Genomic DNA, 72089 nt, shown 5'->3' on the forward strand with positions numbered 1-72089 from the left:
CCGAACGACAGTTACAGACTAGTTCTTGTGTAATTGCATTCGGTTTTTTCCATTCTACTTCACTAAACATCTCCATATGAGATCCAATTACTTGTAGGGAAATGCAAGAGACCTTAGTTATGATGATGCACTAGGTCCATAGCTGGGACTTTGTGTATGTTCTCGAAATGCGTTTGTCGAGTGCTCATTAAGAATGTTTCTATACAAGTTTCAGAACGAAGTCCTTAAGAAAAGTTCTCCAAAAGTTCCCTATGAAAGAATCCTTTGAAGCATCTGGACGTCACAAACGTTTTGACTACTTGTGGAGCCAAAACGGACTCCGTATGAGTCAGATATCCATGTTTCAGTTAACACTGCGCAAAACTGATTCCGAACGACAGTTACAGACTAAATATTGTGTAGTTGCATTCGATTTTATCCATTCTACTTCACTCAACATCTCCATCGGACAGCCAATTACTTGTAGGGAAATGCAAGAGACCTCGGTTATGATGATGCACTAGGTCCATAGCTGCGACTTTGTGTATGTTCTTGAAATGCGTTTGTCGAGTGCTCATTAAGAAAGTTTCTATACAAGTTTCTGAACGAACTCCTTAAGAAAAGTTCTCCAAAAGTTCCCTATGAAAGAATTATTTGAAGCATCTGGTCGTCACAAACGTTTTGACTACTTGTGGAGCAAAAACGGACTCATTATGAGTCAGATATCCATGTTTCAGTTAACACTACGCAAAACTTATCCCGAACGACAGTTACAGACTAGTACTTGTGTAGTTGCATTTGAATTTTTCCATTCTACTTCACTTAACATCTCCATATGAGATCCAATTACATGTAGGGAACTGCAAGAGACCTCGGTTATGATGATGCACTAGGTCCATAGCTTGGACTTTGTGTATGTTCTCGAAATGCATTTGTCGAGTGCTCATTAAGAAAGTTTCTATACATGTTTCTGAATGAACTCCTTAAGAAAAGTTCCCTAAAAGTCCCCTACGAAAGAATCCTTTGAAGCATCTGGTCGTCACAAACGTTTTGACTACTTGTGGAGCCAAAACGGACTACGTATGAGTGAGATATCCATGTATTAGTTAACACTGCGCAAAACTGATTCCGAACGACAGTTACAGACTAGTTCTTGTGTAGTTGCATTCGATTTTTTCCATTCTACTTCACGAAACATCTCCATATGAGATCCAATTACTTGGAGGGAAATGCAAGAGACCTCGGTTATGATGACGCACTAGGTCCATAGCTGGGAATTTGTGTATGTTCTCGAAAGGAGTTTGTCGAGTGCTCATTAAGAAAGTTTCTATACAAGTTTCTGAACGAACTCCTCAAGAAAAGTTCTCCAAAAGTTCCCTCTGAAAGAATCCTTTGAAGCATCTGGTCGTCACAAATGTTTTGACTACTTGTGGAGCCAAAATGGACTCCGTATGAGTCAGATATCCATGTTTCAGTTAACACTGCGCAAAACTGATTCCGAACAACAGTTACAGACTAGTACTTGTGTAGTTGCATTCGATTTTATCCATTCTACTTCACTAAATATCTCCATATGAGATCCAATTACTTGTAGGGAAATGCAAGAGACCTCAGTTATGATGATGCACTAGGTCCATAGCTGGGACTTTGTGTATGTCCTCGAAATGCGTTTGTCGAGTACTCATTAAGAAAGTTTCTATTCAAGTTTCTGAACGAACTCCTTAAGTTCCCTATGAAAGAATCGTTTGATGCATCTGGTCGTCAGAAACGTTTTGACTACTTGTGGAGCCAAAATGAACTCCGTATGAGTCAGATATCCATGTTTCACTTAACACTGCGCAAAATTGATTCTGAACGACAGTTACAGACTAGTTCTTGTGTAGTTGCATTCGATTTTTTCCATTCTACTTCACTAAACATCTCCATCAGAGAGCGAATTACTTGTAGCCAAATGCAAGAGACCTCGGTTATGATGATGCACTAGGTCCATAGCTGCGACTTTGTGTATGTTCTTGAAATGCGTTTGTCGAGTGCTCATTAAGAAAGTTTCTATACAAGTTTCTGAACGAACTCCTTAAGAAAAGTTCTCAAAAAGTTCCCTATGAAAGAATCCTTTGAAGCATCTGGTCGTCACAAACGTTTTGACTACTTGTGGAGCCAAAACGGACTCCGTATGAGTCAGATATCCATGTTTCAGTTAACACTGCGCAAAACTTATCCCGAGCGACAGTTACAGACTAGTTCTTGTGTAGTTGCATTCGATTTTTTCCATTATACTTCACTAAACATCTCCATATGAGATCCAATTACTTGTAGGGAAATGCAAGAGACCTCGGTTATGATGATGCACTAGGTCCATAGCTGGGACTTTGTGTATGTTCTCGAAATGCGTTTGTCGAGTGCTCATTAAGAAAGTTTCTATACAAGTTTCTGAATGAACTCCTTAAGAAAAGTTCTCCAAAAGTTCCCTATGAAAGAATCCTTTGAAGCATCTGGTCGTCACAAACATTTTGACTACTTGTGGAGCCAAAACGGACTCCGTATGAGTCAGATATCCATGTTTCAGTTAACACTGCGCAAAACTTATCCCGAGCGACAGTTACAGACTAGTTCTTGTGTAGTTGCATTCGATTTTTTCCATTATACTTCACTAAACATCTCCATATGAGATCTAATTACTTGTAGGGAAATGCAAGAGACCTCGGTTATGATGATGCACTAGGTCCATAGATGGGACTTTGTGTATGTTCTCAAAATGTGTTCGTCGAGTCCTCATTAAGAAAGTTTCTATACAAGTTTCTGAACGAATTCCTTAAGAAAAGTTCTCCAAAAGCTCCCTATGAAAGAATCCTTTGCAGCATCTGGTCGTCACAAATGTTTGACCTACTTGTGGAGCCAAAACGGACTCCGTATGAGTCAGATATCCAAGTTTCAGTTAACACTTCGCAAAACTGATTCCGAACGATAGCTACAGACTACTTCTTCTGTAGTTGCATTCGATTTTTTCAATTCTACTTCACTAAACATCTCAAGATGAGATCCAATTACTAGTAGGGAAATGCAAGAGACCTCGATTATGATGATGCACTAGGTCCATAGCTGAGACTTTGTGTATGTTCTTGAAATGCGTTTTTCGAGTGCTCACTAAGAATGTTTCTATACAAGTTTCTGAATGAACTCCTTAAGAAAAGTTCTCCAAAAGTTCCCTATGAAAGAATACTTTGAAGCATCTGGTCGTCACAAACATTTTGACTACTTGTGGAGCCAAAACGGACTCCGTATGAGTCAGATATCCATGTTTTAGTTAACACTAAGCAAAACTGATTCCGAACGACAGTTACAGACTAGTTCTTATGTAGCTGCATTCAATTTTTTCCATTCTACTTCACTAAACATCTCCATATGAGATCCAATTACTTGTAGGAAAATGCAAGAGACGTCAGTAATGACGATGCACTAGGTCCATAGGTGGGACTTTGTGTATGTTCTCGAAATGCGTTTGTCGAGTGCTCATTAAGAAAGTTTCTATACAAGTTTCAGAACGATGTCCTAAAGAAAAGTTCTCCAAAAGTTCCCTCTGAAAGAATCCTTTGAAGCATCTGGACGTCACAAACATTTTGACTACTTGTGGAGCCAAAACGGACTCCGTATGAGTCAGATATCCATGTTTCAGTTAACACTGCGCAAAACTGATTCCGAACGACAGTTACAGACTAAATATTGTGTAGTTGCATTCGATTTTTTCCATTCTACTTCACTAAACATTTCCATTGGACATCCAATTACTTGTAGGGAAATGCAAGAGACCTCGGTTATGATGATTCACTGGGTCCATAGCTGCGACTTTGTGTATGTTCTCGAAATGCGTTTGTCGAGTGCTCATTAAGAAAGTTTCTATACAAGTTTCTGAACGAACTCCTCAAAAAAAGTTCTCCAAAAGTTCCCTCTGAAATAATCCTTTGAAGCATCTGGTCGTCACAAACGTTTTGACTACTTGTGGAGCCAAAATGGACTCCGTTTGAGTCAGATATCCATGTTTCAGTTAACACTGCGCAAAACTGATTCCGAAGAGACAGTTACAAACTAGTACTTGTGTAGTTGCATTCGATTTTATCCATTCTACTTCACTAAATATCTCCACATGAGATCCAATTACTTGTAGGGAAATGCAAGAGACCTAAGTTATGATGATGCACTAGGTCCATAGCTGGGACTTTGTGTATGTTCTCGAAATGCGTTTGTCGAGTGTTCATTAAGAAAGTTTCTATACAAGTTTCTGAACGAACTCCTTAAGTTCCCTATGAAAGAATCCTTTGCTGCATCTGGTCGTCAGAAATGTTTTTACTACTTGTGGAGCCAAAACGAACTCCGTATGAGTCAGATATCCATGTTTCACTTAACACTGCGCAAAATTGATTCTGAACGACAGTTAGAGACTAGTTCTTGTGTAGTTGCATTCGATTTTTTCCATTCTACTTCACTAAACATCTCCATCGGAGAGCCAATTACTTGTAGGGAAATGCAAGAGACCTCGGTTATGATGATGCACTAGGTCCATAGCTGCGACTTGGTGTATGTTCTTGAAATGCGTTTGTCGAGTGCTCATTAAGAAAGTTTCTATACAAGTTTCTGAACGAACTCCTTAAGAAAAGTTCTCCAAAAGTTCCCTATGAAAGAATCCTTTGAAGCATCGGGTCGTCACAAACGTTTTGACTACTTGTGGAGCCAAAACGGACTCCGTATGAGTCAGATATCCATGTTTCAGTTAACACTGCGCAAAACTTATCCCGAGCTACAGTTACAAACTAGTTCTTGTGTAGTTGCATGCGATTTTTTCCATTATACTTCACTAAACATCTCCATATGAGATCCAATTACTTGTAGGGAGATGCAAGAGACCTCGGTTATGATGATGCACTAGGTCCATAGATGGGACTTTGTGTATGTTCTCAAAATGTGTTTGTCGAGTCCTCATTAAGAAAGTTTCTATACAAGTTTCTGAACGAATTCCTTAAGAAAAGTTCTCCAAAAGCTCCCTATGAAAGAATCCTTTGTAGCATCTGGTCGTCACAAACGTTTGGCCTACTTGTGGAGCCAAAACGGACTCCGTATGAGTCAGATATCCATGTTTCAGTTAACACTGCGCAAAACTGATTCCGAACGATAGCTACAGACTACTTCTTGTGTAGTTGCATTCGATTTTTTCCATTCTACTTCACTAAACATCTCAAGATGAGATCCAATTACTTGTAGGGAAATGCAAGAGACCTCGGTTATGATGATGCACTAGGTCCATAGCTGGGACTTTGTGTATGTTCTCGAAATGCGTTTGTCGAGTGCTCATTAAGAAAGTTTCTATACAAGTTTCTGAACGAACTCCTTAAGAAAAGTTCTCCAAAAGTTCCCTCTGAAAAAACCCTTTGAAGCATCTGGTCATCACAAACATTTTGTCTACTTGTGGAGCCAAAACAGACTCCGTATGAGTCAGATATCCATGTTTTAGTTAACACTAAGCAAAACTGATTCCGAACGACAGTTACAGACTAGTTCTTGTGTAATTGCATTCGGTTTTTCCATTCTACTTCACTAAACATCTCCATATGAGATCCAATTACTTGTAGGGAAATGCAAGAGACCTTAGTTATGATGATGCACTAGGTCCATAGCTGGGACTTTGTGTATGTTCTCGAAATGCGTTTGTCGAGTGCTCATTAAGAAAGTTTCTATACAAGTTTCTGAACGAAGTCCTTAAGAAAAGTTCTCCGAAAGTTCCCTATGAAAGAATCCTTTGAAGCATCTGGTCGTCACAAACGTTTTGAGTACTTGTGGAGCCAAAACGGACTACGTATGAGTGAGATATCCAAGTATTAGTTAACACTGCGCAAAACTGATTCCGAACGACAGTTACAGACTAGTTATTGTGTAGTTGCATTCGATTTTTTCCATTCTACTTCACTAAACATCTCCATATGAGATCCAATTACTTGTAGGGAACTGCAAGAGACCTCGGTTATGATGATGCACTAGGTCCATAGCTAGGACTTTGTGTATGTTCTCGAAATGCGTTTGTCGAGTGCTCATTAAGAAAGTTTCTATACAAGTTTCTAAACGAACTCCTTAAGAAAAGTTCTCCAAAAGTTCCCTATGAAAGAATCCTTTGAAGAATCTGGTCGTCACAAACGTTTTGCCTACTTGTGGAGCCAAAACGGACTCCGTATGAGTCAGATATCCAAGTTTCAGTTAACACTGCGCAAAGCTGATTCCGAACGACAGTTACAGACTAGTTCTTTTGTAGTTGCATTCGATTTTTTCCATTCTACTTCACTAAACATCTCCAATGAGATCCAATTACTTTTAGGGAAATGCAAGAGACCTTGGTTATGATGATGCACTAGGTCCATAGCTGAGACTTTGTGTATGTTCTTGAAATGCGTTTTTCGAGTGCTCACTAAGAATGTTTCTATACAAGTTTCTGAATGAACTCCTTAAGAAAAGTTCTCCAAAAGTTCCCTATGAAAGAATACTTTGGAGCATCTGGTTGTCACAAATGTTTTGACTACTTGTGGAGCCAAAACGGACTCCGTATGAGTCAGATATCCCTGTTTTTGTTAACACTAAGAAAAACTGATTCCGAACGACAGTTACAGACTAGTTCTTATGTAGCTGCATTCAATTTTTTCCATTCTACTTCACTAAACATCTCCATATGAGATCCAATTACTTGTAGGAAAATGCAAGAGACGTCAGTAATGACGATGCACTAGGTCCATAGGTGGGACTTTGTGTATGTTCTCGAAATGCGTTTGTCGAGTGCTCATTAAGAAAGTTTCTATACAAGTTTCTGAACGAACTCCTTAAGAAAAGTTCTCCAAAAGTTCCCTCTGAAAAAACCCTTTGAAGCATCTGGTCGTCACAAACATTTTGTCTACTTGTGGAGCCAAAACAGACTCCGTATGAGTCAGATATCCATGTTTTAGTTAACACTAAGCAAAACTGATTCCGAACGACAGTTAGAGACTAGTTTTTGTGTAATTGCATTCGGTTTTTCCATTCTACTTCACTAAACATCTCCATATGAGATCCAATTACTTGTAGGGAAATGCAAGAGACCTTAGTTATGATGATGCACTAGGTCCATAGCTGGGACTTTGTGTATGTTCTCGAAATGCGTTTGTCGAGTGCTCATTAAGAATGTTTCTATACAAGTTTCAGAACGATGTCCTAAAGAAAAGTTCTCCAAAAGTTCCCTATGAAAGAATCCTTTGAAGCATCTGGACGTCACAAACGTTTTGACTACTTGTGGAGCCAAAACGGACTCCGTATGAGTCAGATATCCATGTTTCAGTTAACACTGCGCAAAACTGATTCCGAACGACAGTTACAGACTAAATATTGTGTAGTTGCATTCGATTTTTTCCATTCTACTTCACTAAACATTTCCATCGAACATCCAATTACTTGTAGGGAAATGCAAGAGACCTCGGTTATGATGATTCACTGGGTCCATAGCTGCGACTTTGTGTATGTTCTCGAAATGCGTTTGTCGAGTGCTCATTAAGAAAGTTTCTATACAAGTTTCTGAACGAACTCCTCAAAAAAAGTTCTCCAAAAGTTCCCTCTGAAAGAATCCTTTGAAGCATCTGGTCGTCACAAACGTTTTGACTACTTGTGGAGCCAAAATGGACTCCGTATGAGTCAGATATCCATGTTTCAGTTAACACTGCGCAAAACTGATTCCGAACAACAGTTACAGACTAGTACTTGTGTAGTTGCATTCGATTTTATCCATTCTACTTCACTAAATATCTCCACATGAGATCCGATTACTTGTAGGGAAATGCAAGAGACCTCAGTTATGATGATGCACTAGGTCCATAGCTGGGACTTTGTGAATGTTCTCGAAATGCGTTTGTCGAGTGTTCATTAAGAAAGTTTCTATACAAGTTTCTAAACGAACTCCTTAAGTTCCCTATGAAAGAATCCTTTGCTGCATCTGGTCGTCAGAAACGTTTTGACTACTTGTGGAGCCAAAACGAACTCCGTATGAGTCAGATATCCATGTTTCACTTAACACTGCGCAAAATTGATTCTGAACGACAGTTACAGACTAGTTCTTGTGTAGTTGCATTCGATTTTTTCCATTCTACTTCACTAAACATCTCCATCGGAGAGCCAATTACTTGTAGGGAAATGCAAGAGACCTCGGTTATGATGATGCACTAGGTCCATAGCTGCGACTTGGTGTATGTTCTTGAAATGCGTTTGTCGAGTGCTCATTAAGAAAGTTTCTATACAAGTTTCTGAACGAACTCCTTAAGAAAAGTTCTCCAAAAGTTCCCTATGAAAGAATCCTTTGAAGCATCGGGTCGTCACAAACGTTTTGACTACTTGTGGAGCCAAAACGGACTCCGTATGAGTCAGATATCCATGTTTCAGTTAACACTGCGCAAAACTTATCCCGAGCTACAGTTACAGACTAGTTCTTGTGTAGTTGCATGCGATTTTTTCCATTATACTTCACTAAACATCTCCATATGAGATCCAATTACTTGTAGGGAAATGCAAGAGACCTCGGTTATGATGATGCACTAGGTCCATAGATGGGACTTTGTGTATGTTCTCAAAATGTGTTTGTCGAGTCCTCATTAAGAAAGTTTCTAAACAAGTTTCTGAACGAATTCCTTAAGAAAAGTTCTCCAAAAGCTCCCTATGAAAGAATCCTTTGTAGCATCTGGTCGTCACAAACGTTTGGCCTACTTGTGGAGCCAAAACGGACTCCGTATGAGTCAGATATCCATGTTTCAGTTAACACTGCGCAAAACTGATTCCGAACGATAGCTACAGACTACTTCTTGTGTAGTTGCATTCGATTTTTTCCATTCTACTTCACTAAACATCTCAAGATGAGATCCAATTACTTGTAGGGAAATGCAAGAGACCTCGGTTATGATGATGCACTAGGTCCATAGCTGGGACTTTGTGTATGTTCTCGAAATGCGTTTGTCGAGTGCTCATTAAGAAAGTTTCTATACAAGTTTCTGAACGAACTCCTTAAGAAAAGTTCTCCAAAAGTTCCCTCTGAAAACACCCTTTGAAGCATCTGGTCGTCACAAACATTTTGTCTACTTGTGGAGCCAAAACAGACTCCGTATGAGTCAGATATCCATGTTTTAGTTAACACTAAGCAAAACTGATTCCGAACGACAGTTACAGACTAGTTCTTGTGTAATTGCATTCGGTTTTTCCATTCTACTTCACTAAACATCTCCATATGAGATCCAATTACTTGTAGGGAAATGCAAGAGACCTTAGTTATGATGATGCACTAGGTCCATAGCTGGGACTTTGTGTATGTTCTCGAAATGCGTTTGTCGAGTGCTCATTAAGAAAGTTTCTATACAAGTTTCTGAACGAAGTCCTTAAGAAAAGTTCTCCGAAAGTTCCCTATGAAAGAATCCTTTGAAGCATATGGTCGTCACAAACGTTTTGAGTACTTGTGGAGCCAAAACGGACTACGTATGAGTGAGATATCCAAGTATTAGTTAACACTGCGCAAAACTGATTCCGAACGACAGTTACAGACTAGTTATTGTGTAGTTGCATTCAATTTTTTCCATTCTACTTCACTAAACATCTCCATATGAGATCCAATTACTTGTAGGGAACTGCAAGAGACCTCGGTTATGATGATGCACTAGGTCCATAGCTAGGACTTTGTGTATGTTCTCGAAATGCGTTTGTCGAGTGCTCATTAAGAAAGTTTCTATACAAGTTTCTAAACGAACTCCTTAAGAAAAGTTCTCCAAAAGTTCCCTATGAAAGAATCCTTTGAAGAATCTGGTCGTCACAAACGTTTTGCCTACTTGTGGAGCCAAAACGGACTCCGTATGAGTCAGATATCCAAGTTTCAGTTAACACTGCGCAAAGCTGATTCCGAACGACAGTTACAGACTAGTTCTTTTGTAGTTGCATTCGATTTTTTCCATTCTACTTCACTAAACATCTCCAATGAGATCCAATTACTTTTAGGGAAATGCAAGAGACCTTGGTTATGATGATGCACTAGGTCCATAGCTGAGACTTTGTGTATGTTCTTGAAATGCGTTTTTCGAGTGCTCACTAAGAATGTTTCTATACAAGTTTCTGAATGAACTCCTTAAGAAAAGTTCTCCAAAAGTTCCCTATGAAAGAATACTTTGGAGCATCTGGTTGTCACAAATGTTTTGACTACTTGTGGAGCCAAAACGGACTCCGTATGAGTCAGATATCCCTGTTTTTGTTAACACTAAGAAAAACTGATTCCGAACGACAGTTACAGACTAGTTCTTATGTAGCTGCATTCGATTTTTTCCATTCTACTTCACTAAACATCTCCATATGAGATCCAATTACTTGTAGGAATATGCAAGAGACGTCAGTAATGACGATGCACTAGGTCCATAGGTGGGACTTTGTGTATGTTCTCGAAATGCGTTTGTCGAGTGCTCATTAAGAAAGTTTCTATACAAGTTTCTGAACGAACTCCTTAAGAAAAGTTCTCCAAAAGTTCCCTCTGAAAAAACCCTTTGAAGCATCTGGTCGTCACAAATGTTTTGTCTACTTGTGGAGCCAAAACACACTCCGTATGAGTCAGATATCCATGTTTTAGTTAACACTAAGCAAAACTGATTCCGAACGACAGTTAGAGACTAGTTTTTGTGTAATTGCATTCGGTTTTTCCATTCTACTTCACTAAACATCTCCATACGAGATCCAATTACTTGTAGGGAAATGCAAGAGACCTTAGTTATGATGATGCACTAGGTCCATAGCTGGGACTTTGTGTATGTTCTCGAAATGCGTTTGTCGAGTGCTCATTAAGAATGTTTCTATACAAGTTTCAGAACGATGTCCTAAAGAAAAGTTCTCCAAAAGTTCCCTATGAAAGAATCCTTTGAAGCATCTGGACGTCACAAACGTTTTGACTACTTGTGGAGCCAAAACGGACTCCGTATGAGTCAGATATCCATGTTTCAGTTAACACTGCGCAAAACTGATTCCGAACGACAGTTACAGACTAAATATTGTGTAGTTGCATTCGATTTTTTCCATTCTACTTCACTAAACATTTCCACCGAACATCCAATTACTTGTAGGGAAATGCAAGAGACCTCGGTTATGATGATTCACTGGGTCCATAGCTGCGACTTTGTGTATGTTCTCGAAATGCGTTTGTCGAGTGCTCATTAAGAAAGTTTCTATACAAGTTTCTGAACGAACTCCTCAAAAAAAGTTCTCCAAAAGTTCCCTCTGAAAGAATCCTTTGAAGCATCTGGTCGTCACAAACGTTTTGACTACTTGTGGAGCCAAAATGGACTCCGTATGAGTCAGATATCCATGTTTCAGTTAACACTGCGCAAAACTGATTCCGAACAATAGTTACAGACTAGTACTTGTGTAGTTGCATTCGATTTTATCCATTCTACTTCACTAAATATCTCCACATGAGATCCGATTACTTGTAGGGAAATGCAAGAGACCTCAGTTATGATGATGCACTAGGTCCATAGCTGGGACTTTGTGTATGTTCTCGAAATGCGTTTGTCGAGTGTTCATTAAGAAAGTTTCTATACAAGTTTCTGAACGAACTCCTTAAGTTCCCTATGAAAGAATCCTTTGCTGCATCTGGTCGTCAGAAACGTTTAGCCTACTTGTGGAGCCAAAACGAACTCCGTATGAGTCAGATATCCATGTTTCACTTAACACTGCGCAAAATTGATTCTGAACGACAGTTACAGACTAGTTCTTGTGTAGTAGCATTCGATTTTTTCCATTCTACTTCACTAAACTTCTCCATCGGAGAGCCAATTACTTGTAGGGAAATGCAAGAGACCTCGGTTATGATGATGCACTAGGTCCATAGCTGCGACTTGGTGTATGTTCTCGAAATGCGTTTGTCGAGTGCTCATTAAGAAAGTTTCTATACAAGTTTCTGAACGAATTCCTTAAGAAAAGTTCTCCAAAAGCTCCCTATGAAAGAATCCTTTGTAGCATCTGGTCGTCACAAACGTTTGGCCTACTTGTGGAGCCAAAACGGACTCCGTATGAGTCAGATATCCATGTTTCAGTTAACACTGCGCAAAACTGATTCCGAACGATAGCTACAGACTACTTCTTATGTAGTTGCATTCGATTTTTTCCATTCTACTTCACTAAACATCTCAAAATGAGATCCAATTACTTGTAGGGAAATGCAAGAGACCTCGGTTATGATGATGCACTAGGTCCATAGCTGGGACTTTGTGTATGTTCTCGAAATGCGTTTGTCGAGTGCTCATTAAGAAAGTTTCTATACAAGTTTCCGAACGAACTCCTTAAGAAAAGTTCTCCAAAAGTTCCCTCTGAAAAAACCCTTTGTAGCATCTGGTCGTCACAAACATTTTGTCTACTTGTGGAGCCAAAACACACTCCGTATGAGTCAGATATCCATGTTTTAGTTAATACTAAGCAAAACTGATTCCGAACGACAGCTACAGACTAGTTCTTGTGTAGTTGCATTCGATTTTTTCCATTCTACTTCACTAAACATCTCAAGATGAGATCCAATTACTTGTAGGGAAATGCAAGAGACCTCGGTTATGATGATGCACTAGGTCCATAGCTGGGACTTTGTGTATGTTCTCGAAATGCGTTTGTCGAGTGCTCATTAAGAAAGTTTCTATACAAGTTTCTGAACGAAGTACTTAAGAAAAGTTCTCCGAAAGTTCCCTATGAAAGAATCCTTTGAAGCATATGGTCGTCACAAACGTTTTGAGTACTTGTGGAGCCAAAACGGACTACGTATGAGTCAGATATCCAAGTATTAGTTAACACTAAGCAAAACTGATTCCGAACGACAGTTACAGACTAGTTATTGTGTAATTGCATTCGATTTTTTCCATTCTACTTCACTAAACATCTCCATATGAGATCCAATTACTTGTAGGGAAATTCAAGAGACCTCGGTTATGATGATGCAATAGGTCCATAGCTCGGACTTTGTGTATGTTCTCGAAATGCATTTGTCGAGTGCTCATTAAGAAAGTTTCTATACAAGTTTCTGAACGAACTCCTTATGAAAAGTTCTCCGAAAGTCCCCTATGAAAGAATCCTTTGAAGCATCTGGTCGTCACAAACGTTTTGACTACTTGTGGAGCCAACACGGACTACGTATGAGTGAGATATCCATGTATTAGTTAACACTGCGCAAAACTGATTCCGAACGACAGTTACAGACTAGTTCTTGTGTAGTTGCATTCGATTTTTTCCATTCTACTTCACTAAACATCTCCATACGAGATCCAATTACTTGGAGGGAAATGCAAGAGACCTCGGTTATGATGATGCACTAGGTCCATAGCTGGGACTTTGTGTATGTTCTCGAAATGCGTTTGTCGAGTGCTCATTAAGAAAGTTTCGATACAAGTTTCTAAACGAACTCCTTAAGAAAAGTTCTCCAAAAGTTCCCTATGAAAGAATCCTTTGAAGAATCTGGTCGTCACAAACGTTTTGCCTACTTGTGGAGCCAAAACGGACTCCGTATGAGTCAGATATCCAAGTTTCAGTTAACACTGCGCAAAACTGATTCCGAACGACAGTTACAGACTAGTTCTTTTGTAGTTGCATTCGATTTTTTCCATTCTACTTCACTAAACATCTCCAATGAGATCCAATTACTTTTAGGGAAATGCAAGAGACCTTGGTTATGATGATGCACTAGGTCCATAGCTGAGACTTTGTGTATGTTCTTGAAATGCGTTTTTCGAGTGCTCACTAAGAATGTTTCTATACAAGTTTCTGAATGAACTACTTAAGAAAAGTTCTCCAAAAGTTCCCTATGAAAGAATACTTTGGAGCATCTGGTTGTCACAAATGTTTTGACTACTTGTGGAGCCAAAACGGACTCCGTATGAGTCAGATATCCCTGTTTTTGTTAACACTAAGAAAAACTGATTCCGAACGACAGTTACAGACTAGTTCTTATGTAGCTGCATTCGATTTTTTCCATTCTACTTCACTAAACATCTCCATATGAGATCCAATTACTTGTAGGAAAATGCAAGAGACGTCAGTAATGACGATGCACTAGGTCCATAGGTGGGACTTTGTGTATGTTCTCGAAATGCGTTTGTCGAGTGCTCATTAAGAAAGTTTCTATACAAGTTTCTGAACGAACTCCTTAAGAAAAGTTCTCCAAAAGTTCCCTCTGAAAGAACCCTTTGAAGCATCTGGTCGTCACAAATGTTTTGTCTACTTGTGGAGCCAAAACAGACTCCGTATGAGTCAGATATCCATGTTTTAGTTAACACTAAGCAAAACTGATTCCGAACGACAGTTACAGACTAGTTCTTGTGTAATTGCATTCGGTTTTTCCATTCTACTTTACTAAACATGTCCATATGAGATCCAATTATTTGTAGGGAAATGCAAGAGACCTCGGTTATGATGATGCACCAGGTCCATAGCTGGGACTTTGTGTATGTTCTCGAAATGCGTTTGTCGAGTGCTCATTAAGAAAGTTTCTATACAAGTTTCTGAACGAAGTCCTTAAGAAAAGTTCTCCAAACGTTCCCTATGAAAGAATCCTTTGAAGCATCTGGTCGTCACAAACGTTTTGACTACTTGTGGATCCAAAATGGACTCCGTATGGGTCAGATATCCATGTTTCAGTTAACACTGCGCAAAACTGATTCCGAACGACAGTTACAAACTTGTTCTTGTGTAGTTGCATTCGATTTTATCCATTATACTTCACTAAATATCTCCATATGAGATCCAATTACTTGTAGGGAAATGCAAGAGACCTCGGTTCTGATGATGCACTAGGTCCATAGCTGGGACTTTGTGTATGTTCTCGAAATGCATTTGTCGAGTGCTCATTAAGAAAGTTTCTATACAAGTTTCTGAACGAACTCCTTAAGAAAAGTTCTCCAAAAGTTCCCTATTAAAGGAACCTTTGAAGCATCTGGTCGTCACAAACATTTTGACTACTTGTGGAGCCAAAACGGACTCCTTATGAGTCAGATATCCATGTTTCAGTTAAGACTAAGCAAAACTGATTCCGAACGACAGTTACAGAGTAGTTCTTCTGTAGTTGCATTCGTTTTTTCCATTCTACTTCACTAAAAATCTCCATATGAGATCCAATTAATTGTAGGGAAATGCAAGAGACCTCGGTTATGATGATGCACTAGGTCCAAAGCTGGGACTTTCTGTATGTTCTCGAAATGCGTTTGCCGAGTGCTCATAAGAAAGTTTCTATACAAGTTTCTGAACGAACTGCTTAACAAAAGTTATCCAAAAGTTCTGTATGAAAGAATCCTTTGAAGCAGGTCGTCACAAACGTTTTGACTACTCGTGGAGCCAAAACAGACTCCATATGAGTCAGATATCCATGTTTCATTTAACACTTCACAACTTTGATTCCGAACGACAGTTACAGACTAGTTCTTGTGTAGTTGCATTCGAGTTTTTCCATTCTACTTCACTAAACATCTCGATATGAGATCCAATTACTTGTAGGGAAATGCAAGAGACCTCAGTTATTATGATGCACTAGGTCCATAGCTAGGACTTTGTGTATGTCCTCGAAATGCGTTTGTCGAGTGCTCATTAAGAAAATTTCTATACAAGTTTCTGAACGAACTCCTTAAGAAAAGTTCCCTATGAAAGAATCCTTCAAAGCATCTTGTCGTCACAAATGTTTTGACTACTGGTGGATCCAAAACAGACTCCGTATGAGTCAGATATCCATGTTTCAGTTAACACTGCGCAAAAGTTATTCCGGACGATAGTTACAGACTAGTTCTTGTGAAGTTGCATTCGATTTTTTCCATTCTACTTCACAAAACATCTCCATATGAGATCCAATTACATGTAGGGAAATGCAAGAGACCTCAGTTATGATGATGCACTAGGTCCATAGCTGGGACTTTGTGTATATTCTCGCAATGCGTTTGTCGAGTGCTCATTAAGAAAGTTTCTATACAATTTTTTGAACGAACTCCTTAAGAAAAATTCCCCAAAAGTTCCCTATGAAAGAATCCTTTGGAGCATCAGGTCGTCACAAACGTTTTGACTACTTGTGGAGCCAAAACGGACTCCGTTTGAGTCAGATATCCATGTTTCAGTTAACACTACGCAAAACTGATTCCGAAGAGACAGTTACAAACTAGTTCTTGTGTAGTTGCATTCGATTTTTTCCATTCTACTTCACTAAACATCTCCATATGTGATCCAATTACTTGTACGGAAATGCAAGAGACCTCAGTTATGATGATGCACTAGGTCCATAGCTGGGACTTTGTGTATGTCCTCGAAATGCGTTTGTCGAGTACTCATTAAGAAAGTTTCTATTCAACTTTCTGAACGAACTCCTTAAGAAAAGTTCACCAAAAGTTCCCTATGAAAGAATCGTACAAAGCATCTGGTCATCACAAAGGTTTTGACTACTTGTGGAAACAAAACGGACTCCGTATGAGTCAGATATCCATGTTTCAGTTAAAACTGCGCAAAACTGATTCCTAACGACAGTTACAGACTAGTTCTTGTGAACTTGCATTCGATTTTTTCCATTCTACTTCACAAAACATCTCTATATGAGATCCAATTACTTGTAGGGAAATGCAAGAGACCTCAGTTATGATGATGCACTAGGTCCATAGCTGGGACTTTGTGTATGTTCTCGAAATGCGTTTGTCGAGTGCTCATTAAGAAAGTTTCTATACAATTTTCTGAACGAACTCCTTAAGAAAAGTTCCCCAAAAGTTCCCTATGAAAGAATCCTTTGGAGCATCAGGTTGTCACAAACGTTTTGACTACTTGTGGAGCCAAAACGGACTCCGTTTGAGTCAGATATCCATGTTTCAGTTAACACTGCGCAAAACTGATTCCGAAGAGACAGTTACAAACTAGTTCTTGTGTAGTTGCATTTGAATTTTTCCATTCTACTTCACTAAACATCTCCATATGAGATCCAATTACTTGTAGGGAAATGCAAGAGACCTCAGTTATGATGATGCACTAGGCCCATAGCTGGGACTTTGTGTATGTCCTCGAAATGCGTTTGTCGAGTACTCATTAAGAAAGTTTCTATTCAACTTTCTGAACGAACTCCTTAAGAAAAGCTCTCCAAAAGTTCCCTATGAAAGAATCCTTCAAAGCATCTGGTCGTCACAAAGGTTTTGACTACTTGTGGATCCAAAACGGACTCCGTATGAGTCAGATATCCATGTTTCAGTTAACACTGCGCAAAACTGATTCCGAACGACAGTTACAGACTAGTTCTTGTGTAGTTGCATTCGATTTCTTCCATTCTACTTCACAAAACATCTCCATATGAGATCCAATTACTTGTAGGGAAATGAAAGAGACCTCAGTTATGATGATGCACTAGGTCCATAGCTGGGACTTTGTGTATGTTCTCGAAATGCATTTGTCGAGTGCTCATTAAGAAAGTTTCTATACAATTTTCTGAATGAACTCCTTAAGAAAAGTTATCCAAAAGTTCTCTCTGAAAGAATCCTTTGAAGCATTTGGTCGTCACAAACGTGTTGACTACTTATGGAGCCAAAACGGACTCCGTATGAGTCAGATATCCATGTTTAAGTTAACACTACGCAAAACTGATTCGGAACGACAGTTACAGACTAGTTCTTGTGAAGTTGCATTCGATTTTTTCCATTCTACTTCACTAAACATCTCCATATGAGATCCAATTACTTGTAGGGAAATGCAAGAGACCTCGGTTATGATGATGCACTAGGTCCATAGCTGGGACTTTGTGTATCTTCTCCAAATGCGTTTGTCGAGTGCTCATTAAGAAAGTTTCTATACATGTTTCTGAACGAACTCCTTAAGAAAAGTTCTTCAAAATTTCCCTATGAAAGAATCGTTTGAAGCATATGGTCGTCACAAACGTTTTGACTACTCGTGGAGCCAAAACGGACTCCGTATGATTCAGATATCCATGTTTCAGTTAACACTGCGCAAAACTGATTCCGAAGGACAGTTACAGACTAGTTCTTGTGTAGTTGCATTCGATTTTTTCCATTATACTTCACTAAACATCTCCATATGAGATCCAATTACTTGTAGGGAAATGCAAGAGACCTCAGTTATGATGATGCACTAGGTCCATAGCTGGGACATTGTGTATGTCCTCGAAATGCGTTTGTCGAGTACTCATTAAGAAAGTTTCTATTCAATTTTCTGAACGAACTCCTTAAGAAAAGTTCTCCAAAAGTTCCCTATGAAAGAATCCTTCAAAGCATCTGGTCATCACAAAGGTTTTGACTACTTGTGGATCCAAAACGGACTCCGTATGAGTCAGATATCCGTGTTTCAGTTAACACTGCGCAAAACTGATTCCTAACGACAGTTACAGACTAGTTCTTGTGAAGTTGCATTCGATTTTTTCCATTCTACTTCACAAAACATCTCTATATGAGATCCAATTACTTGTAGGGAAATGCAAGAGACCTCAGTTATGATGATGCACTAGGTCCATAGCTGGGACTTTGTGTATGTTCTTGAAATGCGTTTGTCGAGTGCTCATTAAGAAAGTTTCTATACAATTTTCTGAACGAACTCCTTAAGAAAAGTTGCCCAAATGTTCCCTATGAAAGAATCCTTTGGAGCATCAGGTTGTCACAAACGTTTTGACTACTTGTGGAGCCAAAACGGACTCCGTTTGAGTCAGATATCCATGTTTCAGTTAACACTGCGCAAAACTGATTCCGAAGAGACAGTTACAAACTAGTTCTTGTGTAGTTGCATTCGAATTTTTCCATTCTACTTCACTAAACATCTCCATATGAGATCCAATTACTTGTAGGGAAATGCAAGAGACCTCAGTTATGATGATGCACTAGGTCCATAGCTGGGACTTTGTGTATGTCCTCGAAATGCGTTTGTCGAGTACTCATTAAGAAAGTTTCTATTCAACTTTCTGAACGAACTCCTTAAGAAAAGCTCTCCAAAAGTTCCCTATGAAAGAATCCTTCAAAGCATCTGGTCGCCACAAAGGTTTTGACTACTTGTGGATCCAAAACGGACTCCGTATGAGTCAGATATCCATGTTTCTGTTAACACTGCGCAAAACTGATTCCGAACGACAGTTACAGACTAGTTCTTGTGTAGTTGCATTCGATTTCTTCCATTCTACTTCACAAAACATCTCCATATGAGATCCAATTACTTGTAGGGAAATGCAAGAGACCTCAGTTATGATGATGCACTAGGTCCATAGCTGGGACTTTGTGTATGTTCTCGAAATGCATTTGTCGAGTGCTCATTAAGAAAGTTTCTATACAATTTTCTGAACGAACTCCTTAAGAAAAGTTATCCAAAAGTTCTCTCTGAAAGAATCCTTTGAAGCATTTGGTCGTCACAAACGTGTTGACTACTTGTGGAGCCAAAACGGACTCCGTATGAGTCAGATATCCATGTTTAAGTTAACACTGCGCAAAACTGATTCGGAACGACAGTTACAGACTAGTTCTTTTGTAGTTGCATTCGATTTTTTCCATTCTACTTCACTAAACATCTTCATATGAGATCCAATTACTTGTAGGGAAATGCAAGAGACCTCGGTTATGATGATGCACTAGGTCCATAGCTGGGACTTTGTGTATCTTCTCCAAATGCGTTTGTCGAGTGCTCATTAAGAAAGTTTCTATACATGTTTCTGAACGAACTCCTTAAGAAAAGTTCTTCAAAATTTCCCTATGAAAGAATCGTTTGAAGCATATGGTCGTCACAAATGTTTTGACTACTTGTGGAGCCAAAACGGACTCCGTATGAGTCAGATATCCATGTTTCAGTTAACACTGCACAAAACTGATTCCGAACGACAGTTACAGACTAGTTCTTGTGTAGTTGCATTCGATTTTTTCCATTCTACTTCACTAAACATCTCCATATGAGATCCAATTACTTGTAGGGAAATGCAAGAGACCTCAGTTATGATGATGCACTAGGTCCATAGCTGGGACTTTGTGTATGTCCTCGAAATGCATTTGTCGAGTACTTATTAAGAAAGTTTCTATTCAATTTTCTGAACGAACTCCTTAAGAAAAGTTCTCCAAAATTTCCCTATGAAAGAATCCTTCAAAGCATCTGGTCGTCACAAAGGTTTTGACTACTTGTGTATCCAAAACGGACTCCGTATGAGTCAGATATCCGTGTTTCAGTTAACACTGCGCAAAACTGATTCCTAACGACAGTTACAGACTAGTTCTTGTGAAGTTGCATTCGATTTTTTCCATTCTACTTCACAAAACATCTCTATATGAGATCCAATTACTTGTAGGGAAATGCAAGAGACCTCAGTTATGATGATGCACTAGGTCCATAGCTGGGACTTTGTGTATGTTCTCGAAATGCGTTTGTCGAGTGCTCATTAAGAAAGTTTCTATACAATTTTCTGAACGAACTCCTTAAGAAAAGTTCCCCAAAAGTTCCCTATGAAAGAATCCTTTGGAGCATCAGGTTGTCACAAACGTTTTGACTACATGTGGAGCCACAACGGACTCCGTTTGAGTCAGATATCCATGTTTCAGTTAACACTGCGCAAAACTGATTCCGAAGAGACAGTTACAAACTAGTTCTTGTGTAGTTGCATTCGAATTTTTCCATTCTACTTCACTAAACATCTCCATATGAGATCCAATTACTTGTAGGGAAATGCAAGAGACCTCAGTTATGATGATGCACTAGGTCCATAGCTGGGACTTTGTGTATGTCCTCGAAATGCGTTTGTCGAGTACTCATTAAGAAAGTTTCTATTCAACTTTCTAAACGAACTCCTTAAGAAAAGCTCTCCAAAAGTTCCCTATGAAAGAATCCTTCAAAGCATCTGGTCGTCACAAAGGTTTTGACTACTTGCGGATCCAAAACGGACTCCGTATGAGTCAGATATCCATGTTTCAGTTAACACTGCGCAAAACTGATTCCGAACGACAGTTACAGACTAGTTCTTGTGTAGTTGCATTCGATTTCTTCCATTCTACTTCACAAAACATCTCCATATGAGATCCAATTACTTGTAGGGAAATGCAAGAGACCTCAGTTATGATGATGCACTAGGTCCATAGCTGGGACTTTGTGTATGTTCTCGAAATGCATTTGTCGAGTGCTCATTAAGAAAGTTTCTATACAATTTTCTGAACGAACTCCTTAAGAAAAGTTATCCAAAAGTTCTCTATGAAAGAATCCTTTGGAGCATTTGGTCGTCACAAACGTGTTGACTACTTGTGGAGCCAAAACGGACTCCGTATGAGTCAGATATCCATGTTTAAGTTAACAATGCGCAAAACTGATTCGGAACGACAGTTACAGACTAGTTCTTGTGTAGTTGCATTCGATTTTTTCCATTCTACTTCACTAAACATCTCCATATGAGATCCAATTACTTGTAGGGAAATGCAAGAGACCTCGGTTATGATGATGCACTAGGTCCATAGCTGGGACTTTGTGTATCTTCTCCAAATGCGTTTGTCGAGTGCTCATTAAGAAAGTTTCTATACATGTTTCTGAACGAACTCCTTAAGAAAAGTTCTTCAAAATTTCCCTATGAAAGAATCGTTTGAAGCATATGGTCATCACAAACGTTTTGACTACTTGTGGAGCCAAAACGGACTCCGTATGAGTCAGATATCCATGTTTCAGTTAACACTGCGCAAAACTGATTCCGAACGACAGTTACAGACTAGTTCTTGTGTAGTTGCATTCGATTTTTTCCATTCTACTTCACTAAACATCTCCATATGAGATCCAATTACTTGTAGGGAAATGCAAGAGACCTCGGTTATGATGATGCACTAGGTCCATAGCTGGGACTTTGTGTATGTCCTCGAAATGCGTTTGTCGAGTACTCATTAAGAAAGTTTCTATTCAATTTTCTGAACGAACTCCTTAAGAAAAGTTCTCCAAAAGTTCCCTATGAAAGAATCCTTCAAAGCATCTGGTCGTCACAAAGGTTTTGACTACTTGTGTATCCAAAACGGACTCCGTATGAGTCAGATATCCGTGTTTCAGTTAACACTGCGCAAAACTGATTCCTAACGACAGTTACAGACTAGTTCTTGTGAAGTTGCATTCGATTTTTTCCATTCTACTTCACAAAACATCTCTATATGAGATCCAATTACTTGTAGGGAAATGCAAGAGACCTCAGTTATGATGATGCACTAGGTCCATAGCTGGGACTTTGTGTATGTTCTCGAAATGCGTTTGTCGAGTGCTCATTAAGAAAGTTTCTATACAATTTTCTGAACGAACTCCTTAAGAAAAGTTCCCCAAAAGTTCCCTATGAAAGAATCCTTTGGAGCATCAGGTTGTCACAAACGTTTTGACTACTTGTGGAGCCAAAACGGACTCAGTTTGAGTCAGATATCCATGTTTCAGTTAACATTGCGCAAAACTGATTCCGAAGAGACAGTTACAAACTAGTTCTTGTGTAGTTGCATTCGAATTTTTCCATTCTACTTCACTAAACATCTCCATATGAGATCCAATTACTTGTAGGGAAATGCAAGAGACCTCAGTTATGATGATGCACTAGGTCCATAGCTGGGACTTTGTGTATGTCCTCGAAATGCGTTTGTCGAGTACTCATTAAGAAAGTTTCTATTCAACTTTCTGAACGAACTCCTTAAGAAAAGCTCTCCAAAAGTTCCCTATGAAAGAATCCTTCAAAGCATCTGGTCGTCACAAAGGTTTTGACTACTTGTGGATCCAAAACGGAGTCCGTATGAGTCAGATATCCATGTTTCAGTTAACACTGCGCAAAACTGATTCCGAACGACAGTTACACACTAGTTCTTGTGTAGTTGCATTCGATTTCTTCCATTCTACTTCACAAAACATCTCCATATGAGATCCAATTACTTGTAGGGAAATGCAAGAGACCTCAGTTATGATGATGCACTAGGTCCATAGCTGGGACTTTGTGTATGTTCTCGAAATGCATTTGTCGAGTGCTCATTAAGAAAGTTTCTATACAATTTTCTGAACGAACTCCTTAAGAAAAGTTATCCAAAAGTTCTCTATGGAAAAATCTTTGGAGCATTTGGTCCTCACAAACGTGTTGACTACTTGTGGAGCCAGAACGGACTCCGTATGAGTCAGATATCCATGTTTAAGTTAACAATGCGCAAAACTGATTCGGAACGACAGTTACAGACTAGTTCTTGTGTAGTTGCATTCGATTTTTTCCATTCTACTTCACTAAACATCTCCATATGAGATCCAATTACTTGTAGGGAAATGCAAGAGACCTCGGTTATGATGATGCACTAGGTCCATAGCTGGGACTTTGTGTATCTTCTCCAAATGCGTTTGTCGAGTGCTCATTAAGAAAGTTTCTATACATGTTTCTGAACGAACTCCTTAAGAAAAGTTCTTCAAAATTTCCCTATGAATGAATCATTTGAAGCATATGGTCATCACAAACGTTTTGACTACTTGTGGAGCCAAAACGGACTCCGTATGAGTCAGATATCCATGTTTCAGTTAACACTGCGCAAAACTGATTCCGAACGACAGTTACAGACTAGTTCTTGTGTAGTTGCATTCGAATTTTTCCATTCTACTTCACTAAACATCTCCATATGATATCCAATTACTTGTAGGGAAATGCAAGAGACCTCAGTTATGATGATGCACTAGGTCCATAGCTGGGACTTCGTGTATGTCCTCGAAATGCGTTTGTCGAGTACTCATTAAGAAAGTTTCTATTCAACTTTCTGAACGAACTCCTTAAGAAAAGCTCTCCAAAAGTTCCCTATGAAAGAATCCTTCAAAGCATCTGGTCGTCACAAAGGTTTTGACTACTTGTGGATCCAAAACGGACTCCGTATGAGTCAGATATCCATGTTTCAGTTAACACTGCGCAAAACTGATTCCGAACGACAGTTACACACTAGTTCTTGTGTAGTTGCATTCGATTTCTTCCATTCTACTTCACAAAACATCTCCATATGAGATCCAATTACTTGTAGGGAAATGCAAGAGACCTCAGTTATGATGATGCACTAGGTCCATAGCTGGGACTTTGTGTATGTTCTCGAAATGCATTTGTCGAGTGCTCATTAAGAAAGTTTCTATACAATTTTCTGAACGAACTCCTTAAGAAAAGTTCCCCAAAAGTTCCCGATGAAAGAATCCTTTGGAGCATCAGGTCGTCACAAATGTTTTGACTACTTGTGGAGCCAAAACGGACTCCGTATGAGTCAGATATCCATGTTTCAGTAAATACTGCGCAAAACTGATTCCGAAGAGACAGTTACAAACTAGTTCTTGTGTAGTTGCATTCGATTTTTTCCATTCTACTTCACTAAACATCTCCATATGAGATCCAATTAATTGTAGGGAAATGCAAGAGACCTCAGTTATGATGATGCACTAGGTCCATAGCTCGGACTTTGTGTATGTCCTCGAAATGCGTTTGTCGAGTACTCATTAAGAAAGTTTTTATTCAACTTTCTGAACGAATTCCTTAAGAAAAGTTCTCCAAAAGTTCCGTATTAAAGAATCCTTCAAAGCATCTGGTCGTCGCAAAGGTTTTCACTACTTGTGGATCCAAAACGGACTCCGTATGAGTCAGATATCCATGTTTCAGTTAACACTGCGCAAAACTGATTCCTAACGACAGTTACAGACTAGTTCTTGTGAAGTTGCATTCGATTTTTTCCATTCTACTTCACAAAACAACTCCATATGAGATCCAATTACTTGTAGGGAAATGCAAGAGACCTCAGTTATGATGATGCACTAGGTCCATAGCTGGGACTTTGTGTATGTTCTCGAAATGCGTTTGTCGAGTGCTCATTAAGAAAGTTTCTATACAATTTTCTGAACGAACTCCTTCACAAAAGTTCCCCAAAAGTTCCCTATGAAAGAATCCTTTGGAGCATCAGGTTGTCACAAAAGTTTTGACTACTTGTGGAGCCAAAACGGACTCCGTTTGAGTCAGATATCCATGTTTCAGTTAACACTGCGCAAAACTGATTCCGAAGAGACAGTTACAAACTAGTTCTTGTGTAGTTGCATTCGAATTTTTCCATTCTAGTTCACTAAACATCTCCATATGAGATCCAATTACTTGTAGGGAAATGCAAGAGACCTCAGTTATGATGATGTACTAGGTCCATAGCTGGGACTTTGTGTATGTCCTCGAAATGCGTTTGTCGAGTACTCATTAAGAAAGTTTCTATTCAACTTTCTGAACGAACTCCTTAAGAAAAGCTCTCCAAAAGTTCCCTATGAAAGAATCCTTCAAAGCATCTGGTCGTCACAAAGGTTTTGACTACTTGTGGATCCAAAACGGACTCCGTATGAGTCAGATATCCATGTTTCAGTTAACACTGCGCAAAACTGATTCCGAACGACAGTTACAGACTAGTTCTTGTGCAGTTGCATTCGATTTCTTCCATTCTACTTCACAAAATATCTACATATGAGATCCAATTACTTGTAGGGAAATGCAAGAGACCTCAGTTATGATGATGCACTAGGTCCATAGCTGGGACTTTGTGTATGTTCTCGAAATGCGTTTGTCGAGTGCTCATTAAGAAAGTTTCTATACAATTTTCTGAACGAACTCCTTAAGAAAAGTCCCCCAAAAGTTCCCGATGAAAGAGTCCTTTGGAGCATCAGGTCGTCACAAATGTTTTGACTACTTGTGGAGCCAAAACGGACTCCGTATGAGTCAGATATCCATGTTTCAGTAAATACTGCGCAAAACTGATTCCGAAGAGACAGTTACAAACTAGTTCTTGTGTAGTTGCATTCGATTTTTTCCATTCTACTTCACTAAACATCTCCATATGAGATCCAATTAATTGTAGGGAAATGCAAGAGACCTCAGTTATGATGATGCACTAGGTCCATAGCTGGGACTTTGTGTATGTCCTCGAAATGCGTTTGTCGAGTACTCATTAAGAAAGTTTCTATTCAACTTTCTGAACGAATTCCTTAAGAAAAGTTCTCCAGAAGTTCCCTATTAAAGAATCCTTCAAAGCATCTGGTCGTCGCAAAGGTTTTCACTACTTGTGGATCCAAAACGGACTCCGTATGAGTCAGATATCCATGTTTCACTTAACACTGCGCAAAACTGATTCCTAACGACAGTTACAGACTAGTTCTTGTGAAGTTGCATTCGATTTTTTCCATTCTACTTCACAAAACATCTCCATATGAGATCCAATTACTTGTAGGGAAATTTAGAAGACCTCAGTTATGATGATGCACTAGGTCCATAGCTGGGACTTTGTGTATGTTCTCGAAATGCGTTTGTCGAGTGCTCATTAAGAAACTTTCTATACAAGTTTCTGAACGAACTCCAAAAGATAAGTTATGCAGAAGTTCTCTATGAAAGAATCCTTTGAAACATCTGGTTGTCACAAACATTTTGACTACTTGTGGAGCCAGAACGGACTCCGTATGAGTCAGATATCCATGTTTCTGTTAACACAGCGCAAAACTGATTCCGAACGACAGTTACAGACTAGTTCTTGTGTAGTTGCATTCGATTTTTTCCATTCTACTTCACGAAACATCTCCATATGAGATCCAATCACTTGTAGGGAAATTCAAGAGACCTCGGTTATGATGATGCAATAGGTCCATAGCCGGGACTTTGTGTATATTCTCGAAATGCGTTTGTCGAGTTCTCATTAAGAAAGTTTCTATACAAGTTTCTGAACGAACTCTTTAAGAAAATTTCTCCAAAATTCCCTATGAACGAATCCTTTGAAGCATCTGGTCGTCACAAACGTTTTGACTACTTGTGGAGCCAAAACGGACTCCGTATGAGTCAGATATCCATGTTTCAATTAACACTGCGCAAAACTGATTCCGAACGACAGTTACAGACTAGTTCTTGTGTAGTTGTACTTGATTTTTTCCATTCTACTTCACTAAACATCTCCATATGAGATCCAATTACTTGTAGGGAAATGCAGGAGAACTCGGTTATGATGATGCACTAGGTCCATAGCTGGGACTTTGTGTAAGTTCCTGAAATGTGTTTGTCGGGTGCTCATTAAGAAAGTGTCTATACAAGTTTCTGAACGAACTCCTGAAGAAAAGTTATCCAAACTTTCCCTATGAAAGAATCCTTTGAAGCATCTGGTCGTCACAAACATTTTGACTACTTGTGGAGCCAAAACGAACTCCGTATGAGTCAGATATCCATTTCAGTTAGCACTGCGCAAAACTGATTCCGAACGATAGTTACAGACTAGTTCTTGTGTAGTTGCACTTGATTTTTTCCATTCTAATAACTAAACATCTCCATATGAGATCTAGTTACTTGTAGGGAAATGCAAGAGACCTCGGTTCTGATGATGCACTAGGTCCATAGCTGGGACTTTGTGTATGTTCTCGAAATGCGTTTGTTGAGTGCTCATTAAGAAAGTTTCTATACAAGTTTCTAAACGAACTCCTTAAGAAAAGTTCTCCAAAAGTTCCCTATGAAAGAATCTTTAGAAGCATCTAGTCGTCACAAACGTTTTGACTACTTGTGGAGCCAACACAGACTCCGTATGAGTCAGATATCCATGTTTCGGTTAACACAACGCAAAACTGATTCCGCATGACAGTTACAGACAAGTTCTTGTGTAGTTGCATTCGATTTTTTTCATTCTACTTCACTAAACATCTCCATATGCGATCCAATTACTTGTAGGGAAATGCAAGAGACCTCGGTCATGATGATGCACTAGGTCCATAGCTGGGACTTTGTGTACGTTCCCGAAATGCGTTTGTCGAGTGCTCATTAAGAAAGTTTCTATACAAGTTTCTGAACGAACTCCTGAAGAAAAATTTATCCAAAAGTTCCCTATGAAAGAATCCTTTGAAGCATCTGGTCGTCACAAACGTTTTGACTACTTGTGGAGCCAAAACGGACTCCGTATGAGTCAGATATCCAGGTTTCAGTTAACACTGCGCAAAACTGATTCTGAACGACAGTTACGGACTAGTTCTTGTGTAGTTGCATTCGATTTTTTCCATTCTACTTCACTAAACATCTCCATATGAGATCCAATTACTTGTAGGGAAATGCAAGAGACCTCGGTTATGATGATGCACTAGGTCCATAGCTGGTACTTTGTGTACGTTCCCGAAATGCGTTTGTCGAGTGCTCATTAAGAAAGTTTCTATACAAGTTTCTGAACGAACTCTTGAAGAAAAGTTCTCCATAAGTCCCCTATGAAAAAATCCTTTCAAGCATCTGGTCGTCACAAACGTTTTCACTACTTATGGAGCCAAAACGGACTCCGTATGAGTCAGATATCCATGTTTCAGTTAACACTGCGCAAAACTGATTCCGAACGACAGTTACAGACAAGTTCTTGTGTAGTTGCATTCGATTTTTTCCATTCTACTTCACTAAACATCTCCATATGAGATCCAATTACTTGTAGGGAAATGCAAGAGACCTCAGTTATGATGATGCGCTAGGTCCATAGCTAGGACTTTGTGTATGTTCTCGAAATGCGTTTGTCGAGTGCTCATTAAGAAACTTTCTATACAAGTTTCTGAACGAACTCCTTAAGAAAAGTTCTCCCTATGAAAGAATTGTTTGAAGCATCTGGTCTTCACAAACGTTTTGACTACTTGTGGAGCCAAAACGGACTCCGTATGTGTCAGATATCCATGTTTCAGCTAACAATGCGGAAAACTGATTCCGAACGACAGTTACAGACTAGTTCTTGTGTAGTTGCATTCGATTTTTTCCATTCTACTTCATTAAACATCTCCATATGAGATCCAGTTACTTGTTGCGAAATGCAAGAGACCTCGGTTATGATGATGCACTAGGTCCATAGCTTGGACTTTGTGTACGTTCCCGAAATGCGTTTGTCGAGTGCTCATTAAGAAAGTTTCTATACAAGTTTCTGAACGAAATCCTTAAGAAAAGTTATCCAAAAGTTCCCTATGAAAGAATTCTTTGAAGCATCTGGTCGTCACAAATGTTTTGACTACTTGTGGAGCCAAAACGGACTCCGTATGTGTCAGATATACATGTTTCAGCTAACACTGCGCAAAACTGATTCCGAACGACAGTTACAGACTAGTTCTTGTGTAGTTGCATTCGATTTTTTCCATTCTACTTCACTAAACATCTCCATATGAGATCCAATTACTTGTAGGGAAATGCAAGAGACCTCGGCTATGATGATGCACTAGGTCCATAGCTGGGACTTTGTGTATGTTCTCGAAATGCGTTTGTCGAGTGCTAATCAAGAAAGTTTCTATACAAGTTTCTGAACGAACTCCTTAAGAAAAGTTCCCCAAAAGTTCCCTATGAAAGAATCCTTTGAAGCATCTGGTCGTCACAAATGTTTTGACTACATGTGGATCCAAAACGGACTCCGTATGAGTCAGATATCCATGTTTCAGTTAACACTGCGCAAAACTGATTCCGAACGAAAGTTACAGACTAGTTCTTGTGTAGTTGCATTTGATTTTTTTCCATTCTAATTCACTAAACATCTCCATATGAGATCCAATTACTTGTAGGGAAATGTAAGAGACCTCAGTTATGATGATGCACTAGGTCCATAGCTGGGACTTTGTGTACGTTCCCGAAATGCGTTTGTCGAGTGTTCATTAAGAAAGTTTCTATACATGTTTCTGAACGATTTCCTTAAGAAGAGTTATCCAAAAGTTCCCTATGATAGAATGCTTTGAAGCATCTGGTCGTCACAAAAGTTTTGACTCCTTGTGGAGCCAAAAAGGACTCCGTATGAGTCAGATATCCATGTTTCAGTTAACACTGCGCAAAACTGATTCCGAACGACAGTTACAAACTAGTTCTTGTGTAGTTGCATTCGATTTTTTCTATTCTACTTAACTAAACATCTCCATATGAGATCCAATTACTTGTAGGGAAATGCAAGAGACCTCGGTTATGATGATGCACTTGGTCCATAGCTGGGACTTTGTGTATGTTCTCGAAATGCGTTTGTCTAGTGCTCGTTACACTACAAAAGAAAGACAGATCCGTGACATTTTGGGCCGAACAATTTTTTTCCTGTCATACATATGACACTTCTATGACGATAATTGTGAAAAAACCCGGTATCATCATAGATGTGGTGGGCTCCTACTTCTATGACAAAAAATCATGACAGAAAATGGGCTTTTCGTCCTGGGCGGGCCGGAGACGCATCTGCATGACATTCTTTGGGCCGTCCATGACGGAAAAAACCGTGGTAGAAGCGAGGGCGAGGAAAATTTCGGGGAGTTCCCGGTTACGGTGGGAGGTCGGGGCCGAGCGATGCGCGTTTCTCTCGTCCATGTACGCGCGTGTGTGCGAGGCGTTGGCTCTAACTGAACCCGAGCGAGGCGTTGGGATCTAACTGAACCCGAGTGATTGCACTGCAGGCTACGCGTTACTGAACCCAAACGGTCGATCGATGGCTGTTAACTAAACCCGGTCGAGCGATTCCTTCGCTACTGCTGCTAACTGAAGCCGATCGATGCTGCCTTTGGATGAACAGTGAGCGTTGCTAGGGGGTTTGGATGAACAGTTCCCGGTGGGGGTGGATGAACAGGACCCTGTGGTGTTGCCTCTGGATGAACAGGACCCCGATCGATCGAGCCGGTTGGGGCTGGATGAACAGGACCCCGTGGAGGGCAGGATGAACAGGACCACCCCGTGGAGGGCAGAATGAACAGTAGACGGTGGACGGCTGGATGAACAGTAGCCCGTGGAGAGGGTTGGTTGAACAGTAGCCGGTGGAGTAGCGCGTGGTGGAGGCTGGATGAACAGGAGCCCGTGGATGAACAGTCGCAGGTGGAGGCTGGAGGAGGTCGACGGTGGATGAACAGTAGCCCGTGGAGGCGGGAGGGGGTCGACGGTGGAGATGAACAGTGTCCCGTGGAGTCCCGTTTTGCGGTACGCCACACCCCTCCCGATGAACAGGACCCCCGTTTCGACCGCAGCGCTCCAACACAAGTCCGTTTCCTCCATTTTGCGGTACGCCACACCCCTCCCGATCAACAGGACCCCCGTTTCGACCGTAGGAGGTCCGTTTCCTCCGTTTTGCGATACGCCAGACCCCTCCCGATGAATAGGATCCCGTTTCAAACGTGGCCGGTCGAACACAAGGCCGTTTCCTCCGTTCTGCGGTACGCCAGGCCTCGTTTCCATCAGCTGTTCCGTCCAAGCCCTCCCGATGAACACGACGACGCATTCCGTTCCGACTCAGCCGGTTGGCTCCCCATGAACACGATGACGACGCTGTTTCTCCGTTCCGACCCAGCCATGTACACGAGCCCTGGCCGTACGTATGCGCGAGTAGGTGTTCGAGACCCTGCCCGTATGTACGTACGTGGTCGTATTTTCTTTCTTGCACACTAGCCGTTGTACGTACGTGTACATGCTACGTGCGCGCCTCTACTACGACACGTGCGCGCCTCTACATCGACTAGTATGTACGTACACGTTCGGGACCAGAATGACAATGCTACGTACGCTTCGACCAGGTGGGTCCCGACTGTCAGGAACTTCCTTGCCTGCGAAGATGTAGCTGGTGGGTCCCAGCAGTCAGGGGGTGAATCGTTTTTTTGCCCGGACGCACTTCCTTGCATGTGAAGATGTAGCTGGTGGGTCCCAGCAGTCAGGGGGAAACTTTTTTTTCGCGAAATACAGTGGCCCGTCCAGTGGGTCCCAGCTGTCAGGTGGAGGAATCATTATTTTCCGCGTAATAAGGAGGCACTTCCTTGCTGCGGCCGTGGACCCAGCTGTCAGCCTCTCCACGTACAGTCCACGTCCGATGGAAGTCGTTCCTTGACCACGTTGACCACTGTAACATCCCAAATTTTCAATTTGGAATGTTATACATTAGATCATCATTGCATAGCATATTTTATTGCATTTTGGCAAATCCTCCTAATCCTAAGCAACACAAGGACCCTCGGAGAGAGTCGGGGATTTCCCCGGTTTTCATATTTGATTTTTATCAAATAATGAAACGAGGATTTTTGGTTTTAATTATTTTTCACTCCGAAAAATATTTCATATTAAAATATATGAGAGGAGAAAATATGACTTCTCCAAAATGATTGAAATATTGGAGGAAAAATATTAAAATCAAATATTTGATTTTATCGGATTTTTATTTGCAATTTTATTTGCATTAGAAAAATTGCACATTTTCAAAACTGCATTTTAGGGCCAAGAAAATGTTCATCTCGTTCTAATTATTTTAATTAGACGGTGAAAATTTATTCTGGCATTTTTAGATTTTTATTTATTTTTCTAGGATTTTTTTAGTTTCGGCGGAATTATTTAAAAAAAAATCCCGCGCCCGACTGGGCCGAGGCCCAGCCGAGCCAGGCCAGCCCATGCCCGCGTCGCCGTCTCCCCCTGGAGACCAAAGCCGCGCCGCCGCCCGAGTCCGGGAGGACCACGCCGCCCCGCCGCCTTACCCCTCCCCCAAGCCACCCCGACCTATATATACCGCCGTCGTCTCGTTCCCCGCCACCCCGACCGGAGCCGCCGCCGCCCGAAGCCCCGACCGAGCCGCCGGAGAAGCTCGACGCCGCCGCCGCAGGAAGCCGACGCCCCGACGCCGAACCCCGCCGCCCGACGCACCCGTCGACCCCGCCGCCTCAACCGCCCCTCGTCGCCCTCTCTCAAGCCCGCCCCGCTCGACCCCGCCGGAATCCCGCCGGACCGAGGTAGCCGCCGCGCCGGTTTTTCGCCGGAAAACCGTGCGGTTTTCTTTTTGAAACCCTAGGTTTATTTTTTATATAGATCGGTTTATTTTTTTCGGTTTAGTTAGTTAGCGAACGTTCGCCGGCCCGTTCGTTTTAACGAACGCGTTCACCGTTTAGCCGCAGTTAACGAACGTCCGTTCGTTAAACTGTTCGTCAGTTTTATTTTTCTCGGATTTTCCGCGATTATTCAGAATCACGATTTCCGATCTGTTTTTCGTTTTAGTTTAACTTTTCGCTCGTTTATCGGAATCAGGCGATTCAAGCGCCTAGAGTTTCGTCTCGAAATTCTCTTTCCGTTTAACCAACTCAAACAAGTTTTTGCTACTGTAAAATTTGACCTAGATCCAGATTAGTAAACGAAGCTTGTTTCTTTCGCCGTTTGACCTTCGTTGCTTCGTTTGATTTAATTCTTTTTGCAAACCGGAGTTCTTAAGTTGAACTTTCTGGTAAATCTTTATTTTGAGTTTTACATGTGCATTAGTTGAGTGCTTACTGTTTGCTTGTTTGTTTGCGATAGAGTACCCGGAGTGCGCCGCTTGCTACTTCGAATCTCTAGGTTTCACGGATCATCAGCAAGGCGAGTAACACTTTGATCATACTTCTTTTACTACCCAGTTTTATTGCATTAGATCAACCCTCAAACATTGCATGATTAGGATCTAATTAAATTGTGGGTTCTGGGAAGTAGATGAGGTAGTACCTATTGCCCTGTTTATTATCAAACCCTTGGGAGTTACTTCTACATTTGCTTATATCGTTATGCTATGCTAATAGACGTGGATTGGGTTGAGTGTTACCATGACAGATGTGAGATTGTTAATTAATGGTTAAACTTAAGGTGGCAACTAAAACACACATCTGGGTGGATTGAGGTACCTGGGTATTCCAGGATTGCTTGTTTTTCTTTGGACCGCCACCCAGGCTCAAAGGGATCATGAGATTATTCATGCTAGAAACTTTCATGTGCAGCCACAAGCTATTATGGGCTCTAGCATAGTTAAGTAGGTCGTGTGAACTCTTACAGTGGTAGACTAGCAGATGTAGGGGATGTAGGTGGTACTGTCTACCCATTCGTAAGGTGCAAACACTTCTGAAAGACTGTGTCTCGGTCATCCGTTTCTCAAACACCATGTAGTGCGAGAAATCTAACGGAGGAGATCGAGTCTTGTGGGGAAAAGTGCACAAACCTCTGCACAGTGTATAAACTAATCATGGTTAGCCGTGTCCCCGGTAATGGACACCTTGAGTATCTAGTATCTGGATTATCATGTGAATCTCATCATGTTACTTTAATTAATTTTGTTGGGTTTGATGATGATACTTAATTGGGATTGAGAATGCTGTCAACCATTCTCAATGTTTAAATAAAATTTATTCCTTTGCAGTAGGGAAAAATTGGCTTTTCGCAAAACTGTAACCATAGAGCCTTCTACCAGCCATATATGCATGTAGTATAGCATTATTCTGTTCATTACTCTCTATGTGTTACATTGCCAGCATATTCCACGTGCTGACCCGTTTTCGGGCTGCAACGTTTCATGTTGCAGACTTTCCAGACACGAGTAAGGTGCCTTAGGTCGTGGTCTTATACTCAGTGATGCCGTTGGAGTTGATAGACTCACTTATCTTCCAAGTCTTTCGCTGTTATCGTTTTAGATGGCCTTAAGCCATATTTGTCATACTTATTTCTCTCTTGAGATACTTGATGTAATAAGTGTGTGATTGCTACTCTGTTATAAATCCTCCAAGTACTGTGCGTGTCAGCATTACTGATCCAGGGATGACACTGGTGCACGGTAGATCAGACTGTTTGAGGTCTGGTCGCTACAAGGTGGTATCAGAGCACACGCTGGCTGTAGGACACGACCACTAAGCTTAAACCCTAGAACACTACTCTCTTCTCATTTCCGACTCCTCTCCATTTTCTACTCTTTTAGGAATGGCGGATGCAAGGAACAAGTTCATGCAACCGGATGAAGATACACCTTTTGGACGACACTTGAAGGAAGTCACTAAGTACCTGAACATCGGAATACCAAGCTTCACCGGGACCTACAACGCCACACTACCAGAAGAGGAGCGCTGGAAGATTGAAGTTGAAGTTCCAGGAAGGACGTTTACGCCAGTCACTGAGCCTATAGAGTTTTCCTTTGATGCACCAACGTGGAGTTTAGGGAAGAGCATGGCAGCCCACATCACTATGGGACGCATTGGAGAAGTCTACCACAGGGAGCTTAAGGATACTATTTATCAGATTTGGGGAAGCCGAGATGAGCAATGGGAGATGATCAGCACCAAGAAGGATGGATCAATTGCAGCTTTCATCCAGGAGCAAAACCAACACATTCGTCGCCAGGAGAATCAGATGTGCGCAAACATGATAGATCTCAAGAAGGCATTGACCAAGATCACGGAGTTGGAGGAAGAACTCAAGGCTACACATGAGGATTATATGGAGGAAATCGTCGCACTGGTGGAGAAGAATGACGACCTGATAAAGAAGATCGGAGTATTCATGGGAGACCCAGCACCAGGAGGAGAAGATGATGATTGCGCTTGCCCGGATAACTACATCATCATCGACGACACCGACTCGGACCCCAGTGAAGATGATTTTGTTGATGAAGCTGGAGCAGATATCATGGAGTCTTCGACCGAACAAAATTTCTAGTAGACCACCATAATCAGTAGTAGTATTCCCCCATGTATATAGTATAGTCCGAGCACTTTGTAACGATAGTTAGATCGATTTGTTGTGGATCGTAGCAGAATTTTAAAATTTCCTACGCATCACCAAGATCCATCTATGGAGTATACTAGCAATGAGGGGAAAGGATTGCATCTACATACCCTTGTAGATCGCGAGCGGAAGCGTTCAAATGAACGGGGTTGATGGAGTCGTACTCGCCGTGATCCAAATCACCGATGACCGAGTGCCGAACGGACGACACCTCCGCGTTCAACACACGTACGGAGCAGCGACGTCTCCTCCTTCTTGATCCAGCAAGGGGGAAGGAGAGGTTGATGGAGATCCAGCAGCACGACGGTGTGGTGGTGGAAGTAGCGGGGATCTCGGCAGGGCTTCGCCAAGCTTCTGCGAGAGGGAGAGGTGTTGCAGGGGAGAGGGAGGCGCCAGGGGCTGTGGTGCTGCTGCCCTCCCTCCCCCACTATTTATAGGAGCCCTGGGGGGGCGCCGGCCCCCTAGAGATCTCATCTGAGGGGGGGCGGCGGCCAAGGGGGTGGCTTGCCCCCCAAGGCAAGTGGGGCGCCCCCCACCCTAGGGTTTCCAACCCTAGGCGCAGGGGGAGGCCCAAGGGGGGCGCCCCAGCCCACTAAGGGCTGGTTCCCTTCCCACTTCAGCCCATGGGGCCCTCCGGGATAGGTGGCCCCACCCGGTGGACCCACGGGACCCTTCCGGTGGTCCCGGTACAATACCGATAACCCCCGAAACTTTCCCGATGGCCGAAACTGGACTTCCTATATATAATTCTTCACCTCCGGACCATTTCGGAACTCCTCGTGATGTCCGGGATCTCATCTGGGACTCCAAACAACTTTCGGGTTTCCGCATACTAATATCTCTACAACCCTAGCGTCACCGAACCTTAAGTGTGTAGACCCTACGGGTTCGGGAGACATGCAGACATGACCGAGACGCCTCTCCGGTCAATAACCAACAGTGGGATCTGGATACCCATGTTGGCTCCCACATGTTCCACGATGATCTCATCGGATTAACCACGATGTCGAGGATTCAATCAATCCCGTATACAATTCCCTTTGTCAATCGGTATGTTACTTGCCCGAGATTCGATCGTCGGTATCCCAATACCTTGTTCAATCTCGTTACCGGCAAGTCTCTTTACTCGTACCGTAATGCATGATCCCGTGGCTAACTCCTTAGTCACATTGAGCTCATTATGATGATGCATCACCGAGTGGGCCCGGAGATACCTCTCCGTCATACGGAGTGACAAATCCCAGTCTCGATCCGTGCCAACCCAACAGACACTTTCGAAGATACCCGTAGTGCACCTTTATAGTCACCCAGTTACGTTGTGACGTTTGGCACACCCAAAGTACTCCTACGGCATCCGGGAGTTGCACGATCTCATGGTCTAAGGAAAAGATACTTGACAATGAAAAAGCTCTAGCAAACGAACTACACGATCTTTGAGCTATGCTTAGGATTGGGTCTTGTCCATCACATCATTCTCCTAATGATGTGATCCCGTTATCAATGACATCCAATGTCCATAGTCAGGAAACCATGACTATCTGTTGATCAACGAGCTAGTCAACTAGAGGCTTACTAGGGACACGTTGTGGTCTATGTATTCACTCATGTATTACGATTTCCGGATAACACAATTATAGCATGAACAATAGACAATTATCATGAACAAAGAAATATAATAATAACCATTTATTATTGCCTCTAGGGCATATTTCCAACAGTCTCCCACTTGCACTAGAGTCAATAATCTAGTTACATTGTGATGAATCGAACACCCATAGCGTCCTGGTGTTGATCATGTTTTGCTCTAGGGAGAGGTTTAGTCAACGGATCTGCTACATTCAGGTCCGTATGTACTTTACAAATATCTATGTCTCCATTTTGAACACTTTCATGAATGGAGTTGAAGCGACACTTGATATGCCTGGTCTTCCTGTGAAACCTAGGCTCCTTCGCAAGGGCAATAGCTCCAGTGTTGTCACAGAAGAGAGTCATCGGGCCCGACGCATTGGGAATCACCCCTAGGTCGGTAATGAACTCCTTTATCCAGACTGCTTCCTGTGCTGCCTCTGAGGCCGCCATGTACTCCGCTTCACATGTAGATCCCGCCACGACGCTTTGCTTGCAACTGCACCAGCTTACTGCCCCTCCATTCAAAATATACACGTATCCGGTTTGTGACTTGGAGTCATCCAGATCTGTGTCGAAGCTAGCGTCGACGTAACCCTTTACGGCGAGCTCTTCGTCACCTCCATAAACGAGAAACATATCCTTAGTCCTTTTCAGGTACTTCAGGATATTCTTGACCGCTGTCCAGTGTTCCATGCCGGGATTACTTTGGTACCTTCCTACCAAACTTACGGCAAGGTTTACATCGGGTCTGGTACACAGCATGGCTATAGACCCTATGGCCGAGGCATAGGGGATGACACTCATCTTTTCTCTATCTTCTGCCGTGGTCGGGCATTGAGCCGTGCTCAATTGCACACCTTGCAATACAGGCAAGAACCCCTTCTTGGACTGATCCATATTGAACTTCTTCAATATCTTGTCAAGGTATGTACTCTGTGAAAGACCAATGAGGCGTCTTGATCTATCTCTATAAATCTTGATGCCTAATATATAAGCAGCTTCTCCAAGGTCCTTCATTGAAAAACACTTATTCAAATAGGCCTTTATACTTTCCAAGAATTCTATATCATTTCCCATCAATAGTATGTCATCCACATATAATATGAGAAATGCTACAGAGCTCCCACTCACTTTCTTGTAAACACAGGCTTCTCCATAAGTCTGTGTAAACCCAAACGCTTTGATCATCTCATCAAAGCGAATGTTCCAACTCCGAGATGCTTGCACCAGCCCATAGATTGAGCACTGGAGCTTGCATACTTTGTCAGCATTCTTAGGATCGACAAAACCTTCCGGCTGCATCATATACAATTCTTCCATAAGGAAGCCGTTAAGGAATGCCGTTTTGACGTCCATCTGCCATATCTCATAATCATAGTATGCGGCAATTGCTAACATGATTTGGACGGACTTCAGCTTCGCTACGGGTGAGAAAGTCTCATCGTAGTCAACCCCTTGAACTTGTCGATAACCCTTAGCGACAAGTCGAGCCTTATAGATGGTCACATTACCATCCGTGTATGTCTTCTTCTTAAAGATCCATTTGTTTTCTATGGCTCGCCGATCATCGGGCAAGTCAGTCAAAGTCCATACTTCGTTTTCATACATGGATCCTATCTCGGATTGCATGGCTTCAAGCCATTTGTTGGAATCCGGGCCCGCCATCGCTTCTTCATAGTTCGAAGGTTCACCGTTGTCTAACAACATGATTTCCAGGACAGGGTTGCCGTACCACTCTGGTGCGGAACGTGTCCTTGTGAACCTATGAAGTTCAGCAGTAACTTGATCCGAAGCTTCATGATCATCATCATTAACTTCCTCCCCAGTCGGTGTAGGCACCACAGGAACATCTTCCCGCGCTGCGCTACTTTCCGGTTCGGAAGGGGTGACTATCACCTCATCAAGTTCCACTTTCCTCCCACTCAATTCTTTCGAGAGAAACTCTTTCTCCAGAAAGGACCCGTTCTTGGCAACAAAGATCCTGCCTTCGGATCTGAGGTAGAAGGTATACCCAATAGTTTCCTTAGGGTATCCTATGAAGACGCATTTTTCCGACTTGGGTTCGAGCTTTTCAGGTTGAAGTTTCTTGACATAAGCATCGCATCCCCAAACTTTTAGAAACGACAGCTTAGGTTTCTTCCCAAACCATAATTCATACGGTGTCGTCTCAACGGATTTTGACGGAGCCCTATTTAAAGTGAATGCGGCAGTCTCTAAAGCATAGCCCCAAAATGAGAGCGGTAGATCGGTAAGAGACATCATAGATCGCACCATATCCAATAGAGTGCGATTACGACGTTCGGACACACCGTTTCGCTGAGGTGTTCTAGGTGGCGTGAGTTGTGAAACGATTCCACATTTCCTTAAGTGCGTACCAAATTCGTGACTTAAATATTCTCCACCACGATCTGATCGTAAGAACTTTATTTTCCTGTCACGTTGATTCTCAACCTCACTCTGAAATTCCTTGAACTTTTCAAAGGTTTCAGACTTGTGTTTCATTAGGTAGACATACCCATATCTACTTAAGTCATCAGTGAGAGTGAGAACATAACGATATCCTCCGCGAGCCTCAACACTCATTGGACCGCACACATCGGTATGTATGATTTCCAATAAGTTGGTTGCTCGCTCCATTGTTCCGGAGAACGGAGTCTTGGTCATCTTACCCATGAGGCATGGTTCGCACGTGTCAAATGATTCGTAATCAAGAGACTCCAAAAGTCCATCTGCATGGAGCTTCTTCATGCGCTTGACACCAATGTGACCAAGGCGGCAGTGCCACAAGTATGTGGGACTATCGTTATCAACTTTACATCTTTTGGTATTCACACTATGAATATGTGTAACATCATGTTCGAGATTCATCAAGAATAAACCATTGACCAGCGGGGCATGACCATAAAACATATCTCTCATATAAATAGAACAACCATTATTCTCGGATTTAAATGAGTAGCCATCTCGAATTAAACGAGATCCAGATACAATGTTCATGCTCAAAGCTGGCACTAAATAACAATTATTGAGGTTTAAAACTAATCCCGTAGGTAAATGCAGCGGTAGCGTGCCGACGGCGATCACATCGACCTTGGAACCATTCCCGACGCGCATCGTCACCTCGTCCTTCGCCAGTCTCCGCTTATTCCGCAGCTCCTATTTTTGAGTTACAAATATGAGCAACCGCACCGGTATCAAATACCCAGGAGCTACTACGAGTACTGGTAAGGTACACATCAATTACATGTATATCACATATACCTTTGGTGTTGCCGGCCTTCTTGTCCGCTAAGTATTTGGGGCAGTTCCGCTTCCAGTGACCACTTCCCTTGCAATAAAAGCACTCAGTCTCAGGCTTGGGTCCATTCTTCGACTTCTTCCCGGCAACTGGCTTACCGGGCGCGACAACTCCCTTGCCGTCCTTCTTGAAGTTCCTTCTTACCCTTGCCTTTCTTGAACTTAGTGGTTTTATTCACCATCAACACTTGATGTTCCTTTCTGTTCTCCACCTCCGCTGATTTCAGCATTGAATATACCTCAGGAATGGTCTTTTCCATCCCCTGCATATTGAAGTTCATCACAAAGCTCTTGTAGCTTGGTGGAAGCGACTGAAGGATTCTATCAATGACTGCGTCATCCGGGAGATTGACTCCCTGCTGAGACAAGCGGTTATGTAACCCAGACATTCTGAGTATGTGCTCACTAACAGAACTATTTTCCTCCATTTTACAGCTGAAGAACTTGTCGGAGACTTCATATCTCTCGACCCGGGCATGAGCTTGGAAAACCATTTTCAGCTCTTCGAACATCTCATATGCTCCGTGTTTCTCAAAACGCTTTTTGGAGACCCGGTTCTAAGCTGTAAAGCATGCCGCACTGAACGAGGGAGTAATCATCAGCACGTGATTGCCAAGCGTTCATAACGTCTTGGTTCTCTGGGATGGGTGCTTCACCTAGCGGTGCTTCTAAGACATAATCTTTCTTGGCAGCTATGAGGATGATTCTCAGGTTCCGGACCCAGTCCGTATAGTTGCTGCCATCATCTTTCAGCTTGGTTTTCTCTAGGAACGCGTTGAAGTTGAGGACAACGTGGGCCATTTGATCTACAAGACATATTGTAAAGATTTTAGACTAAGTTCATGATAATTAAGTTCATCTAATCAAATTACTCAATGAACTCCCACTCAGATAGACATCCCTCTAGTCATCTAAGTGAAACATGATCCGAGTTAACTAGGCTGTGTCCGATCATCACGTGAGACGGACTAGTCAAGATCGGTGAACATCTCCATGATGATCGTATCTTCTATACGACTCATGCTCGACCTTTCGGTCTTCCGTGTTCCGAGGCCATGTCTGTACATGCTAGGCTCGTCAAGTCAACCTAAGTGTATTGCGTGTGTTCCGAGGACATGTCTGTACATGCTAGGCTCGTCAACACCCGTTGTATGCGAACGTTAGAATCTATCACACCCGATCATCACGTGGTGCTTCGAAACAACGAACCTTCGCAACAGTGCACAGTTAGGGGGAACACTTTCTTGAAATTATTATAAGGGATCATCTTACTTACTACCGTCGTTCTAAGCAAATAAGATGCAAAACATGATAAACATCACATGCAATCAAATAGTGACATGATATGGCCAATATCATTTTGCTCCTTTGATCTCCATCTTCGGGGCACCATGATCATCTTCGTCACCGGCATGACACCATGATCTCCATTTGTGTCTTCATGAAGTTGTCACGCCAACGATTACTTCTACTTCTATGGCTAACGCGTTTAGCAATAAAGTAAAGTAATTTACATGGCGTTATTCAATGACACGCAAGTCATACAAAAATAAATAAAGACAACTCCTATGGCTCCTGCCGGTTGTCATACTCATCGACATGCAAGTCTTGATTCCTATTACAAGAATATGATCAATCTCATACATCACATATATCATTCATCACATCTTCTGGCCATATCACATCACAAGGCACATGCTGCAAAAATAAGTTAGACGTCCTCTAATTGTTGTTGCAAGTTTTTACGTGGCTTGTATAGGTTTCTAGCAAGAACGTTTCTTACCTACGTAAAACCACAATGTGATATGCCAATTTCTATTTACCCTTCATAAGGACCATTTTCATCGAATCCGTTCCGACTAAAGTGGGAGAGACAGACACCCGCTAGCCACCTTATGCAACTAGTGCATGTCAGTCGGTGGAACCTGTCTCACGTAAGCGTACGTGTAAGGTCGGTCCGGGCCGCTTCATCCCACAATACCGCCGAAACAAGATAAGACTAGTAGTGGCAAGAAAAATGGACAACATCTACGCCCACAACTGCTTTGTGTTCTACTCGTGCATAGTAACTACGCATCGGCCTGGCTCATGATGCCACTGTTGTGGATCGTAGTAGAATTTTAAAATTTTCTACGCATCACCAAGATCCACCTATGGAGTATACTAGCAATGAGGGGAAAGGAGTGCATCTACATACCCTTGTAGATCACGAGCGGAAGCGTTCTAATGAACGGGGTTGATGGAGTCGTACTCGCCGTGATCCAAATCACCGATGACCGAGTGCCGAACGGACGGCACCTCCGCGTTCAACACACGTACGGAGCAGCGACGTCTCCTCCTTCTTGATCCAGTAAGGGGGAAGGAGAGGTTGATGGAGATCCAGCAGCACGACGGCGTGGTGGTGGAAGTAGCGGGGATCTCGGCAGGGCTTCGCCAAGCTTCTGCGAGAGGGAGAGGTGTTCCAGGGGGAGAGGGAGGCGCCAGGGGCTGTGGTGCTGCTGCCCTCCCTCCCCCCAACTATTTATAGGAGCCCTGGGGGGCGCCGGCCCCCTGGAGATCTCATCTGAGGGGGGGGCGGCGGCCAAGGGGGTGGCTTGCCCCCCAAGGCAAGTAGGGCACCCCCACCCTAGGGTTTCCAACCCTAGGCGCAGGGGGAGGCCCAAGGGGGGCGCCCCGACCCACTAAGGGCTGGTTCCCTTCCCACTTCAGCCCATGGGGCCCTCCGGGATAGGTGGCCCCACCCGGTGGACCCCCGGGACCCTTCCAGTGGTCCCGGTACAATACCGATAACCCCCGAAACTTTCCCGGTGGCCGAAACTGGACTTCCTATATATAATTCTTCACCTCCGGACCATTCCGGAACTCCTTGTGATGTCCGGGATCTCATCCGGGACTCCGAACAAATTTCGGGTTTCCGCATACTAATATCTCCACAACCCTAGCGTCACCGAACCTTAAGTGTGTAGACCCTACGGGTTCGGGAGACATGCAGACATGACCGAGACGCCTCTCCGGTCAATAACCAACAGCGGGATCTGGATACCCATGTTGGCTCCCACATGTTCCACGATGATCTCATCGGATGAACCACGATGTCGAGGATTCAATCAATCCCGTATACAATTCCATTTGTCAATCAGTATGTTACTTGCCCGAGATTCGATCGTCGGTATCCCAATACCTTGTTCAATCTCGTTACCGACAAGTCTCTTTACTCGTACCGTAATGCATGATCCCGTGGCTAACTCCTTAGTCACATTGAGCTCATTATGATGATGCATCACCGAGTGGGCCCAGAGATACCTCTCCGTCCTACGGAGTGACAAATCCCAGTCTCGATCCGTGTCAACCCAACAGACACTTTCGGAGATACCCGTAGTGCACCTTTATAGTCACCCAGTTACGTTGTGACATTTGGCACACCCAAAGTACTCCTACGGCATCCGGGAGTTGCACGATCTCATGGTCTAAGGAAAAGATACTTGACAATGAAAAAGCTCTAGCAAACGAACTACACGATCTTTGAGCCATGCTTAGGATTGGGTCTTGTCCATCACATCATTCTCCTAATGATGTGATCCCGTTATCAATGACATCCAATGTCCATAGTCAGGAAACCATGACTATCTGTTGATCAACGAGCTAGTCAACTAGAGGCTTACTAGGGACACGTTGTGGTCTATGTATTCACACATGTATTACGATTTCCGGATAACACAATTATAGCATGAACAATAGACAATTATCATGAACAAAGAAATATAATAATAACCATTTATTATTGCCTCTAGGGCATATTTCCACCACGATTGTATGCCTTGTTTGAATTGATTGAGTGATATTGATTGTGTTGGTCTCATGAGCATATGGGTAGTGTTTTCTCTCTAGACCTCATTCTATTCTAAATTATCATCTTTTCTAAACCTACCAGATGCCTCCGAGATGCGACACCAGATTTGTTTTCCCACAGGAGATCACTCAGTTGATTCAGCAGCAGAATGCCCTGATGCAAGTGTTAGTACAGAACCAAGGCAACAACAACAACAACCCACCACCACCCCCTGTTGATCACTTAACCCGTTTCTTGAGACTGAATCCGCCGGTGTTTTCCAGCAGCACCGAGCCAATTGTTGCAGATGATTGGCTCCGCAAAGTTGGAAGGGAGTTGACCACTGCAGGATGCACAGATGCAGAGAGAGTGCGTTTTGCCGCACATCAGCTTGATGGACCTGCATCATCATGGTGGGAGAATTACACAGCCACACACCCTATTGAAACTGTCACATGGGACCAGTTTCAGCAAGCTTTCCGTACTACCCATGTTTCAGCAGGAGCTATGGCTATGAAGAAGCGTGAGTTTCGCAACCTACGCCAAGGAGGACGCACCGTAGGCCAGTATGTGGAGGACTTTAGTAAGTTAGCACGTTATGCTCCAGATGACGTTGCTACAGATGCAGCCAAGCAGGAGAAGTTTCTAGAAGGACTGAATGATGAGCTGAGTATGCAGTTGATGGTAGCAACCTTCAACAACTACCAGGAGTTGGTAGATAGAGCTCTCATGATTGAAGGGAAGCAGCAGCAGATTGAAAGCCGCAAGAGGAAGTATGGACAAGGGAAGTACAATTCTGGAGCTCATCAGAAGTCACGTTTTACCCCAAATTCGGGAGGATCTTTTCAGCATACCCATGGAGCAGGAGGTTCGCACAACCATAGTGGACCCAAGAATGGTAATGGGAATGGAGGAAGCAACGGACAGAACCGTAATAACCCATCTACCCCAGTTAAGAGAGACCTGAGCCAAGTCACTTGCTACAAGTGCCAGAAGACTGGGCATTATGCTAATGAATGTCCCGAAGCTAAAAATGGAAATGGCAATGGAAGCTCTGGGAAGAAGCCGAACCCGTTCAACAAAGGACACGTGAACCACGTGAGCGTGGAGGAGGTTGAAGCACAGCCTGATGCAGTAATAGGTAAATTTTTGGTTAAGTCATTTACTGCACTCGTTCTTTTTGATACTGGTGCATCGCATTCATACATATCAAGGGGATTTGTGGATAAGTATAAACTGCCAACCCAAGCCCTTAGGTCACCCATGTTAGTAACCTCGCCAGGAGCAGAGTATATGGCTAGTTTATGGTGTGATCGGTTACCATTAAGGATTGGTAACTACGTGTTTCCCTCGGACCTAATAGTACTGGAATCACAAGGATTGGATGTCATATTAGGCATGGATTGGTTATCGAAGTATGGAGGGAACATTGAGTGCGCCAGTAAGTCGATTTTGCTTACCACCCCAGAAGGAAGAAGGATTAAGTATGTATCCCGGCATGTGCCGAAGAGGACTCAAGTAAATTCCTTATCAGGAGGAAGTACTAGTGGTGAAGGATTACCCGGATGTATTTCCAGAAGAGTTGCCAGGCATGCCACCGGATAGAGACATTGAGTTTTTGATTGAGCTTTTGCCAGGCACAGGGCCAATATCTAAGAGACCGTACAGAATGCCCGCAAAATATTTGGAGGAGATTAAGAAGCAGATTAAGGAGTTACTGGATAAAGGCTATATTCGCCCAAGTTCTTCACCTTGGGGATCGCCAGTGCTTCTAGTGGAGAAGAAGGATGGATCGTTAAGGATGGTTGTTGATTATCGAGGACTGAATGAAGTGACCATCAAGAACAAGTACCCACTGCCGATGATCAATGATTTGTTTGACCGATTGCAAGGAGCTAAGGTATTTTCCAAGATCGATCTGTGATCGGGATACCATCAGTTGAAGATTCGAGAGCAGGATATACCTAAGACGGCTTTTACCACCAGGTATGGGCTATATGAGTATACCGTTATTTCATTTGGTCTAACTAACGTCCCTGCCTATTTCATGAACCTGATGAAAAGTGTTTATGGAGTTTTTGGATAAGTTCGTCGTAGTGTTCATTGATGACATTTTGGTCTACTCAAAGAACGAAGAGGAGCATAAGGAGCATTTGCGTTTGGTACTTGAGAAGCTTAGAGAACATCAGTTATACGCCAAGTTCAGCAAATGTGAGTTTTGGCTGAAGGAAGTTGGATTCCTCGGACACGTTATATCCGGAGAAGGAATAGCAGTAGACCCCACCAAAGTTGACACAGTAACAAGCTGGGAATCACCCACGTCAGTTGGAGAAATCCGGAGTTTTCTTGGACTCGCAGGATACTACCGGAGATTCATTGAGAATTTCTCGAAGATTGCAAAACCCATGACGGACCTGTTGAAGAAAGACACCAGGTTCAATTGGACTGAGGAATGTGAAGCTAGTTTTCAGGAATTGAAGAAACGTTTGGTTACATCACCAGTGTTGATTTTTCCAGATCAGCGCAAGGATTATGAAGTTTACTGCGACGCTTCACGTCGAGGACTTGGAGCAGTGCTGATGCAGGAAGGAAGAGTTGTTTCAGATGCCTCACGACAGCTTAAGCCCCATGAGCTGAATTACGCTACGCATGATTTGGAGTTAGCAGCCGTAGTACATGCGCTAAAGACATGGAGACATTTTCTCATCGGAAACCACTGTGAGGTGTACATGGATCACAAGAGTTTGAAATACATCTTCATGCAGAAGGAGTTGAATCTCACGCAAAGGAGATGGTTGGAGCTCATAAAGGATTATGATATGAGATTGCATTATCACCCCGGAAAGGCTAACGTAGTAGCAGACGCGTTGAGCCGCAAGAGCCATGTCAACACACTCATGACCGGAGAGTTACCGAAAGAATTAGCCGAGGATCTTCGCGAGCTATGTTTGGAGATAGTTCCGAGAGGCTATGTAGCAGCATTAGAAATTCAGTCTACTCTGATGGATAAGATCAGGGAAGCTCAGAAGACTAACAAGAAGATTGCCAAGATAAAGGAGAACATGAGTAAAGGAAAGGCCAAGGGATTTCGTGAGGACGAGCACGATACCTTATGGTTTGAGGACCGCATTTATGTGCCTAACGACCCCGAGATTAGGAAGTTGATTCGCGATAGGCTCAAGGTAGCCCAGCCCAGGCAGAAGAGTTATGCGGATTCTAAACGCAAGGAGACAGTTTACGAAGTCGGAGACAGAGTTTACCTACGAGTATCACCACTTCGAGGAGTGAAGCGCTTTGGAGTTAAGGGAAAGTTAGCGCCACGTTTTGTAGGACCATACAAAGTTTTGGAGCGTATGGGAGAAGTTGCTTACATGCTGGAATTGCCTGAAGGATTGTCAGGAGTTCATGATGTATTTCACGTTTCCCAGTTGAAGAAGTGCCACGCAGAGATGGCTGAGATACCACTTAGAGATACGGTGCCATTGGAAGCGATTCAGCTGGATAGTGACTTGACCTATGAGGAGAAACTAGTCAAGATTCTTGAGTATGCCAGCCGAGTCACCCGCAGCAAGGTTATCAAGTTTTGCAAAGTTCAGTGGAGTCACCATACCGAGGACGAAGCCACCTGGGAGCGAGAGGAAGATCTAGAGAAGGACCACTCTCACCTATTTTCTAGCCAACCCGAATCTCGAGGGCGAGATTCCTCTTAAGGAGGTAGGTTTGTAACATCCCAAATTTTCAATTTGGAATGTTATACATTAGATCATCATTGCATAGCATATTTTACTGCATTTTGGCAAATCCTCGAAATCCTAAGCAACTCAAGGACCCTCGGAGAGAGTTGGGGATTTTCCCGGTTTTCATTTTTGATTTTTATCAAATAATGAAACGAGGATATTTGGTTTTAATTATTTTTCACTCCGAAAAATATTTCATATTAAAATATATGAGAGGAGAAAATATGACTTCTCCAAAATAATTGAAATATTGGAGGAAAAATATTAAAATCAAATATTCGATTTTATCGGATTTTTATTTGCAATTTTATTTGCATTAGAAAAATTGCACGTTTTCAAAACTACATTTTAGGGCCAAGAAAATGTTCATCTCGTTCTAATTATTTTAATTAGACGGTGAAAATTTATTCTGGCATTTTTAGATTTTTATTTATTTTTCTAGGATTTTTTTTAGTTTCGGCGGAATTATTTAAAAAAAATCCCGCGCCCGACTGGGCCGAGCCCCAGCCGAGCCAGGCCGGCCCATGCCCGCGTCGCCGTCTCCCACCTGGAGACCGAAGCCGCATCGCCACCCGAGTCCGGGAGGACCACGCCGCCCCGCCGCCTTACCCCTGCCCCAAGCCACCCCCACCTATATATACCGCCGCCGCCGCCTCGTTCCTCGCCACCCCGACCGGAGCCGCCGCCGACCGAAGCCCCGACCGAGCCGCCGAAGAAGCCCGACGCCGCCGCCGCGGGAAGCCGACGCCCCGACGCCGAACCCCGCCGCCCGACGCACCCGGCGACCCCGCCGCCTCACCCGCCCCTCGCCGCCCTTTCCCGAAGCCCGCCGGAGCCCCGCCCGACCCCGCCGGACTGAGGTAGCCGCCGCGCCGGTTTTTTGCCGGAAAACCGTGCGGTTTTTTTGAAACCCTAGGTTTATTTTTTATATAGATCAGTTTATTTTTTTCGGTTTAGTTAGTTAGTGAACGTTCGCCGGCCCGTTCGTTTTAACGAACGCGTTCACCGTTTAGCCGCAGTTAACGAACGTCTGTTCGTTAAACTGTTCGTCAGTTTTATTTTTCTCGGATTTTCCGCGATTATTCCAGATCGCGATTTTCGATCTGTTTTTCGTTTTAGTTTAACTTTTCGCTCGTTTATCGGAATCAGGCGATTCAAGCGCCTAGAGTTTCGTCTCGAAATTCTCTTTCCGTTTAACCAAGTCAAACAAGTTTTTGCTACTGTAAAATTTGACCTAGATCCAGATTAGTAAACGCAGCTTGTTTCTTTCGCCGTTTGACCTTCGTTGCTTCGTTTGATTTAATTCTTTTTGCAAACCGGAGTTCTTAAGTTGAACTTTCTGGTTAGATCTTTATTTTGAGTTTTAAATGTGCATTAGTTGAGTGCTTACTGTATGCTTGTTTGTTTGCCATAGAGTACCTGGAGTGCGCCGCTTGCTACTTTGAATCTCTAGGTTTCACGGATCATCAGCAAGGCAAGTAACACTTTGATCATACTTCATTTACTACCCAGTTTTATTGCATTAGATCAACCCTCAAACATTGCATGATTAGGATCTAATTAAATTGTGGGTTCTGGGAAGTAGATGAGGTAGTACCTATTGCCCTGTTTATTATCAAACCCTTGGGAGTTACTTCTACGTTTGCTTATATCGTTATGCTATGCTAGTAGACGTGGATTGGGTTGAGTGTTACCATGACAGATGTGAGATTGTTAATTAATGGTTAAACTTAAGGTGGCAACTAAAACACACATCTGGGTGGATTGAGGTACCTGGGTATTCCAGGATTGCCTGTTTTTCTTTGGACCGCCACCCAGGCTCAAAGGGATCATGAGATTATTCATGCTAGAAACTTCCGTGTGCAGCCACAAGCTATTATGGGCTCTAGCATAGTTGAGTAGGTCGTGTGAACTCTTACAGTGGTAGACTAGCAGATGTAGGGGATGTAGGTGGTACTGTCTACCCATTCGTAAGGTGCAAACACTTCTGAAAGACTGTGTCTCGGTCATCCGTTTCTCAAACACCATGTAGTGCGAGAAATCTAACGGAGGAGATCGAGTCTTGTGGGGAAAAGTGCACAAATCTCTGCAGAGTGTATAAACTAACCATGGTTAGCCGTGTCCCCGGTTATGGACACCTTGAGTATCTAGTATCTGGATTATCATGTGAATCTCATCATGTTACTTTAATTAATTTTGTTGGGTTTGATGATGATACTTAATTGGGATTGAGAATGCTGTCAACCATTCTCAATGTTTAACAACCACCATGATAGTTAAATAAAATTTATTCCTTTGCAGTAGGGAAAAATTGGCTTTTCGCAAAACTGTAACCATAGAGCCTTCTACCAGCCATATATGCATGTAGTATAGCATTATTCTCTTCATTACTCTCTATGTGTTACATTGCCAGCATATTCCATGTGCTGACCCATTTTCGGGCTGCAACGTTTCATGTTGCAGACTTTTCAGACGACGAGTAAGGTGCCTTAGGTCGTGGTCTTATACTCAGTGATGCCGTTGGAGTTGATGGACTCACTTATCTTCCAAGTCTTCCGCTGTTATCGTTTTAGATGGCCTTAAGCCATATTTGTCATACTTATTTCTCTCTTGAGATACTCGATGTAATAAGTGTGTGATTGCTACTCTGTTATAAATCCTCCAAGTACTGTGCGTGTCAGCATTACTGATCCAGGGATGACACTGGTGCAGGTAGATCAGACTATTTGAGGTCTGGTCGCTACAACCACGCCGCGCCGAGAGCACCAGGGCGGTGGACGACGGCGAGGCCTAGGAAGGGGACGCCGGGGAGCCGGGGAAGACACGGCAGTGGAAGCCCGCGCGGAGAGGAGTACGAGGGTTCACTGGTTCGGCTGCGGTGTGAGGCTGCCGTCGCCGCAGGGCCTGGCCAGCGGTGGGAATAGTAGGGGACGGTGAGGCCTCCGCGGCAGCACAGCCGGCCACGGGAGGCAGGAGCATGCGGCACGTGTTGGAAATATGCCCTAGAGGCAATAATAAAATGGTCATTATTGTATTTCCTTGTTCATGACAATTGTCTGTTGTTCATGCTATAATTGTATTAACTGGAAACCGTAATACATGTGTGAATACATAGACCACAACATGTCCCTAGTAAGGCTCTAGTTGACTAGACAATAGATGGTTATGGTTTCCTGACCATGGACATTGGATTTCATTGATAACGGGATCACACCATTAGGAGAATGATGTGATGGACAAGACCCAATCCTAAGCATAGCACAAGATCGTGTAGTTCGTTTGCTAGAGCTTTTCTAATGTCAAGTATCATTTCCTTAGACCATGAGATTGTGCAACTCCCGGATACCGTAGGAATGCTTTGGGTGTACCAAACGTCACAACGTAACTGGGTGGCTATAAAGGTGCACTACAGGTATCTCCGAAAGTGTCTGTTGGGTTGGCACGAATCGAGACTGGGATTTGTCACTCCGTATGACGGAGAGGTATCTCTGGGCCCACTCGGTAATGCATCATCATAATGAGCTCAATGTGACTAAGGAGTTAGCCACGGGATCATGCGTTACGGTACGAGTAAAGTGACTTGCCGGTAACGAGATTGAACAAGGTATTGGGATACCGACGATAGAATCTCGGGCAAGTAACGTACCGATTGACAAAGGGAATTGTATACGGGATTGATTGAATCCTCGACATCGTGGTTCATCCGATGAGATCATCGTGGAACATGTGGGAGCCAACATGGGTATCCAGATCCCGCTGTTGGTTATTGACCGGAGAGTCGTCTCGGTCATGTCTGCATGTCTCCCGAACCCATAGGGTCTACACACTTAAGGTTCGGTGACGCTAGGGTTGTAGAGATATTAGTATGCGGAAATCCGAAAGTCGTTCGGAGTCTCGGATGAGATCCCGGACGTCACGAGGAGTTCCGGAATGGCCCGGAGGTAAAGATTTATATATGGGAAGTCCTATTTTGGCCACCGGAAAATGTTCGGGATTTTTCGGTATTGTACCGGGAAGGTTCCGAAGTGGGGCACACCTGCATGGGGGGACCCACATGAACGTGGGTAGTGGGGGCAAGGCCCCACACCCCTGGTCAAGGCGCACCAAGATCCCACCTTAGAAGGAATAAGATCATATCCCGAAGGGATAAGATCAAGATCCCTAAAAAAGGGGGATAACAATCGGTGGGGAAGGGAAATGATGGGATTTCTTTCCCCCACCTTTGCCAACGCCCCAATGGACTTGGAGGGCAAGAAACCAGCCCCTCCACCCCTATATATAGTGGGGAGGCGCATGGGAGCAGCACCCCAAGCCCTGGCGCCTCCCTCCCTCCCGTGACACCTCTTCCTCCCCGCTTGCGCTTGGCGAAGCCCTGCCGGGATCCCGCTACTTCCACCACCACGCCGTCGTGCTGCTGGATCTCCATAAACTTCTCCTCCCCCCTTGCTGGATCAAGAAGGAGGAGACGTCCCCGCTCCGTACATGTGTTGAACGCGGAGGTGCCGTCCGTTCGGCGCTAGGATCACCGGTGATTTAGATCACGACGAGTACGACTCCATCAACCCCGTTCCCTTGAACGCTTCCGCTCGCGATCTACAAGGGTATGTAGATGCACTCCTCCCCTCTCATTGCTAGCATCTCCTAGATTGATCTTGGTGACACGTAGGAAAATTTTGAATTTCTGCTACGTTCCCCAACAGTGGCATCTTGAGCCAGGTCTATGCGTAGATTCTATGCACGAGTAGAACACAAAGTTGTTGTGGGCGATGATTTGTTCAATTTGCTTGCCGTTACTAGTCTTATCTTGATTCGGCGACATTGTGGGATGAAGCGGCCCGGACCGACCTTACACGTACTCTTACGTGAGACAGGTTCCACCGACTGACATGCACTTGATGCATAAGGTGGCTAGCGGGTGTCTGTCTCCCCCACTTTAGTTGGATCACATTCGATGAAAAGGGTCCTTATGAAGGGTAAATAGCAATTGACATATCACCGTTGTGGCTTTTGCGTAGGTAAGAAACGTTCTTGCTAGAAACCCATATCAGCCACGTAAAACATGCAACAACAATTAGAAGACGTCTAACTTGTTTTTGCAGGGTATGCTATGTGATGTGATATGGCCAAAAGGATGTGATGAATTATATATGTGATGTATGAGATTGATCACATTCTTGTAATAGGAATCACGACTTGCATGTTGATGAGTATGACAACCGGCAGGAGCCATAGGAGTTGTCTTAATTTATTGTATGACCTGCGTGTCAATGAAAACGCCATGTAATTACTTTAATTTATTGCTAACCATTAGCCATAGTAGTAGAAGTAATAGTTGGCGAGACAACTTCATGAAGACACGATGATGGAGATCATGGTGTCATGTCGGTGACGAAGGTGATCATGCCGCGCCTCAAAGATGGAGATCAAAGGCGCAAGATGATATTGGCCATGTCATGTCACTTTATGATTTGCATGTGATGTTTGTCATGTTTACATCTTATTTTCTTAGAACGACGGTAGCATAAATAAGATGATCCCTCACTAAAATTTCAAGAGATGTGTTCCCCCTAACTGTGCACCGTTGCGAAGGTTCGTTGTTTCGAAGCACCACGTGATGATCGGTTGTGATAGATTCTAACGTTCGCATACAACGGGTGTTGACGAGCCTAGCATGTACAGACGTGGCCTCGGAACACAAGCAAAACACTTAGGTTGACTTGACGAGCCTAGCATGTACAGACATGGCCTCGGAACACAAGAGACCGAAAGGTCGAACATGAGTCGTATAGTAGATACGATTAACATGGAGATGTTCACCGATGATGACTAGTCCGTCTCACGTGATGATCGGACACGGCCTAGTCGATTCGGATCATGTATCACTTAGATGACTAGAGGGATGTCTATCTAAGTGGGAGTTCATTAAATAATCAGATGAACTTAATTATCATGAACATAGTCAAAAGGTCTTTGCAAATAATGTCGTAGCTTACGCTTTAGTTCTACTAAGATATGTTCCTAGAGAAAATTTAGTTGAAAGTTGATAGTAGCAATTATGCGGAATGGGTCCGTAAACTGAGGATTGTCCTCATTGCTGCACAGAAGGCTTATGTCCTTAATGCACCGCTCGGTGTGCTGAACCTCGAGCGTCGTCTGTAGATGTTACAAAACATCTGACATACACGTTTTGATGACTACGTGATAGTTCAGTGTGTGATGCTAACGGTTTAAAATTGTGGCACCAAAGATGGTTTTGAAACGTCACAGAACATATGAGATGTTCCAAAGACTGAAATTGGGATTTCAGACTAATGCCCACGTCAAGAGGCATGAGACCTCTGACAAGTTTCTTAAGCCTGCAAACTAAGGGAGAAAAGCTCAATCGTTGAGCATGTGCTCAAATTGTCTGAGTACTACAATCACTTGAATCGAGTGGGAGTTAATCTTCCAGATGAGATAGTGATGGGTTCTCCATAGTCACTGCCACCAAGCTATTAGAGCTTCGTGATGAACTATAACATATCAGGGATAGACATGATGATCCTTGAGCAACTCGCGATGTTTGACACAGTGAAAGTAGAAATCAAGAAGGAGCATCAATTGTTGATGGTTAGTAAAACCACTAGTTTCTAGAAGGGCAAGGGCAAGAAGGGATACTTCATGAAACGGCAAATCAGTTGCTACTCTAGTGAAGAAACCCAAGGTTGAACCCAAACCCGAGACTAAGTGCTTCTAAAATGAGGGGAACAGTCACTGAAGCAGAACTACCCTAGATACTTCGTAGATGAGAAGGCTGGCAAGGTCGACAGAAGTATATTGGATATACATTATATTAATGTGTACTTTACTAGTACTCCTAGTAGCACCAGGGTATTAGATACCGGTTCGGTTACTAAGTGTTAGTAACTCGAAATAAAAGCTGCGGAATAAACAGAGACTAGCTAAAGGTGAGATGACGATATGTGTTGGAAGTGTTTCCAAGGTTGATGTGATCAAGCATCGCATGCTCCCTCTACCATCGAGATTGGGGTTAAACCTGAATAATTATTATTTGGTGTTTGCGTTGAGCATAGACATGATTGGATTATGTTTATCGCAATACGGTTATTCATTAAAGGAGAATAATGGTTACTCTGTCTATTTGAATAATACCTTCAATGGTCTTGCACCTAAAATGAATGGTTTATTGAATCTCGATCGTAGTGATACACATGTTCATGCCAAAAGATATAAGATAGTAATGATAGTACCACATACTTGTGGCACTGCCACTTGATTCATATTGGTATAAAACGCATGAAGAAGCTCCATGTTGATGGATCTTTGGACTCACTCGTTTTTGAAAAGATTGAGACATGCGAACCATGTCTATTAGTATATATGCATGAAGAAAGTCCATACAGATGGATCATTTGGACTCACTTGATTTTGAATCACTTGAGACATGCAAATCATACCACATGGGCAAGATGACTGAAAGGCCTCGTTTCCAGTAAGATGGAACCAGAGAGCAACTTGTTGGAAGTAATACATTTGATGTGTGCAGTCAAATGAGTGCTGAGGAACGCAGTGGATATCGTTATGTTCTTACTTCGCAGATGATTTGAGTAGATGCTGAGAATATTTACTTGATGAAACACAAGTCTGAATTATTGAAAGGTTCAAGTAATTTCAGAGTGAAGTTGAAGATCGTCGTGACAAGAGGATAAAATGTCTGTGATATGATCATAGAGATGAATATCTGAGTTACGAGTTTGGCACACAATTAAGAAATTGTGGAAATTGTTTCACGACTAATACCGCCTGGAACACCATATTGTGATGGTGTGTCCGAACATCATAACTGCACCCTATTGGATATGGTGCATACCATGATGTCTCTTATCGAATTACAACTATCGTTTATGGGTTAGGCATTAGAGACAACCGCATTCACTTTAAATAGGGCACCACGCAATTCCGTTGAGACGACACCGTATGAACTATGGTTTAGAGAAACCTAAGCTGTCGTTTCTTAAAAGTTTGGGGCTGCGACGCTTATGTGAAAAAGTTTCAGGCTGATAAGCTCGAACCCAAAGCGGATAAATGCATCTTCATAAGATACCCAAAACAGTTGGGTATACCTCCTATTTCAGATCTGGAAGCAAAAGTGATTGTTTCTAGAAACGGGTCTTTTCTCGAGGAAAAGTTTCTCTCAAAAGAATTGAGTGGGAGGATGGTGGAGACTTGATGAGGTCATTGAACCGTCACTTCAACTAATGTGTAGCAGGGCACATGAAGTTGTTCCTGTGGCACCTACACCAATTGAAGTGGAAGCTTATGATAGTGATCATGAAACTTCAGATCAAGTCACTACCAAACCTCATAGCACGACAAGGATGCGTACTACTTCAGAGTGGTACGTAATTCTGTCTTGGAAGTCATGTTGCTAGACAACAATGAACCTACGAGCTATGGAGAAGCGATGGTGGGCCCGGATTCCGACGAATGGCTCGAGGCCATAAAATCCGAGAGGATCCATGTATGAAAACAAAGTATAGACTTTGAAAGGACTACTTGATGGTCGTAAGGCTGTTGGGTACAGATGGATTTTAAAGGGAAGACAGACAATGATGGTAAGTGTCACCGTTAAGAAAGCTCGACTTGTCGTTAAGATGTTTTCCAGCAAGTTCAAGGAGTTGACTGCGATGAGACTTTCTCACTCGTAGCGATGCTAAGAGTCTGTTGGAATTATATTAGCAGTTACTGCATTATTTATGAACTCTTGCAGATAGGATGTCAAAACATTGTTTCCTCGACGATTTTCTTGAGGAAAGGTTGTATGTGATACAACCAGAAGGTTTTGTCAATCCTGAAAGATGCTAACAAGTATGCAAAGCTCCAGCAATCCTTCTAAGGATTGGAGTAAGCATCTCGGAGTTGGAATGAACGCTTTGATAAGATGATCAAAGATTTTGGGTTTATACAAAGTTCATGAGAAACTTGTATTTCCAAAGAAGTGAGTGGGAGCACTATAGAATTTTTGATGAGTATATGTTGTTAACATATTGTTGATCAGAAATGATGTAGAATTTCTGGAAAGCATCCAGGGTTATTTGAAAAGTGTTTTTAATGGAAAACCTGGATTAAGCTACTTGAACATTGAGCATCAAGATCTATAAGGATAGATCAAAAACGCTTAATAGTACTTTCAAATGAATACATACCGTGACAAGATTTTGAAGGAGTTCAAAATAGATCAGCAAAGAAGGAGTTCTTGGCTGTGTTACAAGGTGTGAGTATTGAGTAAGACTCAGACCTGACCACGGCAGAAGAAAGAGAAAGGACGAAGGTCGTCCCCTATGCTTTAGACGTAGGCTCTACAATATGCTATGCTGTGTACCGCACCTGAAGTGTGCCTTGCCATGAGTTAGTCAAGGGGTACAATAGTGATCCAGGAAGGGATCACATGACAACGGTCGAACTTATCCTTAGTATCTAGTGGACTAAGGAATTTTCTCGATTATGGAGGTGGAAAGGGGGTTCGTCGTAAAGGGTTACGTCGATGCAAACTTTGACACTAATCCGGATGACTCTGAGTAGTGAACCGGATTCGTATAGTAGAGCAGTTATTTGCAATAGTTCCAAGTAGCGCGTGGTAGCTGCATCTACAAGATGACATAGAGATTTGTAAAGCACACACGGATCTGAATGTTGCAGACCCATTGACTAAAACCTCTCTCGTAAGCATAACATGATCAAACCCTAGAACTCATTGAGTGTTAATCACATGGTGATGTGAACTAGATTATTGACTCTAGTAAACTCTTGGGTATTAGTCACATGGCGATGTGAACTTTGAGTGTTAATCACATGGTGATGTGAACTAGATTATTGACTCTAGTGCAAGTGGGAGACTGTTGGAAATATGCCCTAGAGACAATAATAAAATGGTTATTATTGTATTTCCTTGTTCATGATAATTGTCTGTTGTTCATGCTATAATTGCATTAACTGGAAACCGTAATACATGTGTGAATACATAAACCACAACATGTCCCTAGTAAGCCTCTAGTTGACTAGCTCGTTGATCAATAGATGGTTATGGTTTCCTGACCATGGACATTGGATGTCATTGATAACGGGATCACATCATTAGGAGAATGATGTGATGGACAAGACCCAATCCTAAGCATAGCACAAGATCGTGTAGTTCGTTTGCTAGAGCTTTTCTAATGTCAAGTATCATTTCCTTAGACCATGAGATTGTGCAACTCCCGGATACCGTAGGAATGCTTTGGGTGTACCAAACGTCACAACGTAACTGGGTGGCTATAAAGGTGCACTACAGGTATCTCCGAAAGTGTCTGTTGGGTTGGCACGAATCGAGACTGGGATTTGTCACTCCATACGACGGAGAGGTATCTCTGGGCCCACTCGGTAATGCATCATCATAATGAGGTCAATGTGACTAAGGAGTTAGCCACGGGATCATGCGTTATGGTACGACTAAAGTGACTTGCCGGTAACGAGATTGAACAAGGTATTGGGATACCGACGATCGAATCTCGGGCAAGTAACGTACCGATTAACAAAGGGAATTGTATACGGGATTGATTGAATCCTCGACATCGTGGTTCATCCGATGAGATCATCGTGGAACATGTGGGAGCCAACATGGGTATCCAGATCCCGCTGTTGGTTATTGACCGGAGAGTCGTCTCGGTCATGTCTGCATGTCTCCCGAACCCTTAGGGTCTACACACTTAAGGTTCGGTGACGCTAGGGTTGTAGAGATATTAGTATGCGGAAATCCGAAAGTCGTTCGGAGTCTCGGATGAGATCCCGGACGTCACGAGGAGTTCCGGAATGGTCCGGAGGTAAAGATTTATATATGGGAAGTCCTATTTTGGCCACCGGAAAATGTTCGGGATTTTTCGGTATTGTACCGGGAAGGTTCTAGAAGGTTCCGAAGTGGGGCCCACCTGCATGGGGGGACCCACATGAACGTGGGTAGTGGGGGCAAGGCCCCACACCCCTGGTCAAGGCGCACCAAGATCCCACCTTAGAAGGAATAAGATCATATCCCGAAGGGATAAGATCAAGATCCCTAAAAAAGGGGGTAACAATCGGTGGGGAAGGGAAATGATGGGATATCTTTCCCCCACCTTTGACAACGCCCCAATGGACTTGGAGGGCAAGAAACCAGCCCCCTCCACCCCTATATATAGTGGGGAGACGCATGGGAGCAGCACCCCAAGCCCTGGCGCCTCCCTCCCTCCCGTGACACCTCTTCCTCCCCGCTTGCGCTTGGCGAAGCCCTGCCGGGATCCCGCTGCTGGATCTCCATCAACTTCTCCTCCCCCATTGCTGGATCAAGAAGGAGGAGACGTCCCCGCTCCGTACGTGTGTTAAACGCGGAGGTGCCGTCCGTTCGGCGCTAGGATCATCGGTGATTTGGATCACGACGAGTACGACTCCATCAACCCCGTTCTCTTGAACGCTTCCGCTCGCGATCTACAAGGGTATGTAGATGCACTCCTCCCCTCTCGTATCTAGCATGTCCTAGATTGATCTTGGTGACACGTAGGAAAATTTTGAATTTCTGCTACGTTCCCCAACAGCACGACCGGCGCTGCTTTGGGCGGCTGGAGCAAGAAGACCAGAGGTTGAAGAAGCACTACGGCCGTTGGATGGACATCATACGGTCACTGGAGCTAGAATCATTCATATTGACTAAAGTTGACAAAGGCCCGCGTCCCAGTCAACTTAGTAGGCCCACAAGTCAGCCTCCCACCATGGTGGGTCCCAGCTAGCAGGGGGAGTATTCATTTTTTTTGTGCGTAATAAGGAGGCACTTCCTTGCGTGCGAAGATATAGCTGGTGGGTCCGAGCTGTCAGTGGCGGTAACGTTTTTTTCACGAAATACAGAGGCCCTTTCGGTGGGTCCCTGATGTCAGGTGGAGGAATCATTATTTTGCGCGTAATAAGGAGGCATTTCCTTGCGTGCGGCCGTGGACCCAGCTGTCGGCCTCTCCACGTACAGTCCACTTCAGATGCATGTCGGTCGTTGACCACGTTGACCAGGCCGCGCCGAGAGCACCAGGGCGGTGGATGACGGCGAGGCCTAGGAAGGGAACGACACGGAGGCAGGGAAGACTCGGCAGTTGTTTCCCACGCGGAGGGGAGTACAACTGTACGAGGGTTTACTGGTTCGTCTGCCGTCGCCGGAGAATAACAGCAGGTGTGGGTGAGTAGAGGGATGGCTAGGCTAGCGATGGGAGTACGGTGGGGCGGTGAGGCCTGCACGGTAGCAGAGCCGGCCGCGGGGAGGAGGGAGCAGGCAGTCCCGCTGGCGCTTGTTTGAGTGGCTGGAGCAGGAAGAGCAGAGATTGAAGAAGCACGACGGCCGTTGGATGGCCATCAAACAGTCACTGCTTGTGCGTCAACCTTTTTTAGGAAAGCCTCAAATCTGTGGAAAACAGCATACAACCCATCTGTCATTATTTCTAATAATTTACAGCCCATTTGCTAATTATTAAGGTTTTTTTGGAGCCCATATTCTTTTTGTTAGCATTACAGCCCATATTGTGGCCACGGTTAAAAAATTATACGAAATTTTGCATATTTCGGTGCGGTCCGAACTGTTTTTCATCCCGAAATTTTGACTCACATTCAAACTGATTTTAAAAATAAATGTATATCAATATAAAATCAAACAAATTCTCCACGCATAAAAATTAATGTAATTTAAAATCTCGAAATGAAAAAAAAAGATATTTGAAACTAATTGCCGGTTTGATGTGTTTTAAAAATGTACATCCCATTTCTCATTATTGATGGGCCATTTTCTCGGCCAGCCGAATGAAAGCTCTCCTCGTCTTGAAAGATTTGCAGCCCAACAGGCCTGACAAAGCGACTTACTTGGCAAATCACAAAAAAACTGGGTTGTGGCCGTGGACCCAGCTGTCAGCCTCTCCACGTACAGTACTCTTCCGATGGAAGTCGTTCCTTGACCACGTTGACCATGCCGCGCAGAGAGCACCACGGCGGTGGACGACGGCGAGGCCTAGGAAGGGGACGACACGGAGCCGGGGAAGACGCAACAGTGGAAGCCCACGCGGAGAGGAGTACGAGGGTTCACTGGTTCGGCTGCGGTGTGAGGCTGCAGTCGCCGCAGGGCCTGGCCAGCGGTGGGAATAGTAGGGGGCGGTGAGGCCTCCGCGGCAGCACAGCCGGCCACGGGAGGCAGGAGCATGCGGCACGACCAGCGCTGCTTTGGGCGGCTGGAGCAAGAAGACCAGAGGTTGAAGAAGCACTACGGCCGTTGGACGGACATCGTACGGTCACTAGCGCTAGAATCGTTCATATTGACTAAGTTGAGAAAGCCCTCCGTCCCCGTCAACTTAGTAGGCCCACAAGTCAGTCTCCCACCATGGTGGGTCCCAGCTAGCAGGGGGAGTATTCATTTTTCTGTGCGTAATAAGGAGGCACTTCCGGTGGGTCCGAGCTGACAGCGGGGGGGAACGTTTTTTTCGTGAAATACGGTGGTCCGTCCGGTGGGTCCTAGCAGTTAGGGGCAAACGTTTTTTTCGCGAAATACGGTGGCCCGTCGGGTGGGTCCCAGCAGTCAGGGGGGAAACATTTTTTTCCGCGAAATACTGGTGGCCCGTCCGGTGGGTCCCTGCTGTCAGGTGGAGGAATAATTATTTGGCGCGTAATAAGGAGGCACTTCCTTGCGGCTGCCGTGGACCCAGCTGCCAGCCTCTCCACGTACAGTACTCTTCCGATGGAAGTCGGTCGTTGACCACATTGACCACGCCGCGCTGAGAGCACCCCGGCGGTGGACGACGGCGAGGCCTAGGAAGGGGACGATGCGGAGCCGGGGAAGACACGGCAGTGGATGCCCACGCGGAGAGGAGCACGAGGGTTCACTGGTTCGGCTGCGGTGTGAGGCTGCCGTCACCGCAGAATAACAGGGGGAGTGGGAGAGTGGAGGGATGGCCTGGCCAGCGGTGGTAGTATGGGGACGGTGAGGCCTCCGCGGCAGCACAGCGGGCCACGGGAGGCAGGAGCATGCGGCACGACCGGCGCTACTTTGGGCGGCTGGGGCAAGAAGACCAGAGGTTGAAGAAGCACTACGGCCATTGGATGGACATCGTTGACCACGCCGCGCCGAGAGCACCAGGGCGGTGGACGACGGCGAGGCCTACGAAGGGAATGACACGAAGCCGGGGAAGACACGGCAGTGGCTGCCCACGCGGTGGAGAGTACGAGGGTTGACTGGTTCGGCTGCCGTCGCGGGAAAATAACAGTAGGTGTGGGTGAGTAGAGGGATAGACAGGCCAGGGATGCGAGTATGATGGGGCCGTGAGGCCTGCCCGGCAGCACTGCCGGCCACGGGAGGCGGGAGCAGGCGGTTCCGACGGCGCTGGTTTGGGCGGCTGGGGCAGGAAGATCAGAGACTGAAGAAGCACGATTGCCATTAGATTGACATCTAACGGTCTGACGCTGGTAGAGTCGATTGTTGACTAAGTTTTTTTTGAGAAACCTTGTGTACGCATGCACTTAATAGGCCCACAAGTCAGCCACCAAATCCGTGGCAGACAACATAAAGCCCATTTGCTATTTTTTATAATTTGCAGCCCATTTGCTAATTCTTAAGTAATTTATTACAGCCCATTTTCTGCCAAGGACCACGGTCAAAAAGTTCAACCTTATTTTGCATATTTCGGTGGAGTCCGAACTGTTGTAATTATGAAATGATAAACATTTTTTTAAGAACTTATTGATTTGCCAAAAAAATCGTTTTGTTTTTGTAAGCAAATAAGACGTGGGACAATTGAGTTAGTTTAAGGGAAAACCAGTGGTAAAAAATCAGCGCTGGGTGGAAAAAAACAACAAAAAATAAGGATGTAAATATGAAAAGGCAATTTTATGTGTTTTCAATATAATGATACGTGTATATGAACTAGTAAAACTATAGGTAGAGATTAGAAAATGGATGTAGGACATGCGTTTCAAGAGGAAAATAGAATTGGGCTGTGTGTTTGATTCAGTAAAAAAACTGCCTGCGGATGTTGTAAGACAAAATATAACTAACGCTGGCGGGCCAGAGGCCAGTAGATACCTGCTGGATCTTTGTGCTCCGTTGTCGTCATGGGCTGGGCCTGTTAAAAACAAAACCAACCCTGGGCAGTCTACAGCCCAGTTGAAACTTGCTCGACCTGAAAAAACAATATACGTGCTCAATAAACGAGAGAATTCTGCAAGTACAGACTGATAACTGGGATGCAACACGGATATTGTTTTTTTATCATGATAATAAGTGCATGCACTTGTTTCGAAAAAATTAGAGAACTGGGAATTCGAACGGCGGGTGCTTATGCTACCCATCAAATAAAAATCAGGTGCCTGAAAATTCATTTCGAAACAAATGATTCAGCTTTATATCCACGTCGACCCTCGGCATGATGGTTGGAAGCAAATGCAAGTTCATACCAAAAGATCGTTAACAACAATACCAACTTGCGGACGACAAGGTAGTACAACTACCAATACCAAACTAACTTATAATCTTTTTACTCCTGGCCCTAGTGTTCGTCTGGTAGAAAATCTTGCAGAGGACCAACTCCCGCTCCTTCTCTTGCTCCAGGTCCCCGAGGTGGTACTGGTGCATCACCCAGTTGGTCCTCTGCTGGTCGAAGTTCTTGTTGGTGTGCAGCACCAGAACCTTTTTTGCTGCCCGTCTTGCCGGCCGTTGACCATCACCGGCAAGGTATTGCCGGTCTTGTGCCACATCGCGTGCATGCCGCACTCCGACTGTATCTTGCGACGCGTCCACGTGCCCCTTTTGAATGCCCTGGAATTGCGCTGGAAGAAATGCTTCCTTAGGCCACTTAGTGTGATACCTGCAGTATTGTGGAATACAGGTTTTAGTGTACCTAGTTGGCATTTTCATAACATCTTTGGCATGTTGCAGTCACTTGTTTCACTTTTTATTAACTGTCAAATTGTAATTGCTTCACCAGATCTGCGTCTAAAAAGAAAAATAGAGCTATAAACAAAGGAATATGTTTGTGCAAGTAGACGGCCGATCGGTGTCTTACCTGGAAGTTTCTCAGGTTGGGTGTAGCATATCGCGTGCTCGCTGTCGATGGTTGGTATGAACAAATCGATGAGAGACTGAAATCTCGTGCTATCAGCACTCACTTTGGCCTCAAGGTGCTCGATCAGCTCCTGATCCGTGGGATCGAACCTGACGCCAGCCGGCAGCACCGGCCAATCCTTCTTCGACTTGCATCGGTAATTCCAGTTATATGGTACTCAATGTATGATCAATCGACTGTTTTAAGTGAATGATGAAAGATTTCGACAGATAAGTGGTACTCCAAATCTGAAGTCCAGAATACCCGAACACGCCGCCGGGATTCTTGTGTCACCTCACGCGCAACGTGTTGTCATGTCAATTCAATGTGTGGACATGATGAATAATTTGACTGACGTATACTAGTACTGCTACTGTACTACTTACTAGTCGTATTTAGTGTCACAATTTATACATAGGTTTAACTAAGAAGTACACACTTGAAGCCTAACTGATATATATATGGCTTCTGCACAGCATCTCCATCATCATTATCAGTACATCCTACGCAGGTGAGTTAGGATGCACTTGATCCCAGGAAGGTATCTATCCTTCAAACCAGAGGAGTGCTTCAAACTAACAACAGTACATAATATCCAACAAAAGAGGGTCATGCTACAGTAGCAGAATACATGGCTCAGTCTAGATATCAGCACGAATCAAGTTGTGCATATTTGTTGTTGGCATGAACCACATCGCCGCATGTCGGGTTTGCAAAAGCCATCCATCGCATGGAAGCTTGATGCCTTTCACACACTAAAGATTATCTGGCAACAAGCTGTGTCGACGAATCTCTGGATATGGTGATTCATGAAACCCATGGTATGATGTGTAAACACAGCCCCCCCTTGCGAATGGAAGTTGCATAGCACAGTAATCATCACCGGTGATATGATCGATGATTGGTTGGATGATCGGATAATTGAGCCCGAGGAACAAGGAGTGGTTGCAGAGGCTGTAAACCCGCCTCCAGTTGAATACGCCTGGCCCAACGGAGCTGGGATCTTTCTCGAACACGAAGCAGCCATAGCCATCAATGTCACGAATGCCCCACGCATTGTACTGCATGTGGTTTGATGTAATGGTTTGGTCAATTTGGTACGTGCGAATGAGCATCAAATGACCGCCATCAGCTGAACGAGCGATAAACCACCACCCATCGGCTGGTATGATTCCAGGTCCTGGAATCATGAAGGCCAGCGCATTTGCGTCTGCTGCAACAATTCAAATTGGAGACCAAAAGGACAAAAATAAACAATCATGTTCAGAGTATGTGTGGAATTAAGATTATTATAACAGTGACACATATCATAGACAGAGAATTGCAATGCAGTGGTCATAATCATACCCCAAGTTAAAAAATAAGCCAATGGCTTTCATATTCTAGCAATATGTCATGGTTCAAACATCATGTAACAATGAGAGGAAAACATCTATGACAGCGCCTACTCATATTCTACCATAACCCTTACTACTAGTGTTATCATATCAACTCTAAGCAATAACATGCGTTGTTATAAAAATCTTGTAAACGAGAGTAACATATAGCAATCATGATGTTATGCTCATAATATGTATCCTAACAATCATTAGATGCCAATTGTTCTCATATCAACTCTAACAATAACATGTGTGGTCATAAAAATCTAGGAAATGAGAGGAACATATAGCAATGATGTGGTTATAGACATGCTATGCATTCTAAATTTGTAACAAATGAACAGGCAGTCGTATTCATAAGGTAAAGATGAGATGAGATAGAACAATTACACGACGATAGATTCCACCAGTATAGGCAGCCAATCTGTGCGTCGACCGTGTAAACGATGCCATCATGCACTATAGCATCAGACAGAAATGTTGCCTCAACAAGATTGATGATGAGCTATAACCATGTATGGCGACCGGATTCCAGATAGACTAATCCCATGTTGAACAAGGCAATGAGCTTGTAATCCATGTAGCCTTCTGATGGTGTGGGCACTTCGTAGATTACAACTTTCTGCAAATAGAGGTCGAGCCAAAAGCTTTACGCGTCTCGTGCGTAGTAGGCCGGAGTGTCCGACGGGCCGCGAGGCTCGATGGCGGCGGTATCCAACGATGGAAGGGTGATCTCTCGCTGGGTGTAGATATCCACGAGACGCCACGGACTACCGGTGTGGTGGATGAGGACAATCCAGTTGGCCTTCATGCCCGCCCAGTAGTGGCCGCGCATGAAGGACAGGTGGACGGGTAGTGGTAGCATGTCGAGGGGAACCACGGCAACCTCCGTAGGATCGTCAAGTCGGTGTCTAGGCCACCTGCGAGGATCGGGCATCAGCAAGCAGGGTGTCTTGAAAAGAGCCGGCCAGTTGCAGACGAGTAGACGGTACAAAGACACCGAGCATGCGGCCAGACGGACGGTGCTGAGTAGGTCCATACGACTACAGATCTGCTCCAAGAGAACATCATGAAGGGAATTCCAATCGCGGCTCTGCGTGTCAGTCGGTTCTGCCATTGGGGTTTCGGTGCCTGCGAGCCAACGGGGAAGTGGATTCGGGCGGGCGAGCGAAGAAGCCTCTCCTCGTGTGGTCGAGCAGTGAGCGGGGGGATATGGTACGCGCGAGCTACCAAGGAAGATGGCGCGGGCGGGCGAGCAGTGAGCGGGGGTAAATGGTGTGTGGTCGACGATGGGGAAGAGAGGAGGAAGAAGAGAGGAGGAAGAAGAGTGAAGACGGGGAAGAAAGTGCATTCAATCTCAATTCTACTAGTACTACTACCAGGATATACCGTCCTTCGGAGTGTAAATAGTTACACCGATGACATGTGGGTCTACCACAACAGGGCCCATATGTCAGTTAATGGAGGACAGAGGTGCGTAGGCGTATTTGCGGAAGCGTGCTCTACTGGCAAACATGATGGCAGTACTGGGTAAGGCTGATTTAGTAACACCAACACGCTGGTTCAGCTTATTAATTACGTGTCCCATCTGCTGCAGCGTGTATTGTCACTTCACTGCAAAGACTAGTTGAATAGTTCTCTCTGACCAAGATGGGGAATAATGGATCGCGAGGACTTCCTTTCTACAGTATTCCTATGCCTCTACGCTCATTCACTCATTTTGCTCCGTACCTAGTCACTTGTTGAAATGTGTAGAAAGACAAATACTCCGTATTTGGGAACAGAGGGGGGCTTTTACTCTGTACTATTTGGGAACAGAGGGAGTATCACCATATGGAGGGAACAGTGGAAGCTTGAAATATGAACATGTCAATGGGAGGGGGTAAGCCCCATGCATGCATGCATGCAACATGCAACACTCACACGTACACATGGACGCACGCAACACTCACGCACCCATGCGGCACACAGCACACGACGCAACACACACACTCACGCTCAAGTGCTCAACCTACTCCCTACGTCCGTGAAAGACTGTACATTTAGAGATTTACACATTGACCAAGGCATAATTAACGCCCAAAAGTAGCAGACTTATGTGTGCATGCGACCATTGAGATAAGAAGATTAAATGAAGGCCGTTGCATGCTGTAATTAAGGATAGACATGTAGCCTATACCTACAGCACAAGTTGGTGCATTAGTCAATCAATATCGATTTAGATTAAAGGCTAAATGCATTGGAAGTGTAGATGTACATCATGTACTACACTCTTTGTTTTATAGCCGATGTACACTCTTTGTTGGAAGACCGAGGGAGGACACGTGCATGCACTCACATACACAGCCAGGGCGGTTCGCGCGCAAGGGTTGGACTCGTGTCGCGCCTGCGTAAAGTTTTGTTTAACTGATTTCTTTGCTCTGCCAACTGACAAGTGGGACCTAGAAACCAGGTGACAATTTAACCAGTCAACAAAGTGCCACGTCGACTATGTGGCCGGTCAGTAGGGTGCAATACGGTGCTCTACGATGAGCTAGTGATCGTATAATCGCCGCAAAACTATATGTACTGACCGTAAAGAGCGTATTGTTACATACGTTGACCGCCAGTGTATTTTCTCGTTTCAAATTAAGCCATATTAATCGGAAAGGACGCAGTATGGACTACTAGTACTGCTTTGATGTGTCCCGTCAACTCGTCGAACGAGGAGAAGCTTGCTTACTACGCCTCTCCCTCGCCCACGCGCGCGGTGGTTCGCAGGACGAGGAGAGGGTTTTGACTACAGCGCCCTCTCCCTCTCCCTCTCCCTCGCCCTCGCCCTCGCGGTGGACGTGCAGCAGTTCAGTCGGTGTCAGATTGCCAGAAGCATATTGTACTGTAGTATCATCATTGTTGGACCTTCCGAAGAGGCGAAGAGCCAAGTGCAAGGTTCACACGAGTACGAACTGTTGAACCTCCCGAAGAGGCAAAGAGCCAACCGCAAGGTTTTATAGGAGTTGTCGTCCTAGTAGGAGTGTACTACAACTATAGCGAACGATGCTACTGTATGATGCCGCCACGTCACGTATATCCAAAGTTGTGCCACCTTTTTTCTCAAAGAGCGTGTTGGAGCCCGTGCAACAACCACACAAGTTGCACGTACACATAACACATTTACTAGTAATAAATTCTAAAGGACAAATGCCAGTATGCCACACAAGTTCATCTCCAATTCATGTGATAAATTTGTGCACGACTAATCTACATATATTCACAACGCTACCGTTCACAATTACCGTACTCCACTTACACGTTATAGATGGGCTACATGTCCTCCTCCAGGTTCCAGTCCCAGGTGTTCTTCATGGATGGCACGATCCATAGCGGTGGGCAACGGGAATCATTGTCACAGCTTTCTAGTCCGGTTCCACACGATGGAGACTCATCCAAGCTGAAGCGGCATAAATCAGGGATAGCGTGTCCCAGCATGACGTTCATCCGGCGGTGCGCACTGAAGACACAACCATGCTTCATGAACGGCAGGCCTTCCGTGTTGTGCATGGAAGGTGGCATCCACTTCACAATGGGGTAGCTGTCCCCGATGAAAAGCGAGTACTCTCCAAGAGTGTTCCTCGGCACCCACGTAGCATCACGGGGGTCGAACTCGGCGCTGTTCATCTGGTACACGCGGCATCCCAGATCTGGACACATGGTGACGTACATAGTCAAGGTCCATGCATAATAATGTTGTGCTCAAATATGGCGGTCAGTAATATTGTGCAGCAAATAGTACTACTCCGGTATAGAGGAAGTAAAATAACCGGCTTATTATATATAGCCACTCTTGGCTACATGGATGATATAGTAAGACATGGAAAAACAAAAATGGTGGCAGCTAGTGGGTTCAAGTCTTCAAGGGCCTAGCTAGCTATGCGCGTCCTCCAAGGTAAAAAGTACTCCTACTAGTACTACAAAGTATACTACTAGTACAACAATGAAAGAGAAGGCGAGAGGGTTTAAAAAATGGAATACCTGGGTAGATGGTGACGGTCTGGTCGTGGTAGATTGTGTGACCATGTTGCACATTAGTGGTACCATGGGTAACGACTGCTAAGATAGTTGATCCCAATATGCCAAAGTCAGCTACAAGGTTCCAGGTTAGACCAAATCGCGGATGCAAATGCACATCCAGGATCGACGATCTTATTTTGATCGGGGGATGACTGGTCCCTGCAAAATAATGGAGTACCGTTAGGGATGCAAATGATGGTTTGTGCATTCCATTTGTAATCTCCCGTACCGTAGGATGGCAACCAGATGAAACAAGTCCCCTGGCTTGTCACCGCGAAGATGCGGCCTAGATGGCGCACGGCGTCTTCGAACGTGTAGGGGTACAAATCTGCCGCCGCCAACATGCGCCAGCCTCTTCCGTTACTGCCTCTTGCATTGATGGCAATCCTTATTTCGAACACCGCGATGAGATAGTAATCGTCGTAGCCGCGTCGCTTTGTTGGCGGGTCCGCAATTGCTATCTTCTTCAATCTCATGTAGGCATCATCATACGTATTCAAGCCCAGCCAGTCCGGAAGGCCGATCCCAATGGTGGAGAAGGGGTCTACCGGAACGGCCGCACTGCTGTGGATGTTGTGCAAAATGATGGTGGTATTCGGCCGGAGGTATGCAAGCCAATCTTCATTGGCACTGACCCAGACCTATATATAAGACGGTGGGCAGCGGAGAAATTACGGGATGGAAATGGAATAACTAAGTACTACATGATCAAACTCCATTACTGACCTGCTCATCGGACAAAATCCGACAACCTCTCAACGTCGGCAACTCTAGTGGAGTCAACGTGCAACCATGGCCAGGGAGCGCTGGACTGTTCGAAGGATTGTCCCATAGAAGAACCTTCTCCTCGAGGACGCATGGAAGACCAACAAGCATGGCCTTTTCCCAAGCCTGTTTAAGCAACGTCTTGAAAAAGTTGGTGCAGGAAGCACCGAGTCTTGCGGCGGTGAGGACGTCGGAGCGGCGTGCGATTTCTCCCAGAGGATCGTCATCCAAGGTCTCCCAGCCCCGACGAGGAGAACCGCCTGGCGAATCCATGGGTGCAGCGACGAACTGCCTTCTCTTCGGGGGGAGGGGAACTGGCGAGGAGGAGATAAGAGCGTAGTAACCGCAGGGCCTCGTCCCTTCCAACTGTAGATCGTTCCTCATCGAAGGGGTGAGGCTATTATTTACTACTAGTACTAGCAGTATGGAACGTTATGGGATTGCATTATACTGTAAATAATACCACTAGTAAGAAATTTTTGGCACTAGGTAGTAGTTTTTGGCATGGATTAAGAAATTTTGGGTATGTTTTTGCCATTTTTTGTACACGCCAACTAGTGTCAAAAAACGTCTTACATTATGTGACGGAGGAGTACGTACTCGTACTGTAGCAGTACTAGTACTACTTTTCTCAACTAGTAGCGCGATGTACTGTACTTCTAGTCTAGTCTAGTATAGTGCACCAGTTTTGAACTCTTGAATCTCAGGGCCAAGGAGCTACAGTTGGAAGTGGAGGGTACTACTATTCTCTAGAACCATCGCTGTACTATCAATGCAGGGGAAGTACACCTGCGTAGTGGCCTAGTGGGTACTCTCGGTGCTCTATTCAGCCACTCCTCTCATGTAGCTGGCCTACTCAGCCGCTCCTCTCACGCACACACTAGCAGCCTGTTTATCAGCGACGGTTACAGCGGGGGCAGAACATTTGAGTTATTTTATACAGCGAGACTAGGCTTTTCGCTTCCATTTGTGGAGGTGTAATGGATCTCGTCGAACTTTGTTAGTAGTTCCTTCTTTATGAATGAGATGAAGTAAAGCTTTTGCCTCCATTTCAAAAAAACACGTCAAGAGGAATTTCTTTTATAGTAGAGCCGATAATGGAGTGAAGTCCATGCGTGCAATGCCACAAGCTACAGAGTAGTAGTAGAGCACTTTACGTACAGAGCCATATTGCACAGTTCCCAATGCCCCGCCAGGCTTTTCCGGCTCCTCGGGCTTAATTGTGAGGCGCTAGTTTAAATATGCTACTAGCTGGAAGCTGGAAGCGAGGTGCGGCTAGGGCGAGCACGCGAGCCACGGGATGCTGGGAAGGAAAACCCGTTCACGTGGCTAGGTTGTCCAGTGCACCCAGATTGTGGGGCCGCACGACCGTTTGACTTCAAAACTCAAACTACCCGTGTAAAATATTGGCTCGCAGCGAAGTGTAGTAGTACTATTTAAAAAAAAGTCCGCCGTGCGTTCGGCCTGGATCGAACCCACAAAACGAGGTATACACTCCCGCGACCACTAGTAGTACTCGTTGGAGTACAACGCAACCTAGAATCGCCTTTTGTCGCTAGTAGTACGTACATTGTTCCTTACAAGAAACCCCTAATGGTTAATAGTATAGCCAGCTGCTGGCTATAAGCCAGTGCCATGTCATCTACAGCCCATCTTATAGCCAACATGTACAATAATAGATCAAAAGAGTGTACTACTTTTTTATTATGTGGCCCACTTCTCATTCTCACAAAGTGCCTAGGAGCACGTGCTAGAGCTGGCTCTTCATGAAGAGCCCCCTTACCTTCTCTCTCCTCTTCTCTT

The sequence above is a fragment of the Aegilops tauschii genome, chromosome 2 (genome assembly GCF_002575655.3).
Source record: "Aegilops tauschii subsp. strangulata cultivar AL8/78 chromosome 2, Aet v6.0, whole genome shotgun sequence".
Taxonomy (NCBI): domain Eukaryota; kingdom Viridiplantae; phylum Streptophyta; class Magnoliopsida; order Poales; family Poaceae; genus Aegilops; species Aegilops tauschii.